General features: G+C 45.8%; 1 long non-coding RNA gene and 1 gene segment (V, D, J or C); one reads left to right on the forward strand and one right to left on the reverse strand.

Moving 5' to 3' along the window:
* Positions 1-8,684: 8,684 nt before the first annotated feature.
* LOC137359856 (T-cell receptor beta-1 chain C region-like) lies at positions 8,685-34,155 on the forward strand. The segment is given in 5 exon segments: positions 8,685-8,766; positions 30,221-30,571; positions 30,892-30,912; positions 32,274-32,380; positions 33,326-34,155. Coding segments are annotated over 5 exon segments (561 nt in total).
* A 35,189-nt stretch (positions 34,156-69,344) lies between these two features.
* LOC137359826 (uncharacterized) overlaps positions 69,345-71,635 on the reverse strand; it is a 9,517-nt gene continuing 7,226 nt past the window's right edge. For all 3 annotated transcript variants that reach the window (XR_010971571.1, XR_010971572.1, XR_010971570.1), the window contains one exon: positions 69,345-70,489. This is a non-coding gene — a long non-coding RNA (uncharacterized lncRNA). The remainder of the gene's footprint in view (positions 70,490-71,635) is intronic.

Raw genomic sequence — 71,635 nt, forward strand, 5'->3', positions numbered from 1 at the left:
TGTGTAATAGACTGGAGAGGGGCTGAATGTCCTCCTCCTGTTGCTGTGTAACAGACTGGCGAGGGTCTGAATGCCCTCCTCCTGTTCCTGTGTAACAGACTGGAGAGCAGCTGAATGTCCTCCTCCTGTTCCTGTGTAGCAGACTGGAGAGGGGCTGAATGTCCTCCTCCTGTTCATATGTAACATACTGGAGAGGGGCTGAATGTCCTCCTCCTGTTCCTGTGTAGCAGACTGGAGACGGGCTGAATGTCCTCCTCCTGTTCCTGTGTTACAGACTGGAGAGGGGCTGAATGTCCTCCTCCTGTTCCTGTGTAACAGACTGGAGCGGGGCTGAATGTCCTCCTCCTGTTCCTGAGTAACAGACTGGAGAGGGGCCGAATGTCCTCCTCCTGTTCCTGTGTAACAGACTGGAGAGGGGCTGAATGTCCTCCTCCTGTTCCTGTGTAACAGACTGGAGAGGGGCTGAATCTCCTCCAACTGTTCCTGTGAAGCAGACAGAAGAGGGGCTGAATGACCTCCTCCTGTTCCTGTGTAACAGACTAGTGAGGGGCTGAATGTCCTCCTCGTGTTCCTGTGTAACAGACTGGCGAGGGGCTGAATGTCTTCCGACTGTTCCTGTGTAACAGACTGGAGAGCGGCTGAATGTCCTCCTCCTGTTCCTGTGTAATAGACTGGAGAGGGGCTGAATGTCCTCCTCCTGTTGCTGTGTAACAGACTGGCGAGTGTCTGAATGCCCTCCTCCTGTTCCTGTGTAACAGACTGGAGAGCAGCTGAATGTCCTCCTCCTGTTCCTGTGTAGCAGACTGGAGAGGGGCTGAATGTCCTCCTCCTGTTCCTGTGTAACAGACTGGAGAGGGACTGAATGTCCTCCTCCTGTTCCTTTGTAACAGACTGGAGAGGGGCTGAATCTCCTCCAGCTGTTCCTGTGAAGCAGACAGGAGAGGGGCTGAATGACCTCCTCCTGTTCCTGTGTAACAGACTGGTGAGGGGCTGAATGTCCTCCTCGTGTTGCTGTGTAACAGACTGGCGAGGGGCTGAATGTCTTCCTCCTGTTCCTGTGTAACAGACTGGAGAGCGGCTGAATGTCCTCCTCCTGTTCCTGTGTAACAGACTGGAGAGGGGCTGAATGTCCTCCAGCTGTTCCTGTGAAGCAGACAGGAGAGGGTCTGAATGTCCTCCTCCTGTTCCTGTGTAACAGACTGGTGAGGGGCTGAATGTCCTCCTCGTGTTCCTGTGTAACAGACTGGCGAGGTGCTGAATGTCTTCATCCTGTTCCTGTGTAACAGACTGGAGAGCGGCTGAATGTCCTCCTCCTGTTCCTGTGTAATAGACTGGAGAGGGGCTGAATGTCCTCCTCCTGTTGCTGTGTAACAGACTGGCGAGGGGCTGAATGTCCTCCTCCTGTTCCTGAGTAACAGACTGGAGAGGGGCTGAATGTCCTCCTCCTGTTCCTGTGTAACAGATTGGAGAGGGGCTGAATGTCCTCCAGCTGTTCCTGTGTAACAGGCTGGAGAGGGGCTGAATGTCCTCCTCCTGTTCCTGTGTAGCAGACTGGAGAGAGGCTGAATGTCCTCCAGCTGTTCCTGTGAAGCAGACAGGAGAGGGGCTGAATGTCCTCCTCCTGTTCCTGTGTAACAGACTGGTGAGGGGCTGAATGTCCTCCTCGTGTTCCTGTGTAACAGACTGGCGAGGGGCTGAATGTCTTCCTCCTGTTCCTGTGTAACAGACTGGAGAGGGGTTTGAATTGGCCTTCTCTTGTTCTTGTGTAACAGACTGGAGAGGGGCTGAATGTTCTCCTCCTGTTCCTGTTTAATAGACTGGAGAGGGGCTGAATGTCCTCTAATTGTGCTCCAAATGTCTAACTAAATTTCAGCACCTCAGTCTCAACTGCCGTCACCAGGTGAAGACCTCGGGAGCACTTCAAGTGGCGGCGACATGTAAGTTTTGCGTTCCTATTTTTTGTGTGAGTGTCTATCACTGTGGGAACAGCAGGGACACGGTGATAAAATCCAATGCAACCTCCGTACAAAAACCTCGCTCTACACACCTGGTGGAGGATCAGCAGAAGAGCAGTGACAACAGAGTAAACGAGTCAACATGGCCCTGGATTATAACGGGAACTGGGCCCTTTTCATCTTAAAGATGTCTCAGAGTGGTCCAGCCTGAAAACCTAGAACAATCCTGAGGAAAAGAGAAGAACTGTGTGTCATTTGTGTGGAAATGTGATTACATTTGTGTGGACGACGCTGGCCCTTCTTTCTGGTTTGCAAAGACCAGTCCAATATGACCCTGGCCTGTGAACCACCCCGCCCTGTCTCGTTCAGTTACAAGGGGAACATCTCCCGGGTCTGTTCATGACTGAGTTTGGAGCATCGTGCAAAAGACATAGCTTACTTCGGCGATGGGACCAAGTTGACAGTGTTGGGTAAGGTGACTCTGTATTTCTGTTCCTCCTATCGATCAGAATCTATATCTAGTTTAAAAATCACCAGGAGTAATGTTCAGATATTAGATACATTAAAGGGTTAACTCATGAGGACTGGTTACTCAGACTAAGCTGACAGTCCCTCGAATATAGAACATTAAGGGCTGATATAATGGAGGGGTTTGAGGTGTTGGATAGATAGAGAGAGAAGCTGCTTTCTCAGGTTGGGGCGTGTCCAGAACAATTTAAATTATCACCTTTCAGGGGTGATATCAGGAAGCACTTCTTCACACAAAGGGTAGTGGAAATCAGGAACTCTCTCCCCCCTCCTTCCCTCCCCAAAACAATCAGTTGAGACTGGGGTTCAATTGATAAATTCAAATCCAAGATTGATCGACCTGTGTAAAACAAAAGTATTGAGGGTTGCAGAACCAAGGAGGGATGATGGAGTTAAGAGTCAGATCAACCCTGAACTAACTGAATGGTGGAACAGGCTCGAAGGGCTGAATGGCCACCTCCTGTCCCCATGTTCCTGCGACCTTTACGGTCATTTACATAATAGGAACTTCAATGGAACAGACTTAACAATCTAAGGGGATTGAAGGGGATTTTGTGACAGCCCCATACCAGTGTGCTCCAATACCGAAGCATATTTTGGAGATGGGACCAAACTGGTGGTTTTAGGTGAGTGAATGCATTCCTAATACTGGAAAAGTTGATTCAATTTGGGAATTCACGTGAGGTGGTCGAGGGGGTGAAAATATAGAAATTTGGTGAATTAATTACAATTCTTCAGCTTACAAATGGAGACCTACAACTGCCGAATTCGTTTCACTGTAGGGAAGGGGTTTGAGTGGATACATAAGGGAGGGTCTCTAAAATAAACAGAACAAACAGCAATGTAGATACAAATAGAATGATTGCGCTTGTAAGAGAAGAACAAGAGGACACAGACATAGAACGAAAAATGTCAGATTGCATCGTTCAGTATGCAGTTCTGGTCTGCATATTATAAAAGAAATGATGTAGAGGCTCTGGATAAGGTAAGTCAATACAGATTAACAGCTGTGCTGCCCAAACTGTTATAACTATTGGGGAAGGTCGGACAGACTGGGACTCCGTTCTCGAGAGCAGTGAAGTTTGAGGGGTGACCTGGTAGAGGTCTGTACGATTTTGAAAGGGGTTTCGATCGGGTAGACACACCGAAGTTTTTTCCACTTGTGGGGAGACCAGAACGGGGAGAGCATAAATGTCAGACAGTCAGTAATAAATTCAATAGGGAATTCAGGAGAAATTTCTTTACCCAGACAGTGGTGCGAATGTGGAACTCAATACTACAAGGAGTGGGTTTAAAAAAGTAGATTGGATAAAAAAAAATTGAATTGAACGAAGGGGATGAGAGGAATCTCAAGTGGAGTGTAAACACTGGCATGGAGCAGATGGGCTGAATGGCCTGTTTGTGTGTTGTAAATTCTGTATAATTCTATCTATTCCCTCTTAACCTCGAGCGGCAATGAATGAAACCGTTTTGAGACCCAGTATTTTCAAGTTACTAATCGAACTGGTGGGCTACCCATATCCAGTGGACAATGAGGTGTCAAGGGCCCCATGACCTTTCCTCATTCACCCAGGATAATAACGGAATTGAAAGAGTTTAATTTATGACGATGTGTTGTTTAAAGTAGGATTGCAGTAAATTGAGAATTTGAGATTCAGGGGTGATCCAATTGATGTGTTTAAGATAATGGTAGGATCTGATATTTCCTCTGGTGTGATGGGTCCAGAACAAGAGAGCAAAATCATACACTGATAGCTAGACCATTCAGGAGTGATGTCAAGAAGGACTTGTTTCCAAAATGCCCCGTGGAATCCAGAAATCTCTCCCACAGAAAGCTGAGGGGTCAACTGAAAATTTCAAATGTGTGGTTGATTATTTTTTGATCGGCAAAGATGCTAATGGTTATGGAACCAAGAAGGCAGGTCGATGGGGTTATGGTACAAATAATTTATAATCTAATTAAATGTCGGAATAAGCACGAAGGGCTGAATGGTCAACTCCTGTTCCCCAGTTGCTATGTTCCTATGGACAAATTTTCCTTATACTTGTCGGTTCTCCCTTATTATGAGGGGCTACTTCGGGAAAGGGCTCAAAGACAGGTGATGTTTTAATACATGAGTTTATCATTGTGCTCTGGTGACATTTATTATTTCGGAGCTGGGACTAAACTCACTGTTTTAGGTAAGATTATGTTTGCACATGTATATATTTATCTATGTAAATACATCTTTTCATCTGTAAGTCTATCTATTTATCTATCTATCTATCAATGTACCTATCTATTTGTTGGACTGTGGATCCATCTGTCTGTCTGTTTGTCCACCTATCTATCTATTTGTTTGTCTAGACATCTGTCTACCCATCGTTGTATTTTGGTATTGTTGTTTAGTGCAGTGCGGGCGGGTATACCAACCTGCTACATTTTGGGGACGTGTCCACGTTGACGATTTTGGGTGAGTTCAGTTTCTTTGTTTTCAGTGAAGCAAGGGTCACCTGTAAACATCTTGCAAGAAGGATTGAATGAATAATTGTGAGGGACTTAGAGAAAATCTCCTATTGTCAGGATTGCCACGGTGGATAACTGATGAACGGGTCCACATATAGACGGGGCAGACAGTCTTGGGAATTCTGTTAGTTATAACTGCAAACTGCCTGGTTAGTCCACGAGTTTACATTAACTTACAGTTAGCTTGCGTTAACCAGAGGCCACTATCAAATATTAAGGAATGGCCCAGTGAGTTTCTTTTCTTCCAGAAGAGAGTTGGGGAATGTTTTTGTGATGTGAGGTGATGATGTGGGAGCAGGGAGTATTCAACCTATGTATTTTGGAGATGGCACTAAATTAACTGTCCAGGGTAAGTGAGATGTTAGTCAAAATACGTCTCTTACTAGCATTGAAAACGTCGACTAGTTTACTCTCTTCAATTTAAAGAAAGGCGAGAGAATGTGAAAACAGGCAAAAGAGTAAGCATTGCATTGAAGAAGCAAGAATGTAAATAGCTAAATGTAGGAGATTGGAGGAGGGCTGGTGAGAGAGGAATTTGCAACCAGAGATCATGGCTGATCTGATGTTGGCCTCGATCCCTCTTTCCTACCTGTTCTCCATAATCCTTGGCTCCGCTCTCTATCTCAGTTTGAATGCATTCACGGGCTCAGTCTCCACAGCGCTCTGGAGGAGGGAATTCCAAAGATTCACGACTCCCTGATGGAAGACATTCCTTCTCCACTCCGTCCTAAATGAGCGACCCCTCATTCTGAAACTGTGCCCTTTAATTCTACATGGGAACATTCTCTCAGCCTTTACCCTGTCAAGCGCCCTCAGAATCTTAGAATTTCCCAGAAGATCATCTCCCATTCTTCTTAACTCCAGATGGAGAGCAAACAGCAGACAAAACTGGAGGGAGATGGGAAATTAGATTTAAAACAGTGAAAAAGAGACAGAGACAAGGAGATCAATTGTAACAGAATATAAGATAAAGAGCAATAGGGTGGAATAATGAATATAACACAAGGCAAAATGTTCCAACTATGTTCATTAACTATTGTGTATCGAGTTGAAGAAACGTGAGTTCTGATACAAAAGTGTAACATTGCGTCAGGCAACGATGGTTATACTTTTGGGGGTAATTCAAAACTCATGGTTTTAGGTAAGTGAGATAGAATCGAATTAGCTCTTTAAAGGAAAGTGGAATCAGAGGGATGTCTAGTTGAAATTTAAAATTATTCAAACCTAGTTGCGGAACTGAGAACCTTATATATAAACATACACCTTGTATTCGTGTTCAGACTTCATGCATTACTTCCGAGCCCCATATGGAATATTTCCTGAAACAAACTAGAGACGTATTGTGCATGTGGAAATCGACATGTGATAAGTACCTTGGATATCAGAGGTTGAATGGCCTAATCCAGTCCCTAATGTAGCTAAATCGGCGTAATGCGAGTTGATGATAGGAGTGAGGTACAGGGACAAATACGTGACAATCAAGAAATTTAGAATAAAGAGTTGAGGAAGCTGGAAAGTACCTTCGTTAAAGAAGGATTGACGAGGAGTTGAGCAAGGGAGTTAAGCTGAACCTCGATGAATCGCTGGTTAGGTCCCAGCTGGAGAATTGTGGGTGTCACATGTTAGGATGGATGTCAAGGCCTTAGAGTGGTTGCACGAATGATTTATTCGACTGGTTCCAGCGATGAGGGTCTTCAGTTGCGTCTAGAGACTAGAGCAGAGAAAGTTTAGGGGGGATTTGACAGAGGTGTCCAAAGCAATGAAGGCTTTGGACACAGTACATGCTCAGAAACAATTTCCAATGCTCGAAGCGTTGGTAAACAAAGGGCACAGAGTTAAGGTAATTGACAAAATAAACAGGGGTGATATGAAGAATAAAACAATTATGCGGTGTGTTGTTATCTGGAATGCGCTGCCTGAAAGGGTGGTGCAAACAGACTCAATAGTAACTTTCAAAAGGGGGACTGGACAATTACTTGAAGGGGAAATTATTTCTACTGGTGGATGGGTCAATAAACAAAGGTCAGATATTTAAAATCATTGACAAAAGATCTACAAGGACAATTACTAGATTCCTTTTCACTCAGAGTTGTCAGAATTTGGGACACTCTAACTGAAGCAGAATGCTGACTCTATGTTTAAATAGAAGTTACAGGAACATAGGATCATCGGTACACAGGAGCAGGAGTAGTCCATTCGGCCCCTCGAGTCTGTTCTGCCAATCAATGCGATCATGACTGATCAGTGACCTAACTCCATCTACCCCCATTGCCCCATAATCCCTTAATAGCTATGGTTAACAAAAATCTATCAATTTGAGATTTAAAATTGACAATTGTTCCAGCAGAAGAGAGTTCCAAACTTCTACCATCCTTTATGTGAAAAGATGTTTTCTAATTTCATGCCTGAAAAGTTCTGGCTCTAATTCTTAAACTCTGTCCCGGAGATCTAGACTGCACAACCAATGGAGATCGTTTCTCTCCATCTACATCATGCATTCCCCTTAATATCTTGAAAACTTTGCTCAAACCACCCTTTAACCTTCTCTTTTCCAAAGAATAGGAAATGTCGAATCTTTCCTTGCAATTTAACCCTTGGCGTCCAGGTATCAGTCTGTTTAATCTACATTACACTTCCCCCAAGACCAGCATATCCTTCCTAATGTCTGGTGCCCATAAATGCTCAGAGGAACTCCAGATGTGGTGTAACCAGGGCTTTGTATAGCTGAAACAAGACTTCTACCTCATTCTACCTATTAACTATTTTGCTTTACTCGTAACTGCTTTCTGAAATAGCCACGCAGTTGTCAAGGGCAACTAGGGATGGGTAACAAATGCTGGCCTTGTCATCGACGCCCACATCCCATGAAGGAGTTTTTTAAAAGCGCCTCAACCTCCTCCAGCACCCTACAACCCTCCCTATCCCTGTAACCTCCTCCAGTCCCTTACAACCCTCTCTATGTCTGTAACCACCTCCAGTCCCGACAACCCTCCCTATGTCTATAACCTCCTCCATGCCCCTACATCCCTCCCTATCTCTGTAACCTCCTCCAGCCCCGACAACCCTTCCTATCTCTGTAACCTCCTCCAGCCTCTACAACTCTCCGAGATCTTTGTGATCCTGAAATTCTGGACTGTCCGATTTCCATCAATCCACCATTGAGAGCTGTGCACTTAACCACTCAGCTCTGCACCTTTCTTTCCATCCACCTTGACGATACGAAGATACATGATCTTTTTGCATGTCGGATCCTACTCGAAGGGCTGAACGGTCAATTTATGCTCTCGTGCTGCTGTCAGCCAATATTCCTGTACTTGTCGGTTCTCCATTGTTGTGAAAGGCTCTCTTGGGATAGAACCACAGAGAGTTGAGAGGTTTTATTCAGGGATCTAGGTTTTGCTCTGCTGAATCGGAACTGGATCTAAGTTTTAGGTAATATCCCATCTACATAAATGTGCAAATATCCATTGTTCGATCGATCCACAATGTATCTGTGCATCCATCTTTGTGTTTAGATATAGATACATTACTTGTTTGAGACTGTACCTGTCTACCCAACGCTGTGTTTTGGTACTGTTGTTTAGTATAGTGTAGGCGGGAACATCCAGACTCTACATTTTGGGGAAGGCTGGACTCTAACAGTTTTGGGTGAGTTACATGTTTATTCGATTAAGCCAGGATGGCTGGTTTCATATTGCCTGTGTCATGCAGATGTTCTGTCCATGGCTCTGTGCTCCTTTTCTCCAGCAGGAGAGATGAGAATGACAAGGGAAAAAGGTAGGTAAGGCGGTTTCCCGTTACTTTCGTCAGAACAAGACGATAACTGAACCCCTGCTGTTGACCTTGCTCTGAATCACACGTGAACCATCTAGCTAACTGAACTAATAGGTCCCCATCCTACATGCACAACTTACTTAATAATTATGACGAACTCCAAGTAAAATTTTCCAATATTGTCAGAGCTGTTTCTGTGGACATCTGACGAACTGGTCCATACATTGATGCAGAGCCAGTATTGGGAATGTTGCTAGTTTTAATTGCCAAACACCCTGGTTAGTTTATGAGTTTACTTTGGCCTATGTCACTCAAAGGCCCATATCAAATATTAATGATCGGGACAATGCAAATAAGCAGGACACTGTTGAGTAATGTTGTGACATGGTGATGTGGGAGCAGGAAGTAACCATCCATCATATTTTGGAGATGCCACGAAGTTAACGGTCCTGGGTGAGTAGAATATTAGATTAGAGATACAGCACTGAAACAGGCCCTTCGGCCCACCGAGTCTGTGCCGAACATCAACCACCCATTTATACTAATCCTACACTAACCCATATTCCTACCAAACATCCCCACCTGTCCCTATATTTCCCTACCACCTACCTATACTAGTGACAATTTATAATGGCCAATTTACCTATCAACCTGCAAGTCTTTTGGCTTGTGGGAGGAAACCGGAGCACCCGGAGAAAACCCACGCAGACACAGGGAGAACTTGCAAACTCCACACAGGCAGTACCCGGAATCGAACCCGGGTCCCTGGAGCTGTGAGGCTGCGGTGCTAACCACTGCGCCACTGTGTCGAAATATATCAGTGGCCTCAATCAGCACTGAAACTGTTGGGCAGTTTGCTCCCTTCCGTTTGAAGAAAGGGGAGAGAACATGAAATTTGGAAAAATAAACAGTAAGCATTACAGTAAAGAAGCAAAGGTTAAAACAATTAAACATAGAGGAAAGGCGAGGTGGAGAGTGGAAGAAGGCTAGGGAGGCAACCATATGCAGAGAGGCACAGATTGGGAGCAAAATACAGACAAAAATGAACAGGAAAAGTCATTGTTAATTCGTGCTGGGATGCATTTATTGCCCACCCATAATTGCCTTCTGAGTGGTTTGTTAGGCCATGTTTTTATTCTTGTCATGGGATGTGGGCATCGATGGCAAGGCCAACATTTGTTGCCCATCCCTAATTGCCCTTGAACTGAGTGCTTTGCAATTTCAGAGGGCAGTTAACAGTCAACTGCATGCTGCAGGTTTGCAGTCCCATAGAAGATGGTAGATGGGTTTTTATGACAATCGACGACAGTTTCATGGCACCCTGACAGATTTTTATGAATCAGCTGAATTTAAATCCCATCTGCGGCCATTTGAATTCACACAACCAGAACACTAGCCCGGGCTGCAGGATTACTAGCCCAGCAACATTATCATTTTGCTGGCGTCACGCCTGCATTCAATGTGTTTTAGGTATTTCCACAGTGTTGTTAAGGAAGGAGTTCCTTTTTTGACCCATTTTCTCAGAGGGCGGATTATTCATTTTCAAACATTGCTCGAATCCCCCCAGAAATGTGTCATCAAGCCAGTGGTGATACTGAACACGAGCCTCCTCTCCCCACCCCCACCCTACTCCATCTAAACTTCTATTCCTTTCTCCCTGATGTCAGGTGCATGGCGATGGGGGTTGGTGTGCAATGAGATCTGCAGGAATGATAACAGCACCGCACACATCAACACGACACCTGGGAAACTTGCACTAGTTTGGCAAACATGGGTCTCTCTGAGTGATAAGATAAGAGATAGCAGTGTGAACGATTTACTGTCTAGAGTAAGTGGCTTCTGTTTGAGGTCCCGTGGCCGGTATGTCCTGAGGTCCTGCACGTTGTACAAGAGAGAATGCGGATCATGAAGCGGGTAAGGGATGGGGGAGGGGGAAGGGGAGAAGGGGTGCAACAGAGAGATGGAATGGAGAGAGAGAAAGCAAGAGAGAAAGCAAGCAAGAAAAAAACCATGAAAGGAAGGAAGGGAGGAAGGACAGAAGGACGGAAGGGAAGGAAGGAAGGAAGGAAGTAGAGGAAAGGAAGGAGGCTTGAGTGGATGAATGGGCCTGTTACTGTGTAAGCAGCTCAAGAGGGGCTGAATGGGCCTCCTCTTCTTCCTGTGTAACAAGGTCTAGAGGGGCTGAATGGCCTCTTGCTGCACCTGTGTAGCAGGCTGAGAAGGGGCGGAATGGCCACCTCCAGTTCCTGCTAACAGTTTTGAGACGGAATGAACGGCCTTTAATTATGGTCCAAAGGACTAAAAAACTTTCAGCAGCTCAATCTAAACTGACTTCACCAAGTGAAGCCCTCGGGAGTCTTTGAAGAAGCAGGGCCTTGCAAAATTCGCGTTCTTTTTTGTATGAGTGTCTATCACCGTGGGGACAGGGGGGACACTGTGATAGAATCCAATGCAGCCTCCGTACAAAAACCTCGCTCTACACACCTCGAGGAAGATCAGCAGAAGAGCAGTGGCAACAGAGTAAACGAATAAACATCTCCTCTGGATTATGGCGGGAGCTGGGCCCTTTCAATCTTGTAGATGCCTCAGAATGGTCCAGCTTTATAACCTAGAGCATTCCTCTGGAAAAGAGAATAACTGTGTTATTTGTGTGAAAACTGGTTACTCTTTTACCCCTGAAACACCACCCCGGTGTCTTGGGACCAATATTGATCCCTCAACCAACATCACAATGATCTGCTCATTAATTTCACTGCTGTTTGATGGGACTTCCTTGGTCCAATATCAGTTGCTCTGTCTCCCTGTGGTGACCACTTCCTAAACAAACTGCTTCATTGGCTGTAAGCTGCTTTGTGTGTCCTGATTGTCTTGACCAGTGCTTCCTAAATGCTGAGCAGGTCACTTTTAGCAAACTGTTTTCGACCGGGTTCGTGTAACATGATTTGCTGATGTGCGACAACAGCACCACTCAATTTCGGGACCGGCACCAAACTGACGGTGTTAGGTAAGATAAAGGGGTCTTTTGTTCTCTCTACCTTCATGTCTAGCTGTGTGCATTCCAAGCTTACTGCCCCCCCCCCTCCTCCCCGGACAGTTTAACGAGTTAGGCAGCCGGTTAGATCTGTCTCATGACCGCCGAGAATTGCGCCTAATTTCCCTCCTGCCACAAGCATCCGTTTGTCACTTTGGCGCGGTGTTTCTCTCCCCGGGACGACACTGGCCCTTCCTTCTGGTTCGCAAAGACCAGTCCAACGGGACACCCGCTTGGTGATGTGTTCCACGGTAAACCGCCCGGCACAGACCCGTTCAGCTGCAAGGGTAACAGTTCCCGGGCCAGTTCATGACTGGGTTTAGGCCACTGTGCAGGAAACATAGCTTACTTCGGCGACGGGACCAAGTTAACAGTTTTCGGTAAGGGACTCTGTTCTTCCTATCAGATCAACATCTAGGTTTATATGCGGGGAGTAAGTTCAGATATTAGATGCAGAAAGGGGTTAAATCATGAGGACTTGGTTACTCAGACTAAGCTGACAGTCCCTTGAATCGAGATCATTAAAGGGCTGATATAATCGAGGTGCTTGAGGTGTTGGATCGATAGAGAGAAACTGCTTCTTCAGGTTGGGGGGAGTCCAGAACAATTTAAATTCGAGCCGTTCAGGGGTGATATCAGGAACTCTCCCCGCACCCCCCACAACAAAATAATATGCTGTTGAGGCTGGGCGTCGATTGATAAGTTCAAATTCAAGATTGTTAGATTTTTGTTAAACAGAAGTATTGACAGTTACAGAACCAAGGTGGGATGATGGAGTTAAGATTCAGAACAACCCTGATCTAACTGCATGGTGGAAGAGGCTCGAAGGGCTGAACAGCCACCTCCTGTCCCCCTGTTCCAACACCCTTTACGGGCCATTGAAACAGTCAGAACTTCAATGGAATAGACTTAACAATCTAGACTAGAGGGGGATTTTGCGACAGCCCCATACCATTGTGTAATGCTAGAGAAGCATATTTCGGAGATGGGACCAAACTGGTGGTTTTAGGTGAGTGAATGCATTCCTAATGCTGGAAAAGTTAATTCAATTTGGGAATTCACGTGGGGTGGTCCAGGGAGTGAAAATATGGGAATTTGGTGAATTGATTTCGACTCTTGAGCTGCCAAAGGGAGACCTACAACTGCTGAATTCACGTCACTGGATGGAAAGGGGTTTGAGTGGGGACATAAGGTAGGGTCTCTAAAATAAACAGTGTAAACAGCAATTGCAGCTGCAAATGAGAACAGAACAAGAGGACACAGGCACAGAACGAAAACTGTCAGATTCAATTCTTCAGTATGCCGTTATGGACTGCATATGATTAAAAAAGCAGAGGCTCTGGATAGAGCAAAACAAAACATATTTACAAGTGAGCTCCCAAAACTGAGAGGATATAACCACAGGAAAGAATGAAGAGGCTGGTGCTGTTTTCTCTAGAAAAGAGAAGGCTGAAGGGAATAACCTGATCGAGGTATTTAAAATTATGACAGAGGCAAGATGATTCTACTTGTTGGGGAGACCAGAACCAGGGGACCATCAATATAAGACAGTTACTAATAAATCCAATATGGAATTCAGGAGAAGCCTTTTCAACCAGAGAGTGGCGAGAATGTGGACCTCGCTACCACAGGGAGTGGGCTGAGGCGAATAGCAGAGATGTATTTAAGAGGGAAGCTGGATAAACATATGGGGGAGAAAGGAATAAAAGGACCTATTGATGGGGTGAGATGAAGAGGGTGTGAGAAGGATAATGTGTAGCATTTAATCGGCTAGGATGTAGTGGGCTGAATGGCCTGGTTCGGTGCTGAAGTGTCGATATGATTTGATGTATTCCCCATTAACCTGAAGCGTTTAAATGGATGAGAAATATCAAAAGGGATTTTTTAAATTTGTGAATGGAGACTGGGTGTAGAATGCACATTGAACGGCCTGGGAAACGTGAGCTGAAAGTCCAGGGCAGATTGCGAATGATCTTTCCTCATTTACCAGAATCATGCCGGAATTAAATTGTGGGGGCAGGTTGCTTAGAGATGTTGAGCATTGGAGATTAAGGATTGATCCAACTGATGTGTTTAAGATAATGAGAGGATTCGATATTGCAGATAGAGCTGCAATTTACGCGGGTGTCAGAGCCCAGAACAAGGGTGAGGGTGGAGGGGAGCATTAGCTTAACATTAAAGCTTGGCCGTTCAGGGGTGATGCCAGAAAGGACATAACTGAACAAACGGTGGTGGAAATCTGGGCCTCTCTCCCCTATGAAACTGCTGAGGCCACAGGGTCAATTGTCACTTCCCAATCTGAGAATGATAGAGCCTTGTTAGGAAAAGGGTTTGGAACACAAACAGGCTGATGGGGTTACAATACAGATGAGTCATGACCTCACTGAATGTCGGAACAAGCTCGATGGGCTGAATGGCCTACTCCAGCGACAGCATTTCTATGTTCCTTTGTGCCAATACTCCGGGAGGTTCTTTCTAGTTGTGAAAGGCTCCTTCAGGACATGAATCAGAGAGAGGTGAGAGGTTTTGATGCAGGGATTTAGCTCTGTGCTCTTCTGATATTTACTACTTCGGAGCTGGTACCAAGTTAACTGTTTTAGGTACGTTACCGTCTATATAAACATCTATTGTTCCATCATCCATAATGTATCGGTCTGTGTATCCATCTTTATGTTTATCTATCGACGTAGCTACTTTTCTGTCGGTGTATATGTCTATCCAAAGGTGTGTTCTTTGGTACTGTTGTTTAGTATAGTGCAGGCGGGAGCTACCAGCCTTTACATTTTGGAGAACGTTCGGCTCTAACAGTATTGGGTGAGTTAGACTTTCATTCAATGAAGCTAGGGATGCTGGGTTCATCTTGTCTGTGCAGGCTGGTGGTCATCTGATGGACTGGCTCTCTGCTCCTTTTCAGCAGCAGGAGAGAGGAGCATGAATGTGGAGCAGTGTCTATGAGGAGGCTTCCCCTTGCCTTCCCCAGACACGGTGAGAAATGAATCCGTTCTGTAAGCATTTTTCTAACTGGCACGTTCGGCACCTGAGCTATCTGGTCCCCAACTTGTGTGTAGAAGTTAATTAATAACTATGAACAACTCCATGTAAAATCTTCCAGTATTATAAGCACTGTATCTGTGGACATCTAACATATTCACAGATGGATGGATAGACGGTACTGTGAATGTTGCGAGCTTTAATGGTCAAGCCCCCTCTCCCCCACTTCCCCACCCGGTTATTTTATGCGTGTACTTTGTTGTTTGGTCAGCTCATGTTAGTCAAAGGGCAATATCAAATATTAATGAGATGGACACTGAAAACTGGCAGGGCGCTATTGAGGAATGTTTTCGTGTTGTCACATGATGATGTGGGTGCAGGAAATACCCAGCTATCATATTTTGGAGACGGCACTAAGTTAACAGTCCTGGGTGAGTGAGATATTTGTTGAAACATATCAGTGGTCTCAGTAAGTATTAAAACTGTCGGCCGGTTTGCTCCCGTCAGTTTGAAGAAAGGGGAGAGAACGTAAACTTTAGAAAAAAACAAAGAGTAACGAAGCAACAGTTAAAACAACTAAACATAGGGGAATGGCGAGGTGGAAATGGAGGAAGGTTAGGGAGGCAAACCTTATCTACAGAGAGACAGATTGGGAGCAAAATGCAGGGAAAAGGGGACGGAAAATTAGAGAGACAAAGATGGGAGAGGTCGAGACAAAGACAAAAGAAATAACAAAAAGAGGTAAAGAGGGAAAGGGCGGGGTAACAAATGCAACCCAATACAAAACGATGCAACTGCGCTTAATTAACCGGCGTGTAGAGAGTTAAAGATTCCCCAGCTTTGTTGCAACTGTGTAACATTGTGTCAGGAAACAATGACTATACATTTGGCGATGGCACAAACCTCGTGGTTTTAGGTAACTGATTAACGTGGCGTCAGTGAGAATCATTCCGCACGGTCTGATATGGTATAGTCTGATTGAAATTTACAAGATTAATATATGAAGATAACGCTAATCATATTGCCTATTCAGGTGACATCCGTTTCTTAACAATGACCGATTGTGTGTTGAAATCAACAAGTGATAGCTGTCTGGGAAATCAGACTCTGAATGGCCTACCCCTGTCCCGAATGTTACTCTATCGGTTTAATGCGAGGAGTGAGATAGAGAGAGAGCTTGGTTAAAAAAAGGGTCAAGATGTTTGAAGTGACCAGTTGATGATGCTGGAACGCACCATCATTGGTTAAGAATTCACGAGGTGTTGAGTGAGGAAGTGAGGATTAACATTTACAAATCACTGGTAAGGTCCCAGCTGGAGTATTGTGTTCAGTCCTGGGTACCACACTTTATGACGGTTGTCGAGGCCTTAGATTGGGAGCAGAAATTATTCACCAGAATTGTACCAGAGATGAGGGACCTCAGATAGTTGGAGAGACTGGAGAACAGAAAAGGTTAAATGGAGATTGAATAGAGGTGTTCAAATTAGTGAAGGTTTTGGATAGAATTAATAATCAGAAACAGTCTCCATTGGTAGATGGGTCGGTAACCAGAGGACACAGGTTTTGAGGCAATTGACATAAAGGACCAGTGGCGGGATGAAGAGACATTCTCCCACAGAGGTAGTTACTGGATCGGGAAGGCATATCTGAACTGGTGGTGGAAGTTGGTTCAGTAGAAACTTTCAAAATGGAAATTGATAGATACTCGAAGGGAAATATACAGGACGATGGTAAAACCTTTCATAAAGCCAGCAGAGGTCCTATGGGCCGAATGGTCTCCCCTTCAGTGATGTATATTTCTGATTCTATGACCTTGCTCGTGAGCCACAAATGTAAATTAGGAGATATATAAATTAAGGAGATGTGATCTGCAAACGCTTTCGAGGACAGGGTCCAAGTGTGATATAGACAAGACCTGCACCTCGCCTTGTGAGGTTTTGTTACAAGGGTCTCTCACTGTGTTCTGGCTATCAATATTACTTCGGAAGCGGTACCAAGTTAGTTGTGACAGGTGAGTCCAGGAATGTTAGGCCAATTCTGAGAATGCATGTTGTCTGAAATGGTCGGAAAGATGTTTAAGGCTCCGGGTTCATTGGTGAAAGACATTTTTCCAATGCATTTAAGATATAAACAGAGACAGAGAGAGAGAGAAGGAGAAAGACTGATTCTTGAACTGGATATGTGTTTAAAGAAGGGAAAATTTCTCCCATTTAGCTTACTATGGACAAACAAACAAGAGCTGTATTATTCACTCAAATATTCGGCAACTTTTCAGGAACCAGTCTAGTTTAGTAACAGGGCTGAAACACTGTGTTCTGGAAGCTCCGACTATTTCTTTGGTGACGGGACAAAACTGACTGTGTTGGGTGAGTTGGACGTTCTTTGAAAAACAATGATTGCAGCTCACGCTGTTTCTGAGTTTCAGTTTGCAACTGAAATGTTGCATTGACAAATAACAAAAAAATTTCAGGCAGCATTTCCAATGTGCATAAAAGCCAGAATACATGGAAAATACTAAGATGCACAGGGAAAGACATTTTTTTAATTCGTTCGTGGCATGTGGACCAGAAGTTATTGCCCATCCCTAATTGCCCTCTGAGTGGTTTGCTAGCTCATTTTTTTTCATCAGATATGGGCGTCGCTGGCAAGGCCAAGATTTGTTGGCCAACCCTAATTGCTCTTGGACTGGGTGGTTTGCTGAATCAGAAGGCAGTTGCGAGTCAACTGAAGTCTGAAGTCACTTCTCTGACAACAGCGCGATTTTCTGACAATTGACGATAGTTTCCTGCAGTTAAACCAGACTTTCATTTATCAGTTGAAGTTTAATTCCTCCAGCTACCCTCGGGATTTGAACCAGAACATTACTAGCACAGTAACATTATCACTTTGCAACCATCGCCCCTGCACTCAATGGGGTGTAGGTCTTTCCGCAGTCCTGTCAGGGAGGGAGTTGCAGATTTGTGAACCGTTTTCTCAGAGGGCGGATTATTTGTTTCCAAAAAATGCTGTCATCGTTCTTCCCCCAGAATGAGTGAAATAAAACATCATAATTACATTTAATTATATAGAATTTACAGTGTGTAAGCAAGCCAGTGGTGAAACTGCACACGAGCCTCCTCTCACCCTTACTTCATCTAATCTTCTATTCCTTTCTCTCCCATGTCTTTTTCCAATTTACTCCTTGAAAGCATCTCCAAAATCCATCTCAACCCATTCCTTGTGGTAGTGCATTCCACATTATTACCACTATCTGAGTAACGAACTTCCCTTTCTATTCCTCACAATGAATTTCTAATTAACATTATAATGCCCTTGACATAAAGAGTCAAATCTCCAGTGCATTCTGTGTGAAGTTTTGCATCAGTGCACCAGCTTCATTGCTCTTCGACCTGTAGTTATACTATTGTCATGTAACATTGTGTACAGGAAATACTCTGTATTACTTCGGTGACGGGACAAAATTGATTGTTTTAGGTGAGTACAGAACTGAAGCTTTTGTTGTTTTCGTTAATGAGGATCCTTGAGATTCTCAGACGAAATTAGATGCTCTAAAATACATCATGTTCTCGGTCACAGAATCACCTCGACGATTTATATTGGCAGCTGGACCTGCAATATCTTGGTTTAAATATCTTTCACATTTGTTTTCAACTCAACCCAAGGCCTCCCTGTCCCTGTAACGTCCTCCGGCCCCTACAAACCTCCCTATCCCTGTAACCGCCTCCAGCCTCTATAACTCTCCTTATCCCTGTAACATCCTCCAATCCAGACAAATCTCGCTGTCTCTGCAACCTCCACCAGGCCCTATAACTTACCTTTTGTTCTCCTGTGCAATATCTAGGGTGCATTGCCGCTGTCTTTACATCACACATTAATAGTATGTAAATCTACAAATTGAATACATCATTTTGAAGACGTTGCATTTTAGCATTTCTAACTAGATGGGAGTTTTAACACTGACAGGCATCACTGTGCTCAAATAACTACGATTATACTTTTGGCGATGGGACCAAGTTAGTAGTTTTCGGTAGGTGAACGGTTACACCATTGTATTCATTTTACAGTTTAATTGTTGCCTTCAATGGGGAGTGGAGAGGGTTTAGTTAATGATTTGACCCAATCTCCAGCCTGCCTTTAAAAGAGATTAATTTGCTTCTCTTTTAGAGTAACACTATTGTTAAATTGTTCCATTCACTATCCACTGGGATAGTCAAACTTGATAAAGCCATTTGTTGGTCTATTGTTATATTCTGTGATTGCCCACAACTCTCCATTATTCTAGTTATCAATGGGAATATCAAGAATCTCATTGTAGCTTTTTATGTGAAACTAAAGCCGTACTGGGATGTCGAACATCAGATATTTTGATGGAAAACCCTCTGATTTCACCTCTCGCAGAGGAATCCGTAGTAAAAGTACATGATAATAATTGATTGTAAAAGATCTCTGGAACTCCCTCTTCAACAAAAAGCTGTGAATCCTGGAGGGCGATTAGACCTGACAAAATTGAGATGGAAATAACTTTGTTTGGGGAGGTTATCGAGGGATATCGAGATCAGATTGGTAAATGAAGTGAGGTACGGATCAGCCTTTGAATAGAGGAGCAGGATAGAGGGGCTGAATGGCCGCCTCCTGGTGCAATAGGTTGTCTGGAGGGTAATAGTTTTGTAATGGGAGTGTAACACTGTGTTATGGAAAGACCGAACCATTATATTTTGGCCAAGGGACCAAGCTCACAGTTTTGGGTATGTAAATGTTAAAGTCTTTGTTTGTCTAACTAGTCCTTGAAGCGGCCAACACTCCCAGCTGATACACACTACTGAGTCAGCGGCGCTTGAGATGGCTTGGCCATGTGAGCCGCATGGAAGATGGCAGGATCCCCAAAGACACATTGTACAGCGAGTTCGCCACTGGTATCAGACCCACAGGCCGTCCATGTCTCCGCTATAAAGACGTCTGCAAACGCGACATGAAATCGTGTGACATTGATCACATGTCGTGGGAGTCAGTTGCCAGCGTTCGCCAGAGCTGGCGGGCAGCCATAAAGACAGGGCTAAATTGTGGCGAGTCGAAGAGACTTAGTAGTTGGCAGGAAAAAAGACAGAGGCGCAAGGGGAGAGCCAACTGTGCAACAGCCCCGACAAACAAATTTCTCTGCAGCACCTGTGGAAGAGCCTGTCACTCCAGAATTGGCTTTTATAGCCACTCCAGGCGCTGCTTCACAAACCACTGACCACCTCCAGGCGCGTATCCATTGTCTCTCGAGATAAGTAGGCCCAAAAGAAAGAAAAGAAAGAAGAAGGGATAGTCTATCATCATATTCTGTAGTTTCCCATTACTGTCCAGTTTTCGAATTATCAACCAGCACATCGACAATCTTATTATCCTTTCAAAAATATAGAAAATGCTGTGTGACATTAAACCGACAGAGAAGTGCATTGGGTTGTCTAACGTAGAATGTTATGGTGGAAATGCCTTCTTGTGATTGGCTGAATTGTTTTGGAATTGGGAGACATTCCTCAGGCTCTTTTCTCAGGAGGGTTATTGGGTGGAGTAGAATCCAGGATAGACATGGCTGTAAAGACATGACCCTAATACTTTTGTCAATCCATACTTTATGGGCTTGCAGCCAAAATTAAGTCAACAATTCTGAGCTGTTGCCGCATAAAATTGTTAACCTCACACTAATTCATAAAAATGACCGCTTCGATTTTGTTTTAGAAGATTGTGCTTTGCCTTCATCCGTATAAAATTCAATCCCATTCTTAAACAGAGTTTGTTCAGCTTGTTATGATTAACGTCCTGAAGCAGTGATCTTCTGGAATGAATGCTCACTGTTGATAATGGGACAGACTTCTAAAAAAAACAGTTGATGGAAATAATTCGACAAATATGCATGTTGGACACAAGAATACCACTCGGCCCATCTTACTAGAGTCGGCTGTTGGGAAATGTTCTCCAATTCGCCTCCCTCACCCCTTTTCTTTCTATACAGCCCTGCAATTTTCGCCTTTTTGAACTATGATCCAATTCTTTTTTGAAGTTCAATATGCAATCAGTATCTATCACACTTTCAGGTAATGCATTCCATATCATAACAAGTCGTTGTGTAAAGAAATGGCCCCTCAATAAACATCTGGATCTTTTGCCAATTGCCTTAAATCTATGTTCTCTGGTTGTGAAATCTCCGGCCAGTGGAATCAGTCTCCCCCTACTGACTCTAACAAAGCCCTTCGTGGCTTTGAAAGCAGCTATTAACTCCCTCCTTCACCTTCTCTGGGAGAACAATCCCAGCTTCTCCAGTCTGTCCACATAACTGAGTCCCTCATTTCTAGGACCATTCCAGTAAATCTCTCTCTGCACGCTCTCCAAGACCTTGACATCCTTCCAAAAGTGTGGTGCCCTGAATTGGGCACGAGACTCCAGCTCAGGCCTAACTGAGGGCCCTGGTAGTTTTACAACTGGCCTGTGACATTGTGTTCAGCTGGGACCTCGATCTCTTACTTTGGCTCTGGGATTACGTTCTAGGTCGGTAAACAAGAATAGATCTCAATATTCAAATTTAATTCGCTCTAAGTGTTCATTCATTGCTTCGTAATTCTGCCAAAACTCACAAACCTGGCCACATACTGGAAAACTTGAGTAAATTTGAATCCCAAGATGCACAATTTTGCAAAGACAACGTTACCAGACTTCTCTGTGTCTACCCTCCGGAACCCCCCCCCCCCCCCCACCCTTTCATAATCTTAGACGCCTCTTTCAGGTCACCTCTAAGCCTTCTCTTATCTATCATAAAGGCTATTCAGTCTTTCCTGATTGGTAAATATGTATGAAGACGAGAACTGTGCACAGTGATCCAAGTGTGGTCTAACCGAGGGATATGGAGACCAGAACTGTGCACAGAGCTCCAAGAACGTCTAATCAAATTTTACCATAATTTCTCTGTTTTCAAATGGAATGGTGGAGAAAAGGTCAGAAAAATCTACACATTGCAATTGGTTGAATGATAATTGTTCCAAGGTGTCAGCGCATTCGATGAAGTATCATGTAATCATTGGTACCCAGCAGTTTTAATACTGCTTTGTAACACTGTGTTCTGGAAACAGCACACCTCTCCGCTTTGGCGATGGGACAAGATTAACAGTTCTGGGTATGTAAAACCGAGCGATTTGTCCCCCCAGTGTTCAATGTAAAAGCATTAAGCTTCACCAATGTAAAAGCAGAGAGGCAAGGCTCAACTAGTAGTGATTATCTTAAAGGCTGAACTCAGGAAGGGCCACTGTCGAGTTTATAACAGATGCAAACCCTAGACAACGAGTTTGTAATGGACTCCAATCAAACATAAGAAGCCACAAAGGACCATTCATCCCTTGAGCATCTTCCACCATTCACTTAAATTATGGCTGAGTTTTATCTTAGCGCCAGCTACCGTCAAACAAAAATTCTTGAATGTAATAAACAAAGACTAGATCTCGTCAAGGTTGTAGAAGATTAGATACTAAATGGCAAACTCACCTAGTCTTCCTTCAAGAAAATAACTAAATTGAGTTCATAAGGAATTGACTTAAATTTATGCTGAAACACTATCGAAAATCAGATTTCAAAGTGAGAGATATGTGGCAATGTCCAAACAGTTTAACAATTTCACTACATGCTCACTTGATATACTAAATAAATACAGTGAACAAGCTACAGTATTGACAGTCTACGGGAACTGTTAGGCCATCCTAGTTTTCTGATAGGAATGTAGCATTGTGGATGCAACTGCTAACGTTCATTTTGGCCACAGTCCCAAATTAACAGTGTTGGGTAAGTTTTAAAAAATGTAACGTTTTGAGTGCGTCAATTAAGTTAGTTGTATATTTACCCATGGCATTACACTCCAGTACAAAACTGCACAGAGCTGCATGTCTGACCCTGCTTCCCAGATTTCCCTCGTTGCCCCACTTATTACCAAATTATCGTAATAATTATTATATTTAATTCGCAATATTTCAGCAAGATATATTCTGAAAACTGGTAGGGTAATGCAGAGAAGATTAAGTGGTGGTGGGGTGATTGATACCAGGGAGAAAAGATTTCAGCTTTGTAGAGAGACTGGAAAAGCAGAATGTTGTTCTCCTTGGAGCAGAGAAGGTTAAAGAAGATTTGCTTGTGTGGTACCAGGGATGAAGGACTTCAATTGTGTGGAGATACTGGAGAAACTGGGGTTGTTCTCCTCAGAGAAGAGAAGGTTAATGTGGGAATTAATATCATATTCAAAATGCCCAAAATCATATGGTTTGTAAGAGAGTAAATAAGAATAACTCATTTCTGCTGGGAGAAGGGTCGGTAAGCAGAGAGAACAGATTTGTGATTGGTAAAAGAAACAAAGAGGGAGATGAGCATTTGTTTTTACACAGCCAGTTGTTGTCATGTGGAATGCACTGCCTGAAAATAGCTTAAACAATGCATTTGATGCATACTTGAAGGCTAACAATTGTAGGGTTATGGGGAAACAGCAAGAAGCTCTGGGTGTTAGCAGAAGATTGAGCAACCTGAAGGCTTAATTCTAATTGGTATCCCCTGATGCAGTACGACATCGTACTTGGCTGCATCTTTAATATTGACCAATATCCAATAATAACAGCAAACAAAGCACAGGGCTTCCTTTGCAGGGGATTAGCTAGCATTCCAAAGCACAGAAGTTACATGAAACTTATATAGAACTTTGGTTCGATCGTTGCAATTTCAATATATTATCCCCAGCACCAACTGCATCCATCTAGAGGGGAGAGACACTCTTGTTAGTTTTAGTGTAGGGTTGTAGCATGGTGCTTCAGGATATGAACAGTATTTTGGAGGGGGCACGAAGCTAAGCGTTTCGGGTGAGTAGCTGACAGTACAAGAGGTCTCAGTTAATGATGGATGGACCAAGGTCTGCTGTTGTTCTCCGGTTGCAGTTCTCTAATTGTGGGGAGGGATTTTAGCAGATCAACACAAGGATTCATTTCACGTGTGGGGGATATTTACGCGGGATTAGTGCATTGTTCTGTCAGTGAGGCGGTGGCTCCTTATTTCTGTAACTTCCGCTAGTCCTAATAGAAACCCTGATGATTTCTCAGTGCTCCTCCAATTCTGGCCTCTTGTGCATCCTCCATTCCCTTGAACCCACCATTGGCTGCTGTGCCTTCAGCTGCCTGAGCCCTAAACCCTGGAATTCCCTCCTTAAACCCCTCCGCTCCTCTACCTCTCTCCTTCTTTAAGAAGCATCTTAGAACCTACTTCTTTGACTGGTCACCTGTCCCTAATATCTCCTTGTATAACTCGATATCATGTTGCTGTCTGAGTTGCTCCTCTGTTGAGATTTTGCACTACATCAACGGGGTTAGATAAATGCAATGTTTCGTTGTTATTAATCACCAGGTAGGCCTCGCCTGGAGTATTGTGACCAGTTCATGGTTAACACACTTTAGGAAGGATGTCAAGGCCATAGAGAGGGTGCAGAAGATGTTTACTAGAATGGTACCAGACATGGGGAGGTATCACTTATGTGTAGAGATGGGAGAAGCTGGGATTGTTCTACTCAGAGCAGAGAAGGCGAAGGGGAGATTAGTGTTGTTTTATTAAGATTATTCTTACAATAAAGACACATTCGCAAGTAACCAGGAAAAGCAGACAAAATATAAAGGGAAAATTAATTGAAGACAAACAACAGCGTGGTGAATCCCGGAGGGAGGAAGTCCCAATAAAAGTACAATTGTTCAGACCAAAATTAAACTTGTGTTCAGCCCCTTTGCAAACAGGCAGATTTTGGACAGCAACGTGCACAAGGCACTTTCGTGTATTGCAGCAAAGGTACCAAACTAACGAGTGCTAGGTAAAGACGCACCATTTTCAAACTGCATCTGTCAACTGCAGCTCAACAGGTTGAGAAAGAGACCAGTTCTCAAAATGCTGCTTGGGTTTAAGTATTTCAGTGAAGTTACACAGTGGTGACACTCTTACCTCCGAGTCAAAAGAAAAAGCGAATTCCACATTGTCACTATTCTCTGGGTGAAGAGACGTCTCCTGAAATCTCCAATGGTTCAATATTCAGAACAGAAATATAACAAGATTCGGCATCAGTCATTGTGTTAATGATTTTATCATTTTAATATTCATGGAATTCTCACAGAGTCTTGACTGTAAACCCAAACCTGTTCAGGTATTTCTTTCGCAATATTACGCTCATAGAGCTTGAGAGTTAAAGAACTGACTGTGGAGTGTAGTCACTGTTGTAATGCAGGGAAAGATTTCAGCCAAAATGCGCACAGCAAGATCCCACAAGCATCATTGCACTAAATGACCAGATAACCGGAAATGGTGGATGTGAAGTGTTGAATGACGGATAATTATTGGCTCGGACACACTCCCCTTATTTTCTTTGAGCCAATACATTGTTTCTCAAACGGTACAATTTTAAATTGGGTGCAGGGACAGAGAAACCAGGGGGATGTATGTTCATAAATCTATGAAGGTGGCAGGGCAGGTTCAAAAGGCTATCAAAGGGCACACTGAATCCTTTTGGCTCTGTAAACAGAGGCACAGAGGGCAAAAGCAAAGCTGTTATCATGAACATTTATAAAACACTGTTTAGGCCTCAGTAGCAGCATTGTGTTCCATTTTGGTGCCACCCTTTGGAAAACAGGTTTAAGTCCCCAGAGAGAATGCAGAGTAGATTGACTGGAATGGCTCCAGGGTTAGAACATAGAACATAGAACATAGAAAAATACAGCACAGAACAGGCCCTTCGGCCCACGATGTTGTGCCGATCCTTTGTCCTCTGTCAAGGACAATTTAATCTATACCCCATCATTCTCCTTTATCCATATACCTATCTAAAAGCCGTTTGAAAGTCCCTAAAGTTTCTGACTCAACAACTTCCCCAGGCAAGGCATTCCATGTCCCGACCACTCTCTGGGTAAAGAACCTTCCCCTGACATCCCCCTTATATCTCCCACCCTTCACTTTAAATTTATGACCCCTTGTAACGCTTTGCTCCACCCGGGGAAAAAGTTTCTGACTGTCTACCCTATCTATTCCCCTGATCATCTTATAAACCTCTATCATGTCACCCCTCATCCTTCTCCGTTCTAATGAGAAGAGGCCTAGAATGTTCAGCCTTTCCTCGTAAGACTTATTCTCCATTCCAGGCAACATCCTGGTAAATCTCCTCTGCACCCTCTCCAAGGCATCCACATCCTTCCTAAAATGAGGCGACCAGAACTGCACACAGTACTCCAAATGAGGCCTTACCAAGGTCCTGTACAGCTGCATTATCACCTCACGGCTCTTAAATTCAATCCCTCTGCTAATGAACGCTAACACCCCATATGCCTTCTTCACAGCCCTATCCACTTGAGTTGCAACTTTCAACGATCTATGCACATAGACCCCAAGGTCTCTCTGCTCCTCCACATGCCCAAGAACCCTACCGTTAACCCAGTATTTTGCATTCGTGTTTGTCCTTCCAAAATGGACGACCTCACACTTTTCAGGGTTAAACTCCATCTGCCACTTTTCAGCCCAGCACTGCAACCTATCCAAGTCCCTTTGCAGACGACAATAGCCCTCCTCGGTATCCACAACTCCACCAACCTTTGTATCATCTGCAAATTTACTGACCCACCCTTCGACTTCCTCATCCAAGTCGTTAATAAAAATCACAAACAGGAGAGGACCCAGAACTGATCCCTGCGGCACGCCACTGGTAACTGGGCTCCAGGCTGAGTAGTTACCATCTAAGACCACTCTCTGCCTTCTATCAGTTAGCCAATTCTTAATCCAACTGGCCACATTCCCCACTATCCCATGCCTCCTGACTTTCTCCATAAGTCTACCATGGGGGACCTTATCAAATGCCTTACTAAAATCCATGTACACCACATCCACTGGTTTACCCTCATCCACTTGCTTGGTCACCTGCTCAAAGAATTCAATCAGGCTTGTGAGGCAAGACCTACCCCTCACAAAACCGTGCTGACTGTCCCGAATCAAGCAGTGTCTTTCCAGATGCTCAGAAATCCTATCCCTCAGCACCTTTTCCATCAACTTGCCTACCACCGAAGTAAGACTAACTGGCCTGTAATTCCCAGGGTTGTTCCTATTCCCTTTCTTGAACAGGGGCACAACATTTGCCACCCTCCAATCACCTGGTACCACCCCCGTCAACAGAGAAGATGAAAAGATCATTGCCAGCGGCTCTGCAATTTCATCCCTTGCTTCCCATAACATCCTTGGATATACCCCGTCAGGCCCGGGAGACTTGTCTATCTTCAAGTTATTCAAAAACCCCAACACATCTTCCCTCCTAACGAGCACTTCCTCGAGCTTACCAGTCTGTTTCACACCGTCCTCTTCAGTAATACACCCCTTCTCATTCGTAAATACCGAAGAGAAGTACTCATTCAAAACCTCACTTATCTCTTCCGGCTCAACACACAGTCTCCCGCTATTGTCCTTGACCGGACCTACGGTCCCCCTAGTCATCCTCATATTTCTGACATACGCGTAAAAGGCCTTGGGGTTTTCTTTTATCCTACCCGCCAAGCATTTTTCATGCCCTCTCTTAGCTCTCCTAATCCCTTTCTTCAGATCCTTCCTGGCCATCTTGTATCCCTCCAGAGCTATGCCTGTGCCCTTTTTCCTCAACCTTATATACGCATCCTTCTTCTTCCTAACAAGACTCTCAACCTCTCTTGTCAACCACGGTTCCCTCACATGACCATCCCTTCCCTGTCTGACAGGGACATGCTTATCAATGGCCCCTACTATCTGCTCCTTGAAATAGTTCCACATTTCGACCGTGCCCTTCCCTGCCAGCATATGCTCCCAACTTATGCTCCTCAGTTCCTGCCTGACAGCATCATATCTACCCTTCCCCCAATTGTAAACCTTGCCCTGTTGCACATACCTATCCCTCTCCATTACCACAGTGAATGCTACAGAATTGTGATCACTATCTCCAAAGTGCTCGCCCACCAACAGCTCTATCACTTGCCCTGGTTCATTACCTAGTACCAAATCCAATATTGCCTCCCCTCTGGTCGGGCAGTCTACATACTGAGTCAGAAAAGCTTCCTGGACATACTGCACAAACACTACCCCATCCAAACTATTCGATCTAAAGAGTTGCCAATCAATATTTGGGAAGTTGAAATCCCCCATAATTACTACCCTGTGACTTCTGCTCCTTTCCAAAATCTGTTTCCCAATCTGCTCTTCCACCTCCCTGCTGCTATTGGGGGGCCGATAGAAAACTCCCATCAAGGTGACTGCTCCTTTCCTGTTCCTGACCTCAACCCACAGTGCCTCAGTCGGCAGATCCTCCTCGAAAATTCTTTCAGCAGTTGTTACACTATTTCTAACTAACAATGCCACCCCCCCACCTCTTTTACCACCATTCCTAATCTTATGAAAACATCTATAACCAGGTACCTCCAAGAACCATTCCTCCCCCTCACCTATCCACGTTTCAGTGATGGCCACAACATCGTAGTCCCAAGTGCCCATCCACGCCTTCAATTCACTCACCTTATTCCTGATGCTTCTTGCGTTGAAGTATACGCACTTTAACCCTTCTCCGTGCCCATCTGTCCTCTGCGACAGTGCTACCTTCCCCAATACCTCACTACACTCTTTGTCTTTCTGAGTGGACCCACTGGTCCCTGGACTACAAGTCCGGTTCCCATCCCCCTCCCAAACTAGTTTAAACCCTCCCGAACAGTACTAGCAAACCTCCCTCCCAGGATATTGGTGCCCCTCTGGTTCAGATGCAGCCCGTCCTGTTTGAACAGGTCCCATCTTCCCCAGAATGCAGTCCAATTATCCAAGAACTGGAAGCCCTCTCTTCTACACCATTCCTGCAGCCACGTGTTCAGCTGTGCTCTCTCCCTATTCCTAGCCTCACTATCACGTTAAGGAAATTCAGAAATCGTGAAGAGATTGTAGAAGCTGGGATTGTTCTCCTTAGAGCAGAGAAGGTACAGGGAAAATTTTAATCGAGGTGCTGAAACTCAGGAAGGCTTTCGATAGAGTTAAAAGGGAGAAACCTTTTTTTCCAGTGGTAGGAGGTTCGGTAACCAGAAGGACACAGATTTAAGGTCGTTGGCAAAAAAAAAAGGGGATGAGGAAATATTTTGTTTAAACAGCGATTTGTTGTGATTCGGAATGTAATGCCTGACATGGTGCTGAAAGCAGATTCAATAGTAGCTTCACTTCAAAAGTAGCTTTCAAAAGGGAAATAGAGAGAGTTTGAAGGTACATAGTTTACTGGGTTATGTGAGAAGAACAGGGTGGGGAGTAGGATTAATTGGCTAGTTCTACCAAAGAGCTGGAATTCACACAACAGGCCGAATGGTCCCCTCCTTTCATGTGTGAGTTTACGGTAGCACTAATTATTAAATATTACATTTGGGGGAAGAGACAAGAGTAGGATTAGAATCATAATACAGCACAGAGGGGGGCCATTCAGCCCATCGAGTCCATGCCAGCTCTCTGTCTGGCAATCCAATCAGTCCCACTCCCTCGCTCTATCCCTGTGGCCCTGCAAGTTAATTTGCCTCAAGTGTCCATCCAATTTCCTTCTGAAATCATTCATTGTCTCCGCTTCCACCACCCTTGTAGGCAGCGAGTTCCAGGTCATTACCACACGTGGCATAAAAGTGTCCCTCCTCACATCCCCCTGCATCTTTTGCACAGCACCAGAAATCTGTCTCTTCTGGTCCTTGTACCAACAACTAATAGGTGACGCATTTCTTTGTCTACCTTATCCAAATCCGTCATAATCTTGTACACTTCTATCAAATCTCCCCTCAATCTCCTTTGCTCCAAGCAGAACAATCCCAGCTTCTCCAACCTAACCTTGTAGCTAAAATCCTTCATCCCTGGAACCATTCTGTTAAATATCCTCTGCACCCTCTCAAGGACATTCACTACCTTCCTCAAATGTGGTGATCAGAACTGGCTGCAAAACTCTAGTTGTGGCCTAACCAGAGCTTTATAAATGTTCCCCATAACTTCCCAGATAGGAAAGGGCTCTAGATAATGGGACATGGTGAGTGATAGCCTGGTTATTGAGAACAGGCTGGCCCAGAGTTCAGGGTAACACTTTTCAGATAGACAGGAGAACCTCTTTCATAATGAGACAGACTTGTACTTCACTCAATGACGAAGAGGTTCAGATGATCAGTTTCTGCCACTTTGGGTTAAAATGTACAAAAGCAGGTCGAGGTTGCAAACTGATTCTACGTTTTATGACTGATCGGTGCTTGAGAAACAGAGAGGTTTATTCTGGAGTTGGCACAAAATTAACTGCTCTGGCTAGAATTGAAAGGTTGATATTGTTTGGTGGTTTAAAATTCTCAAGACGGGTTTCATACTCATCCATATTGTCTTCATTTACTTTTCCTGCAGGCGAAAACGATACGATTAGGCCTGCCAAAGTTACTGTCTTTGAGCCCTCTCCCGAAGAGATTAGAGAAAAGAAAAAAGCCACTGTGGTCTGCCTCGTCAGCGACTTCTACCCCGACAACATCAAGATCCACTGGCTTGTCGATGGCAAGGAGAAAGATGCCAATGACACGAACATTCATACTGATCTCAATGCCATCCTATCAAAAGAAAATACATCTTACAGCATCAGCAGCCGGCTGAGATTCGACGCCCTAGATTGGGCTCGGTCCAAGAACGTTGAGTGCAGAGTAGATCTCTACACTAACGAAACAGTGCCTACAACAAGCAGTTCAACATTAGCTGTCAAAGCAGGTAGGCACACTAGTGAGACCAATACCATTTTGTTTCAGCTTCAAAGAAATCAGAAAGTTGCATTTATATAGCACCTGTGCTCTTATGAAAGTACGAATAAGCAAGTAGATGTGTCAGTAAGTCAATAAATAATTAAATAATTCATGAAATAGAACAATATTGTAGTGTAAAGGGGAAGATATGGTTAAACACTCGATTAAAATGACTCTCAATATATTAGACTACAGTGCGGGACTCAATTGTGATAATCTACATTTACACAGTGATTTCATAAAATATTCTGATGCTGAATGTTTATTGATTTTTCTTTCTTTTCCCAGAAATGTGCGGTCTAAGTAAAGGTGAATATCTATCTGCTTCTATCTGTATCTGGTCTCCACACATTGTAAAGGAGGTGAAGGTCCTTGAGAGGGTGCAGAGGAGATTTACCCCAATGGTTCCAGAGATGAGGAATTTTAGCTACAAAGTTACATTGGAGAACCTGGGTTGTTCTCCTTGGAGAAAAGGAGATTGAGGGGCTATTTGACAGTGTTGTACAAGATTATGACAGGTTTACAATAGGTAGACAAAGAAAAGTTGTCCCCATGAGTTGCTGGCACAAGGTCTGGGGTGGGGGTCTCTGTCTGTTTTCAGGCTTTGGGAAAAAGATGCAGTGGGGGGTGGGGGGGGGGAGGATGTGAGGAAGAAGTGTTTTATGCAGCGAGTGGTAATGACCTGGAAGTCACTGTCTACGAGGGTGGTGGAAATGGAGATAATGAATGATTTCATAAGGGAACTGGACGGACTGTTGAGGGTAATTAACTTGCAGGGGAATGGAGATGGAAGGGGAGAGCTGGACTGATTGGATTGCTCTATAGAGATCCTGCATGGACTCGATGGGCCGAATGACCTCTTTCAGTGCTGTAATGACTCCATGACTCAAAAAATATTCACCAATAATTCTGGAATTATTACTGTGTCAGACATTTCATGTATATACTCATTTCAACATTTCCAAGCTGTAGTTTTACAGTTATACATACTATCATGCACAACGAGTTGATGAGAAAACTCCTCTGGGAGGGAAAGGCCGTTGGAATTTCGAGACCAGCCTAGTCGAATGATATAACCTCACGGTCCTCTTGGGTTCACGACCTCAGGGAAATATGTTGCCCTGTGATGAGGGAGAGGGGACGCCTGGGGATGGGAGGGGAGGGAGCTGTGTACACCTGTCTTAAAACTTACAATTCCTTGGGAGTTCATAGTGTGAATCTGGCGTGGAGATAAGAGGGACAGTTCCACTTCCCAGAGGTTAAATTAGTTTAACACATCATCTCAAAGAAGGTTCCTCCAAAGTTGCAGTGCAGCACACACGCTGTCTACTGGCACTGGGAGAGTCAGTCTGGATTATGGGGTTCATGTCTTTGGACTGGGTCTTGAAGACAGGAGAGCGTTACCCACTCAGCTAGAGATGATACATACGTGAGCCATAGCTGACACATAAGTTACAGCGGCCCCAATTCAGATCGGCCATATTGCTGAACTCCATTTGGAGTAAGGAATACCCCAGGGCTCCTTGCGTCAAAGGGAGATCAGTTCTGCTTTCGCAGCTCGACCCTTACATTGGGCTGCTTCACTGACACACATGACATTTTCACGCAGTAGCATTTCTTGCCTTGAGAGAACAGAGAGTGCAACATTTTCTGTTACATTTATTTTACAGAGGCGAAAATCCAAAGCATGGCAACAGCAAAACTGACATACCTGATCCTCATCTGCAAAAGCATCTTTTATACAATTTTCATCTCAACAATTGCTTGGAAAACTAAGGTAAGATTAAAATTACTGAAGTTCTTAACATAGGTATTGTAATGATGAAACTGGGTAAAGAAGTTTCTCCTGAATTCCAGACTGAAATTACGAGTGACTATCCGATATTCACGAGCCCTAGTTTTGCATTCCTATTGCACGCAGATGGAATACACCAATTCACTTTCCATTCATTCCTGCGCCCACAACACTAACCAACCAATTTAATCCAGTTGAACACAATTGTCAATGTTCTGGAATTTCCCTTGGAAAATAATTGAACTTATTGTAACTTTACAAGACTTTATATGAAAGGTTAGGAATGCATGAGCAGGAAAGAGCATGTGCATGGTTCGTCTCGATTATTCATGCACATGATGATCTGCTCAGGACAGTGATGTCGAGTCATTGGAGAGGGTGAAGGGGCGATTTACTTGAACGGTAACAGTGTTGAGGGACCTCAGTGATGTGAGGAGAATACGGAAGTTGGGATTGTTCTCCTTGGATCAGGGAAGGTTAAGGAGAGATTTAATAGAGGTGTGCACAATGATGAAGGGTTTGGATAGGACAGCGAATGGGGTAACAGCTTCAAAGAGGCAGCAGGATTGCCCAACCAAGGACACAGCTGTAAGGTGATTAGCCAAGGGAGCAGAGGGGCAGGTGAGAAATATATTTTGAGCCAGCGAGTTGTTGTGGTTGAGAATGCACTGGCTGAAAGGTCGGTGGAAGCTGATTCAGTAGTAACTTTCAAGAGGGAATTGGATGAATACTTGTTTGAGGGGGTTGAGGTAGTGGGGGAGGGAATAGTCTCAGGGCTATAGGGGAAAGAACTGTGAAATGGGACTAATTGGACAGCTCTTTCAAAATGCCAGTATAGGCACGCGGGACGAATGGCCTCCTTCTGTTCTGTATCAGTCCATAATTCCATGACGATAATAACGCCCTCTTTTTTTTATCATATACCAGACGTCTTACAGCAAAAGGTTTGACTGATCGTCGCAAATTAATTAACTCAAAAGATGGATAAGCAGCAGAACACACGAGGGAGCAAGGGGAGAGAAAATACGATTATTGTGAATATCTCGGGGGTGAATTTCGTCTAAACCACTCCCGCTGTACTCGCGTAACTTTGGCGGACAACCCTAAATACCCATCACCACTGCGGGAAACGAACAGAGGAAATTTTAAGCCCCAGTCTGTCTTTTCCACTCGAATAAGTCCTTTCATATTCTCGTCAATGTATTAAATTCCTGTTGTCTCAGTAGGTGAAGCTTTGAGAAACGTGCAAACTTCTTTTCCAGTTTATTTTGTCTGTTTATTAATTGTTAGTCTGTGTTGTTTGAAACGTTATAAAGAAACATACAACCTTACAGGACGAAAGGAGGCCACTTGGCCCATCGTGCAAGTGCTAGCTCTTTGAAAAAGCCAGTTGTTAATGCCAAGGCGATCAATTCCAGCTTTGCTGATCTCTCCATGAAACATAAGTCCCTCATTCCGTGCAATTCTCGTAAAGCTGTGTATAATATTAAGCAGTCGTAAACAAATTGTAACTTCAAGTTCTGTTTAGTGCAACTATTAATGTCTTTTTTCCCTTTTCTGTTAATGCAGAAATGTTATTACTATTTGTATCAGACACCTCATCGATTGCAGATGGAAAATGCGCTCATAATTGTCCATTATTTGTCGTGGGGTTCTCAGTGGATCCAGTATCGACAGCTCGCTTGTGATCTTCTACACTTTTTTTTCTTTTCTTGTTCACTGGTTAAGAAATAAATAGAATATTTCGACAAAGAAAACCGTTTCTCTCCACTATTATTTCAGTTTTACCCCACGCGCTTGGCACAACATTTCCAAACAACATTAAAATATGCAGGTAGACATTAGATTAATTTTATTGGGTAACGGGATCAAGGGATATTGAGCAAAGATGGGGAAATGGGGTTGGTGTGCAGATCTTCCATGATCTAATTGAATGGCGGAACATGTGCCGGGGTTTAATGGACTCCTCACACTATGCCTATGTAATAGGCTCGAGGGGCTGAATTGGACTCCTCCTGTTGCAATGCAACAGGCTCTCCTGATTTGAATGACCTCCTCCACCCAATTCTATGCAACAGCATGAGAGGGCAGAATCGCTTCCTCGCTCTACGTGGCAGCTTCGAGTGGGCTAAATAGTCTCCTGTTTCCCTGTTGCTATGTGTAACCCATCCCTGACAGCCACTGAGAAGGTGGCGATGAACTACTTTCCTGAACACAAATGAATGTCTTTCTAGGCCATTTCAGAGAGCGGTTATGAGTCAACCACATTGCTGTGGGTCTGGAGTTGCATGCAGGCCAGGCCGGGTAACGGCTGCAGATTTCCGTCCCTAAAGAACATGAGTTAACCAGATGGAGTTTGATACAAATCTCTCGCAGTTTCAAGGTCGCCATTGCTGATGTTAGCTATTTATTGCACATTTTGAGCTAATTAGCAGAATTGAAATTCCCCAGCTACCATGATGGGATTTGAACTCATATCTTGGGATTATGAGCCCAGACCATTCCTACCACAATGCTGTCCTTCCACGCAATTTCACCGATGAGTGCTTTACCAGACTGTTCTAGATTTGGGCAATTTCATCCCCGGCTTTGGCACCCAGGACGCTGCACCCCTCCTTTGTAAATGGTTTGCTCTGAGCGGGCAATGGCGCTCACAGTCGCCAAGGGATTGTCCACGTGGGAGATGGGTAATGACAGGTGGTTGCTGTCTCCCTTCTGCCCTATGGGGTTACTGAGCGATACTGTTGGGGAGGGATCGAGCCAGTCACCTCTGTGTTTAACTGCACCAGACCCAGGCTGTGTTCAAAGAAACCTAGGAACAAGAGGGGGGCCATTTTGATCCTCGCATCTGTTCTGCCATTCAGTGAGACCTTGTCTGAACTGCACCCCAGCTCCATAGAGATTTCAGCACAGAAACAGACCATTCAGCCCGTCTGGTCCATGCCAGTGTTTCAGCTCCACATGAGCCTCCTCCCACCCACGCTTCATCTCACCCCAGCACATCTCCTTCCATTCCGTTCTCTTTCAAGTGCTTTCCCAACTTCCCCTTAAAGGCATCGATGCTATTCTTCTTAAAGTGGTAGCGAGTTCCACGTTCCCACCACTCTCTGGGTAAAGAAGTCTCTCCTGATTGGATTCAATAGTGATGTGTCTTATATTTATGGCCCCATCTCCCCTATCAAACCCCTTCGTAAGCCTAAAGACGTCTATCAGGTCACCCCTCAGCTTTCTTCATTCAACAGAAAAGTGTCCCAGCCTGTTCATTCTTTCCTGATGGCTAACAGTGCACACTGACCTGCATCTCAGGAATATGAACCCATTCTCACTGGCTACAGACATTGAAAGATACCTTCATTATCAGGCTGATTGATGTACGTAGATATCGAGTCAATCTTTAAACCAGCTTTAGAAGGCTACAAGCGTTGCATTTTTGGTAATCGGAAACTCTTTTTTGTCAGCTCTATCTACCCACGATTCTAGCTCCTGGTCTCTCTATCTCACCAGTTCTCTGTCTCTATACGTCCCCTGCCTTTCTCTATGCCCTGCATCTTTCTCTCCTTTTCTATTCCCCACTATCATTCTCCCTCTCTCTTTCTATTTTTCTCTCCCTGTATCTTTCATTTATCCCTTCTTTCTCTCTGTATCTCTTATACAGCCATTCCCCTACCTCTTTTCCTTTCTATCTCATTTCTTCCTCTTTCTGTGCGCTGCCTGCTTAATTCCCCATCACTCACCATGTTTGTCTCTCTCTCTCCCCTCCCCCTCTCTCTCTATCACCTCGCTTACCGTTTTCCAAGTTGCTGACTCCTCAGTATTTTTCATTGTCTGCCTTTCTGTCTCTCTGTAACCCTCTCTCTCTCTCTCTCGCTGCCTGTCTTTCTCTCCATATTCTATCCTGTCTGTCTATTTGTCTCTCTCCATCCCTTCCCCTCTCTTTCCCTCTGTCTTTCTCTCTCTCCATCGCTTCCCTTCTCTTTCCCTCTGTCTTTCTCTCTCTCCATCCCTTCCCCTCTCTTTCCCTCTGTCTTTCTCTCTCTCCATATCTTGCCCCCTCTGTTTGTTTATCTCTCTCTCTCGCTCCCTTGCCCCCTCTTCCCCTCACCCTCTCTCTCTCTTTGTCTCTCTCCCCAGCTCTCCCTAGCTCTTTCTCTCACACACACAATCTGGTCTCGAATCACATCCCTTCCCCTTTTTTCCCAGTACTTGCTCACTCCCCGTTCCAATTCTCCATATATAAAAAAAACAACCCTAAATGCAAAATTTCAGCAGTAACACTGGAAAATATCAATGAGACAGAGCAGAGTCGGCCAAACGTTCACTGAAATCTTACATACTGTATGGGGGTAAAGATTTGGCTTGTTAAAGTGATTGTCTGCTTGAGTGAACCGGAGCGATAATGAGCTGTGACTTTAAAATTCGGTTACAGTGTCATTTCCTCCGGAAAATATTAACTCAAAACAAGACTGGAGCTGGAAAATAACATTGTGCAGCTGCACGGAAAGATATCAAACGGAGGCCGTGGGATGTGAACTTTCAAATGGTGCAGCTCAGCTTTCTGCATGCAGGCGCGCTGCACGGTTTGTAAAGTAGGTCATTGCGCCCGAGTTTCACCCTGTGGTTTAACGGAAAGTGCCACCTGTTATTGTTGCTGTGCTCTCCGCTCAGAGGCTGGCAGATTGAGCCCATGTTTGTCTCATTTCCTACTGGGTGAGACGCTGTCTCTGGGCCCCGTGCACCTGCCCCCTCCATGCAGAGGAAATGTGGCTGCTGGGTCAGTGCAGCAAAGTCTGTGATGCCTATTGCAGCTGAATTTCCTTCTTCAGCATTTTTATATCATTCATTTAGTTGTGCTTTCAGTCTTCAGTTCCTTATTTTAATTATCTTTCTTCCTTCCCATCACTCTTTTATCCTTTCTTTAATTCTTCTCTTCCATCAATTTTTTTATTTCATCCAATCAAACTTTCTGTTATTGTATCGACCAATTTTCTATCTTTTGTCATTCCTTTCAATCTACTCCTCTCCTTCATTGTTTATCTTTCTTTCTCTCTATCTCTCTTCCTCTCTGTCTTTCTTTCTTGTTCTGATTTCTTCTCTCCATTTTCTTTCCCTTCTCTTTTTCTTTCTCTACTTTCTCATTCCTTCCCGCCCCCTTTTTCCTAAACTCTTCTCCTTCCTTGGATTTCTCTTGCAGTTCTTCTCTCTTTTCTCGTCACGTTCTTTCAATCTCTTTTTTCCCCCTTTTTCACCCAAACAAACTTTCTTTTTTCCTGCCCCCTGTCCTTCCTCCATCCTGTCTTTCTCACTTGAGCTCAGGATGATGGAATTGGATGAAATGTTGATCTCTGCTGCCACCTGCTGTCTGTGATCTTATATGCAGGTCCTGTCAATGAGAGTCCAATGTCAATCTGGTGGACAGAAAAATAGATAGATAGATGGATAGACGGATAGAGAGTTAGATGGATAGATAGACAAGGATTGACTGATAGGTAGAAAGGGATTGATAGATAGATATAAATATAGAAAGCTATTGATAGATATAAAGAGAGTTGTATGGAGACATCAATTGATAAAGTGGTAGATAGATAGATACTAATAGAGAGATAGGGCGTTAGATAGAAAGATCGATCTCTAGAGACATATATAGGCATATCATATCAGATCATGTAGACCTATATAGACATATAGGAGATATAGATGGACAGAAAAGTCAATAGATAGAGATATCAATAGATAGAGAGGGAGATACAGGGAGAGAAATCGAGATGAAGAGATAGATGGATATAACGAAATAGATGGATAGAGGTATCAATAGATAGACAGAGTGTTGGGTAAATAGTTAGTTAAAGAAAGTTATGAATAAATGGATAGATGAACTGTTGGAATAAATGGATAGGTCGATAGTTGGATATAAAGAAAGAAAGTGATGGATGGAGAGAGCAATAGATAGATAGAGTGATATGTGGGTAGATAATGATAGAGAACTAAATAGAAAGATCGAGCAATGCAGGTATAGATATATATATAGGCATATAAGATAGATAGAGATACAGTTGGATAAAGGGATCAATAGATAGAGAAATAGATAGACAGATTGATAGAGAGATGGCTAGACAGATAGATAAATAACTGGATGGAGAGAGTGAAAGAAATGAATTGGGAGTTCTACAGGTGGTTTAGAGAATAGATAGACAGAGGGATCAACAGATAGATTTGTAGATAAATATTGATGGATAAAGATTCTATATAGAGAGTGAAATAGGTAGACAGACAGATAATTAGATAGCCATAGACAGACAGATAGGTAGGGAGACAGATAGATAGATAGACAGACAGATAGACAGGCAGACAGATAGATAGATAGATAGATAGATAGATAGATAGATAGATAGATAGATAGATAGATTCAGAGAAACAGAGAGAAAGAGAGATGGTGCAATAGACATTCTGATAATGAACAGAGGTGTGATGAAAAACAATACCGTGATGTGGGGGTAAATGCTACTCTGGCACATGCATTTATTGTTTAACTGCCTGTCTTAAAGATGAAGTGTTGTTCTTCTAAAGGAATCACTACCACACCATTCGTGCAAAATTTTATTGACCTTACAAACACTAATCTACACACAGGAAACAGATTTCCACGCCCCTTTGTGTGAAGAAATGCTTCCTGACATCACTCCTGAATAGCCTGGCTCGATGTTTGGGTTTAAACCAAAATGTTCTGCCCCCGTGCCCCGCCCCCAACAACAGGATATAGTTTATCTCTATCTATTCTATCAACACATTCAGTCATTTTAAACACCTCAGTCAGATCACCGTTTAATCTTCTATACCTGAGGGAATAAAGAGTCAGCAATGTAAACATGTTGGGTGTTGCATTTCCTTCACACTTGATTGACTGATCAAATATATTTTCAGATTCTCCAACCACAGGGAATCTATCATAGAATCAGAGACTGGTTACAGTACAGAAGAAGGCCATTTGGCCCATCGAGTCAATTCCAGCTCTCTGCAAGATCAACCCAGCTAGTGCAACTCCTCCTATCTCCCCTGTTAATTCAATTCGTCGCCCTAACTACCTGCAAATTCCTCTGTACTGCTTTCTTTCCATGTTTTTTTGTGGAAAGACTTTTTCAGAACAACACAGCAGCAGAATCGAATTATACAGAGAGACACAGAGACAGGAAACACGCAGTCAGGATGTGCGGTTATCAGAGTGCAGCTGCAAACGTTTAAACAGCTTAAGAAAGAAAAACAGGCTGGTGAGTGGGTTTAACAGTGCGTGAATCACACGTAGAAACCCGCCCACATTTGTATTTTCCACTCCTAGGGCTGAGGCTCAAAAGAAGGTTGAAGTGTAAGGTCGCAAAGTGTTACGCTACTGGGCTAGTAATCTAAAGGCCTGGGCTAATAACTTGGTGACGTGAATTCGAATCCCAGCAAGGTGGATAATGTAAGTTCACTTAGTTAGATAAACATTCACTCCCTCCACCACCGACACACAGTGGCAGCAGTGTGTACCATCTACAAGATGCACTGTAGCAATGCACAAAGTCTCCTTAGACAGCACCTTCCAAACTCGCGACCTCTACCAACTAGAATGACAAGGGCAGCAGATGCATCGGGACACCACCACCTGCAAGCTCCCCTCCAAGTCACACACCATCCTGACTTGGAACTATATCGCCGTTCCTTCACTGTCGCTGGGTCAAAATCCTGGAACTCCCTTCCGAACAGCACTGTGGATGTAACTACCACACATGGACTGCAGTGGTTCAAGAAGGCAGCTCACCACCACCTTCTCAAGGGCAATTAGAGATGGGCAATAAATGCTGGCCTGGCCAGCGACGCCCACATCCTATGAACGAATTTAAAAAATGATAAAAAGCTGGTCTCAGTCATGGTGAGCATGAAACTACTGGATTGCCTGAAAAACCCATCTCTCACTGAGAGTAGGAAATCTGTCATCTTTAACCGGCCTGGCCTAAAAGGTGACTCCATTCCTGCAACAATGTGGCTGACTCTGAAATGACTGGGCAAGCCAGTCGGTCAAACAAAAAGCTGTGCTGGGCACCCACCCAGCATCCCTTGTTAACATTCCCTATTGACCCTCCATCCAAAACTCCTCCAAAATGCTGATGTGCCCGCCGTGTTATTTCCTCCCATCCTCAGGAGCCCCTTTCGACTCTGTTCCTGCTGTGTGTTTCTCATGTTGTTTTCTGCTCAGTATCTGTTTTGTATTTTCTCCTGCGAGCTGGCGAACTGCAATGCCTGGTGAAATGTTGTGTAAAGGTGCGAAAAGCAGAGTTAAAACCACAGCGTATCATTTCCACAGATCTTTTTATTAGCCTGCTTGATGTCACAAGAGAGAGAAGGGTGCATCATGAAGAAGCTCAACTTAAAGAAATAAAGCTCAGTGTGCAAACGGGTCAAAGATGGACAGGAGACATCTCAACTAGTTAAAGTAGCTTAACCAGCTCAGCTAACCAGCTGACAAGTGGTTAAATGAATTGAATAGAAATTGAGACATAAATTTTAATTATGTTATAATCCAAATCCTCTAAAAGACCTAATGGGTTTTGCCAGTTGCCAAACTGTTACTAACCAATAGAAAATGACAACATATCAATGACAGGGATATGACCCAATAGCCTCCTCCTCCTTTCCTATATTTTTTCAGGATATGTTGTGACGCGTGCCCTGTTGCAGAGTTTTTGGCCCCGGCTTAGTTAATCAAAACTTTTCGTCAAATTTCCCGAAATCTGGAAGGGGAAAAAAAGGAAGGAAAAAGATTGAGTCAGTCATGGAATATTTCTTACACAATGCCCTGGGAAGGATTTCGAGTCAGTGGAAACACATTTCATGGCATTTAAAAAGATCCAGAGGAAAGGGTGAGTTTTTCTTAAACTCAGAGCGTTGCTGTCATCTGGAAAGCAATGCCTGAAAAAGTGGACAATTGGATTAAGACTTGAAAGAGTAAATTTTGCAAGGTGATGAGGAAAGGGTGGGGGAGTAGGGCTCTCTCTCTGTCTCCCTTAAACGCTCCCCTCTCTCTCTCTCTCTTTCTCTCTCTGTCTCTCGCTTTCTTTCTTTTTGTCTATGTGTTCCTTTCTCTGTCTGTGTCTCTGTGTCACTCTGCCTCTCCGTTGTACTCTCCTCTCTCTCCCTCTCTCTTCCTGTCTCTCCCACTATCACCGTCTCTCCCGCATGTTCTCTCTGTCTATTTCTCTCTCTTAGGTTCTCTCTCTGTCTGTTCCTGTCTCCCTCTCTCTGTGTCTCTGTGTCTGTCTGTCTTTCCCTTAAATGCTTCTCTCTCTCTCTCTTTCTCTTCCTCTCTCTGTCTGCCTCAATCTTCCTTTCTCACCCTGTCTCTCTTTCATTGCGCAAAACTGTTTCTTCTTAATGTATGTAATACAGACACACTCTCTCTCTGTTCATCCCTCGTATCTCAATTTCACTTTATTTCTGTCGAATTGCCTTTCTCTCTCATTTTATCTCCCCAGACTCTCTCTCTCTCTCTCTCTCTGTATCTGTCACTCTATGTTTATCCATCTCTCTCTCTTTTTATCTCTCACTCTCTCTCACACACACAACTTATCCTTAGCTATCCCTTTCTCTCACTGTCTCCAACTGTCTCAGCATTTCCCTCACTGGTTTTGTCACTCTAGCTCTTTGTCTTACTTTCTGTATATCTCTCTCTGTCTTTTTCTTTCTCGCTCTCTGTCCCTCCACCCCTCACACTCTCTCTATTACTCTATAGGTACATCTCTCTCATTCTCCTTCTCTATCGCTCATTCTGTCCTCATGTGAGAGGGTAGGGGCGATTCAGGACTCCTTGGTGCAGGATCTAGATGGATTGCAGTCGAGACAGTGGTGCTAATAGTGTGGTTTCACTGTCGATTCACATGCACAGTGACATGGACTGGGTTCAGTGATTCACACTATGTCTGGGGAATGTGCCTCACTGAGGCCTAAAACCTGGAGAGGATTGAAGTTTACAGAATAGAGAAGTGGGTCCGTTTTACACTTCATCAAAGTGTCCTGGTAATTCTCATACCACAATCTGTTGCCTCTGTATCCGCTCCACTGAAAGACAGACAAGAAAGACCATAGTCACGCCCTAAAATCCAACTTAATCATTATGTACATTCCGTCAGTGTGTGTGTGTGTATGTTTGCATGAGAGAGGGGGGGGGGGGGGGGGGGGAGAGAGAGAGAGAGAGAGAGAGAGAGAGAGAGAGAGAGAGAGAGAGAGAGAGAGAGAGAGAGAGAGAGAGAGAGAGAGAGAGAGAGAGAGAGAGAGAGAGAGAGAGAGAGAGAGAGAGAGAGAGAGATCATAGCAAACAGATAAAATATTGGAAGTCCTCACCTTTCCCTTCACATACGCCGGCAAGAAATTTAAAAGAGAAAAATAACTTAAATTATTTGTGCATGAAACACAGTTTTCATATCACACCAAGGACATAAAGTGGGAGAAACTTCTTCACTCTGAGATTTGTGCATTGCATCCAGGCTTCTGTCTCTCTTTCTCTCCCTGTCTCTCTCTCCTCTCTCACCCCCACCCCCGTCTCTCTCTGTCCCTGTGTTTCTATCTGTCTGTCTCTGTCTCTCTTTCTCTCTCTCTCTCCTAGTCTCTCTCTATCTCTATCTATCTGAGTCTTTCTCTCTGACTGTCTCTCTCTCTCTTTCGGTCTCTCTTTCTCTTCCTGTCTCTCGCTGTGTCTCTGTTTTTCTCTTTCTCTCTGTCTCTCTCTCTTCTCTCTCTCTGCCTCTCTCACTATGGCACACTCTAGCTCTGTCTCTCTTTCTCGCCTTGTCTCTGTCTCTGTCTGTCTCTATTTCTGGCTGTCCCTTTCTCGATTTCTTTCTTTCTACCTCTCTCTCTCAGTCTCTGTGTGTCTCTCTCTGTCTCTCATTCTCTTCTTATCTCCATCTCTGTCTTACCCCTTTTATCTCTGTCTCTCTGTCTCTGTCCCTCTTTCTCTGCCTGTCTCTATCTCTGTTTCTTTCTGTCTCTCTTTCTCACTGTCTCTGTCTTTCCCTCTGTCTCAGTGCCTCTCTCTCTCTCTCTGTCGCTCTCTCTCTCTCTGCCTCTCTTTTGCTTCTCTTCTCTCTCCCTCTCTCCCTCTCTCTCTGTGTATGTCTCTCTGTCTTTGTCTCTGTCTGTCTGTCTCTCTCTGTCTATCTCTCTTTTTCTCTCTGTTTCTGTCTCCCTGTCTCTCTTTCTGTCTGTCTCTCTCAATCTCTGTCTCTCTCTCTCTGTCGCTGTCTTTCCCTCTGTCTCTCTGCCACTCTGTGTCTCTGTCTTTCTCTCTGTTTGTGTCTAACTCTCTCTGTGTCTCTGTCTCTCGTTCTATATCTCTCTCTCTTCCTTTCTCTCCTTTTCTCACTGTCTCCGTTTCTCTGCCTCTCAGTGTGTCTCTCTGTCTCTGACTCACTGTCTCTGTCTCTCTCACTCATTCACTTTCCCGCTGTCTTTCTGCCTCTCTCTCGTTCTGTCTCTGTGTGTATGTGTGTGTGTGTCTCTCTCTCCGTCTCTTTCTCTTCCCGTCTCTCTCTCTCTCTCTCTATCTCTATCTCTATCTAACAACCTATCTTTCTCTCTTTCTCTCTGTCTCTCTGTCTCTCTGTCTTTCTGTCTCTGGCTCTCCCTGTCTCTGCCTCTCAATCACTTTGTTTCCGTCTCTCTGTCACTGTCTCTCTCTGTCTCTCTATCTCGTTTCTCTCTGAATCTCTCAATCTCTTTCTTTCTCTCTGTCTTTCCCACTGTCTCTCTGCCTCTCTCTGTCTCTCTTTCTCTCGGTCTGTGGCTCTCTCACAGTCTCTGCATGTCTTTCTCTGTCTGTCTTTCTCTGTCTGTCTGTCTGTCTGTCTGTCTGTCTCTCCTTCTCCTTTTCTCTCTGTCTCAGTTTGCATGTCTCTCTGTGTGTCTCTCTCTGTCTCAGTCTCTCTCTCTGTCTCTGTTTCTCTTTGTGCATGTGTCTCTCTCTCTGTCTTTCTCTCTTTCTCTCTGTCGGTTTCTTTCTTTCTCTCTGTCTCTGTCTCTGTCTCTCTCTATCTCTCTTTATTTCTCTCCTTTTCTCTCTGTCTCTGTCTCTGTCTTTCTGCTTCTCTGTGTGTCTCTCTCTGTCTCTCTCTGTCTCTCTCTATTTCTCTCATTTTCTCTCTGTCTCTGTTTCCCTGTTTCTATGTGTGTCTCTCTGTCTCTGTCTCTGCTTCTCTCTCTCACTGTCTCTGTCTTTCGCACTGTCTTTCTGCCTCTCTCTCTTTCTCTCTCCTGCCTATCCTGTCTATCTCTCACTCAGTGTCTCTCTCTCAGTCTCTCTCTCTTTGACCATGAGTCTCTCTCTTTATGTGTCTCTCTCTATCTCTCCTGTTCTCTCTGTCTCTGTTTCTGTCTCTCTGTTTCTCTCTGTCTCTGTCTCTGCTTCTCTCTCTCACTGTCTCTGTCTTTCACACTGTCTCTCTGCCTCTCTCTCTGTCTCTTTCTTTCCTTTCCTGTCTCTCTCTCTCTCTCTGTCTCTCTCTCAGTCTCTCTCCCTTTGACCATGTGTCTCTCTCTGCATGTGTCTCTCTCTTTCTCTCCTTTTCTCTTTGTCTCTGTTTCTGTCACTCTGTTTCTGTCTCTCTCTGCCTCACTCTCTCTCATTCACTGTCTCTGTCTTTCCCGTTGTCTCTGCCTCTCTCGATCTGTCACACATTTGTCTCTATCTCTCTTCCTGTCTCTGTCTCTCTCTCTCCCCTTGTCTCTCTGTCTCTCTCTTTGTTTCTCTCTCTCTTAGTCTCTCTCTGTCTCTGTCTCTCTTTCTATGTCTTTCTTTCTGTCTCTCTCTCTCTCTATCTTTCTTTCTCTCTTTCGCTCTGTCTCTCTGTCTTTCTGTCTCTGGCTTTCCCTGTCTCTGCCTCTCTTTCTCTCTGTTTCTGTCTCTCTGTCACTGTCTATCTCTGTCTCTCTATCTCGTCTCTCTCTGTATCTCTCAATCGCTTTCTCTCTTTCTCTCTGTCTTTCCCGCTGTCTCTCTGCCTCTCTCTGTCTCTGTCTTTCTCTCTTTCTCTCGTTCTGTGTCTCTCTCACTGTCTCTTCCTGTTTTTCTCTGTCTGTCTTACTCTGTCTGTCTGTCTGTCTCTCTTTCTCCTTTTCTCTCTGTCTCTGTTTCCATGTCTATCTGTGTGTCTCTCTCTGCCTCTGTCAATCTCTCTGTCTCTATTTCTCTTCCTGTCTCTCTTTCTCTCTCTCTCTATCTCTATTTCTCTGTGTATGTGTCTCTCCCTCTGTCTCTGTCTTTCTCTCTATCTCTCTGTCCGTGTCTCTCTTTTTCTCTGTCTCCGTCTCTGTCTCTCTCTATCTCTCTTTATTTCTCTCCTTTTCTGTCTGTCTCTGTCTCTGTTTTTCTATTTCTCTGTGTGTCTCTCTGTCTCTGTCTCTGCTTCTCTCTCTCCCTGTCTCTGTCTTTCCCACTGTCTCTCTGCCTCTCTCTTTCCTTTCCTGTCTCTCTCTCTCTCTGTCTCTCTCTCAGTCTGTCTCTCTTTGACCATGTGTCTCTCTCTGTTTCTGTCTCTCTCTTTCTCTCCTTTTCTCTCCTTTTCTCTCTGTTTCTGTCTCTCTGTTTCTGTCTCTGTCTGCCTCTCTCTCTCTCTCATTAACTGTCTCTGTCTTTCCTGTTGTCTCTGCCTCTCTCGATCTGTTACACATTTGTCTCTATCTCTCTTCCTGTCTCTCTCTCTCTCCTTGTCTCTCTGTCTCTCTCTTTGTTTCTCTCTCTCTGTCTCGGTCTCTCTCTCTCTGTATCTCTTTCTCTGTCTGTCTGTTTCTCTCTCTATCTATCTATCTTTCTCTCTTTCTCTCTGTCTCTCTGTCTTTCTGTCTCTGGCTTTCCCTGTCTCTGCCTCTCTTTCTCTCTGTTTCTGTCTCTCTGTCACTGTCTCTCTCTGTCTCTCTATCACGTCTCTCTCTCTGTCTCTCTCAATCTCTTTCTCTCTCTCTCTGTCTTTCGCGCTGTCTCTCTGCCTCTCTCTGTCTCTCTTTCTCTCGGTCTGTGTCTCTCTCACTGTCTCTGCCTGTCTTTCGCTGTCTGTCTTACGCTCTCTGTCTGTCTGTCTGTCTCTCTTTCTCCTTTTCTCTCTGTCTCTGTTTCCATGTCTATCTGTGTGTCTCTCTTTGTCTCTGTCACCACTCTCTCTGTCTCTGTTTCTCTTCCTGTCTCTCTCTCAGTCTCTCTCTCTGTCTCTGTCTCTCTCTATCTCTCTATATTTCTCTCCTTTTCTCTCTGTCTCTGTCTTTCTGTTTCTCTGTGTGTCTCTCTCTGTCTCTTTCTCTCTCTCTATTTCTCTCATTTTCTCTCTGTCTCTGTTTCCCTGTCTCTCTGTGTGTCTCTCGGTCTCTGTCTCTGCTTCTCCCTCTCACTGTCTCTGTCTTTCCCACTGTCTCTCTGCCTCTCTCTCTCTGTCCCTCTCTTTCATTTCCTGTCTCTCTCTCTCTGTCTCTCTCTCAGTCTCTCTCTCTTTGACCATGTGTTTCTCTCTGCATGTCTCTCTCTCACTCTCTCTGTCTCTCTCTTTCTCTCCTTTTCTCTCTGTCTCTGTTTCTGTCTCTGTGCTTCTGTCTCTCTCTGCCTCTCTCTCTCTCATTCCCTGTTTCTGCCTTTCCCGTTGTCTCTGCTTCTCTCGATCTGTCACTCATCTGTCTCTGCCTCTCTTCCTGTCTCTGTCTCTCTCTCACTCTCCTTGTCTCTCTGTCTCTCTTTTTGTTTCTCTCTCTCTGTCTCTCTCTCTGTCTCTCTTTCTCTGTCTGTCTGTCTCTCTCTCTCTCTGTGTATGTCTGTCTCTGTGTCTCTCTCTGTCTCTATCTCTCTGTCTGTCTCTCTCTTTTTCTTTCTGTCTGCCTCTTTCTCTATTTCTTTCTCTCCCTCTCTCTTTGTATCTGTGTGTCTCTCTCTTTCTCTCTGTCTGTTTCTCTGTTTCTCTCTCTCTGTTTCTCTCTGTTTTTCTTTCCATCTCTTTCTCTGTCTCTCTCTCTCTGTCTCTTTCTCCGTGTGTTTGTCACTGTATCTCTCTCTGTCTCTATCTCTCTGTCTGTCTGTCTGTCTCTTTCTCTTTCTGTCTGTCTCTTTCTCTATTTCTCTCTCTCTCAATCTATCTGGTTCTCGGTCTCTCTCTCTGTCTCTCTCTCTTTCTCCCTCTCTGTCTGTCTCTGAGTGCTAACCATTTGGGTGAACATAAGGTTATTGACAGTTACTGAACCGAGGCGTAAAATAGAGTAATGGTAGAGATTTAGATTTATATAACAGAATGGTGGAACAAGCTTGAACGGCTGAATGGCCTCGGCCTCTTCCTGTGTTCTTCAGTCTCACCTATTATGTAGACTTCCCCAAGCTATGAATTCCCTCATCCCTGGAACCATTGCCGTGAATATTTTGTGCACCCTCTCTAACGCCTTCACATACTCCCTCAAGGCTGCATTGATAAAGGTTCAGTATAGCTTCCTTGCTTTGGGCTCGGGTGGAGCGGAGGTGATTCCAGGCATTGCAGACACTCACCTGCCTTACTGCTGATCTTGGCATCTTGAGAAATCTCTGCGCCGGCTTTACTGTAATGGGTCACTTTGCAGGAATACTGATTGCGGGTCCCATTCGGCCATGGGAACCCTCACCCTACTGGTCCACGCTGTCGCGGCCTGCATCATCCTTTACCTGCCTGTCAGTCAGCACATCCTTCGTCTCGATCTCCTCGTTGCCCCCCGCCCAGGAGAACTTAACGTAGTCCGAGAAGAAGCCACTGGCCAGGCAGACAATAGTGGCTTTCATAGGGGCCCTGATTTCTTCATCCGACAGCTCAAAAACGGTCACAGTGGGATGGTTAACCTCTTGGTCTGCCTCTGTGGGAGAGCAAAACATGAGTGTTAGGAACGGTGGGGATGGAAGCGGGGTGGGGTGGGTGGGGGGGGGGGGTGTTGTGGCGAGGGGTGGGGCGTGTGTTTACCCCAGCGTTCATTCTCCTTCACCACAACTTCGACAGTTTGTTGTAGACTCTGTAAAAGAAAGGAGGGAGGGGAAAAAACAGGGAATTACAGACCAGTTAGCCTTACATCAGTAGTGGGGAAAATGCTGGAGACTATTATAAAGGATGTGATAACAGAACAGAGATCGGGAGGGTTATAGGGGCTGGAAGAGGTTACAGAGATAAGGAGTGTTGCAGGGGCTGGAGGGGGTTACAGAGATAGGGAGGGTTGTCGAGGCTGGAGGATGTAACAGAAATAGGGAGGATTCAATTTAGTTATACAGCACTGAAACAGGCCCTTCGGCCCACCGAATCTGTGCCGACCATCAACCACCCATTTATACCAACCCTACACTAATTCCATATTCCTACCACATCCCCACCTGCACCTACCTATACTAGGGGCAATACATAATGGCCAATTTACTTATCAACCTGCAAGTCTTTGGCACGTGGCAGGAAACCAGAGCACCCGGAGGAAACCCAAATGGACACAGAGAGAAATTGCAAACTCCACACAGGCAGTACCCAGCATTGAACCCGGGTCGCTGGAGCTGTGAGGCTGCGGTGCTCGCCACTGAGCCACTGAGGGTTGCAGGGGCTGGTTGAGTTACAGAGCTAGGGAGAGCTGTAGGGACTGGGGGAGGTAACAGAGATTGGGAGAGTTGCAGGGGCTGGTAGAGTTTACAGATATAGGGAGGGGCTTAGGGGTTGGAGGAGGTTCCAGAGATAGGGAGGGTTGTAGGGGCTGGAGGAGGTTACAGAGATAGGGAGGGTTGTGGTGGCTGGAGGAGGTTACAGAGATAGGGAGGGTTGTAGTGACTGGAGGAAGTAATAGAGATAGGGAGTGCTGATGGGGCTGGAGGAGGTAACAGAGATAGGGAGTGTTGTAGGGGCTGGTGGAGTTTACAGATATAGGGAGGGGATTAGGGGCTGGAGGAGGTAACAGAGATAGGGAGGATTGAAGGGGCTGGAGGAGGTTACAGAGTTTGGGAGGGTTGTGGTGGCTGGAGGAGGTTACAGAGATAGGGAGGGTTGTGGTGGCTGGAGGAGGTTACAGAGATAGGGAGGGTTGTAGTGACTGGAGGAAGTAATAGAGATAGGGAGTGCTGATGGGGCTGGAGGTGGTAACAGAGATAGGGAGTGTTGTAGGGGCTGGTGGAGTTTACAGATATAGGGAGGGTATTAGGGGCTGGAGGAGGTAACAGAGATAGGGAGGATTGAAGGGGCTGGAGGAGGTTACAGAGTTTGGGAGGGTTGTGGTGGCTGGAGGAGGTTACAGAGATAGGGAGGGTTGTAGTGACTGGAGGAAGTAATAGAGATAGGGAGTGCTGATGGGGCTGGAGGAGGTAACAGAGATAGGGAGTGTTGTAGGGGCTGGTAGAGTTTACAGATGTAGGGAGGGTATTAGGGGCTGGAGGAGGTAACAGGGATAGGGAGGATTGTAGGTGCTGGAGGAGGTTACAGAGTTTGGGAGGGTTGTGGTGGCTGGAGGAGGTTACAGAGATAGGGAGGGTTGTAGTGACTGGAGGAAGTAATAGAGATAGGGAGTGCTGATGGGGCTGGAGGAGGTAACAGAGATAGGGAGTGTTGTAGGGGCTGGTAGGGTTTACAGATATAGGGAGGGGATTAGGGGCTGGAGGAAGTTCCAGAGATGGGGTGGGGTGTAGTGGCTGGAGGAGGTAATAGAGATAGGGAGTGCTTTAGGGACTGGAGGAGGGAACAGAGATAGGGAGGTTTGTAGGGGCTGGAAGACGTTACAGAGATAGGGAGGGTGCAGGGGCTGGAGGAGATAACAGAGATAGGGAGTGGTGTCGGGGCTGGAAGAGGTTACAGAGATAGGGGGCTTTAGGGGATGGAGGAGGTTACAGAGATAGGGAGGGTTGTAGGGGCTGGAAGAGATTACAGAGATAGGGGTGGGTGTAGAGGCTGGAGGATGTTACTGAGATAGGACGGGTTTTAGGGACTAGGAAGAGGTTACAGGGATAGGGAGGAGTGTGGAGGCTGGAGGTTACAGTGATAGGGAGGGCTGTAGGGGCTGGAGGTGGTAACAGAGATAGGGAGGGTTGTAGCGGCTGGAAGATGTTACAGAGATAGGAAGGGGAGTCGAGGTTGGAAGAGGTTACAGAGATAGGGAGGGTTATCAGGGTTGGAAGAGGTTTCAGAGATAGGGTGGGTTGTAGAGGCTGGAGGAGGCTATAGAGTTAGGGAGGGTTGTTGGGGCTGGTAGAGTTATCAGAGATAGGGAGAGCTGTAGGGGCTGGGGGAGGTAACAGAGATAGGGAGGGCTGTAGGGGCTGGTAGAGTTTACAGATATAGGGAGGGGTTTAGGGGCTGGGGGAGGTTACAGAGTTAGGGAGGGTTGTAGGGGCTGGAGGAAGTTACAGAGATAGGGTGGGGTGCAGGGGCTGGAGGAGGTTACAGAGATAGGGAGGGTTGTAGTGGCTGGAGGAGGTTACAGAGATAGGGAGGGCTGTCGTGGCTGGAGGAGGTAATAGAGATAGGGAGTGCTGTGGGGGCTGGAGGAGATAACAGAGATAGGGAGGGCTGCAGGGGCTGCTAGAGTTTACAGATATAGGGAGGGCTTTAGGGGCTGGAGGAGGTAACAGAGAAAGGGAAGGTTGGAGGGGCTGGAGGAGGTTACAGAGATAGGGTGGGGTGTAGTGGTTGGAGGAGGTTACAGAGATAGGGAGGGTTGTAGTGGCTGGAGGAGGTTACAGAGATAGGGAGTGCTGTAGTGGCTGGAGGAGGTAACAGAGATAGGGAGTCTTGCAGGGGCTGGTAGAGTTTACAGATATAGGGAGGGATTTAGGGGCAGGATGAGGTTACAGAGTTAGGGAGTGCTGTAGGGGCTGGAGGAGGTAACAGTAATAGGGAGGGTTGTAGGGGCTGGAAGACGTTACAGAGATAGGGATGGGTGCAGGGCCTGGAGGAGATAACAGTGATAGGGAGTGTTGTCGGAGCTGGAAGAGGTTACAGAGATAGGGAGGGTTGCAGGGGCTGGAGGAGGTTACAGAGATAGGGTGGGGTGTAGGGGTTGGAGGAGGTTAAAGAGGTAGGGAGTCTTGTAGGGGCTGGTAGAGTTTACAGATATAGGGAGGGGTTTAGGGGCAGGAAGAGGTTACAGAGTTAGGGAGTGCTGTAGGGGCTGGAGGAGGTAACAGTGATAGGGTGGGTTGTAGGGGCTGGAAGACGTTACAGAGATAGGGATGGGTGCAGGGCCTGGAGGAGATAACAGAGATAGGGAGTGTTGTCGGAGCTGGAAGAGGTTACAGAGATAGGGAGGGTTGCAGGGGCTGGAAGAGATTACAGAGGTAGGGATGGGTGTAGAGGCTGGAGGAGGTTACTGAGATAGGGAGGGTTTTAGGGACTAGGAAGAGGTTACAGGGATAGGGAGGGGTGTAGAGGCTGGAGGTGGTTACAGAGATAGGGAGGGCTGTAGGGGCTGGGGGAGGTAACAGAGATAGGGAGGGTTGTAGAGGCTGGTAGAGTTTACAGATATAGGGAGGGGTCTAGCGGCTGGAGGAGGTTACAGAGTTAGGGAGGGTTGTAGGGGCTGGAGGAGGTTACAGAGATAGGCAGGTTTGTCGGGGCTGGAGGAGGTAACAGAGATATGGAGGGTTGTAGGCGCTGGAGGAGGTTACAGAGATAGGGAGGGTTGAAGGGTCTGGAGGAGGTTACAGAGTTTGGGAGGGTTGTGGTGGCTGGAGGAGGTTACAGAGATAGGGAGGGTTGTGGTGGCTGGAGGAGGTTACAGAGATAGGGAGGGTTGTAGTGACTGGAGGAAGTAATAGAGATAGGGAGTGCTGATGGGGCTGGAGGTGGTAACAGAGATAGGGAGTGTTGTAGGGGCTGGTGGAGTTTACAGATATAGGGAGGGTATTAGGGGCTGGAGGAGGTAACAGAGATAGGGAGGATTGAAGGGGCTGGAGGAGGTTACAGAGTTTGGGAGGGTTGTGGTGGCTGGAGGAGGTTACAGAGATAGGGAGGGTTGTAGTGACTGGAGGAAGTAATAGAGATAGGGAGTGCTGATGGGGCTGGAGGAGGTAACAGAGATAGGGAGTGTTGTAGGGGCTGGTAGAGTTTACAGATGTAGGGAGGGTATTAGGGGCTGGAGGAGGTAACAGGGATAGGGAGGATTGTAGGTGCTGGAGGAGGTTACAGAGTTTGGGAGGGTTGTGGTGGCTGGAGGAGGTTACAGAGATAGGGAGGGTTGTAGTGACTGGAGGAAGTAATAGAGATAGGGAGTGCTGATGGGGCTGGAGGAGGTAACAGAGATAGGGAGTGTTGTAGGGGCTGGTAGGGTTTACAGATATAGGGAGGGGATTAGGGGCTGGAGGAAGTTCCAGAGATGGGGTGGGGTGTAGTGGCTGGAGGAGGTAATAGAGATAGGGAGTGCTTTAGGGACTGGAGGAGGGAACAGAGATAGGGAGGTTTGTAGGGGCTGGAAGACGTTACAGAGATAGGGAGGGTGCAGGGGCTGGAGGAGATAACAGAGATAGGGAGTGGTGTCGGGGCTGGAAGAGGTTACAGAGATAGGGGGCTTTAGGGGATGGAGGAGGTTACAGAGATAGGGAGGGTTGTAGGGGCTGGAAGAGATTACAGAGATAGGGGTGGGTGTAGAGGCTGGAGGATGTTACTGAGATAGGACGGGTTTTAGGGACTAGGAAGAGGTTACAGGGATAGGGAGGAGTGTGGAGGCTGGAGGTTACAGTGATAGGGAGGGCTGTAGGGGCTGGAGGTGGTAACAGAGATAGGGAGGGTTGTAGCGGCTGGAAGATGTTACAGAGATAGGAAGGGGAGTCGAGGTTGGAAGAGGTTACAGAGATAGGGAGGGTTATCAGGGTTGGAAGAGGTTTCAGAGATAGGGTGGGTTGTAGAGGCTGGAGGAGGCTATAGAGTTAGGGAGGGTTGTTGGGGCTGGTAGAGTTATCAGAGATAGGGAGAGCTGTAGGGGCTGGGGGAGGTAACAGAGATAGGGAGGGCTGTAGGGGCTGGTAGAGTTTACAGATATAGGGAGGGGTTTAGGGGCTGGGGGAGGTTACAGAGTTAGGGAGGGTTGTAGGGGCTGGAGGAAGTTACAGAGATAGGGTGGGGTGCAGGGGCTGGAGGAGGTTACAGAGATAGGGAGGGTTGTAGTGGCTGGAGGAGGTTACAGAGATAGGGAGGGCTGTCGTGGCTGGAGGAGGTAATAGAGATAGGGAGTGCTGTGGGGGCTGGAGGAGATAACAGAGATAGGGAGGGCTGCAGGGGCTGCTAGAGTTTACAGATATAGGGAGGGCTTTAGGGGCTGGAGGAGGTAACAGAGAAAGGGAAGGTTGGAGGGGCTGGAGGAGGTTACAGAGATAGGGTGGGGTGTAGTGGTTGGAGGAGGTTACAGAGATAGGGAGGGTTGTAGTGGCTGGAGGAGGTTACAGAGATAGGGAGTGCTGTAGTGGCTGGAGGAGGTAACAGAGATAGGGAGTCTTGCAGGGGCTGGTAGAGTTTACAGATATAGGGAGGGATTTAGGGGCAGGATGAGGTTACAGAGTTAGGGAGTGCTGTAGGGGCTGGAGGAGGTAACAGTAATAGGGAGGGTTGTAGGGGCTGGAAGACGTTACAGAGATAGGGATGGGTGCAGGGCCTGGAGGAGATAACAGTGATAGGGAGTGTTGTCGGAGCTGGAAGAGGTTACAGAGATAGGGAGGGTTGCAGGGGCTGGAGGAGGTTACAGAGATAGGGTGGGGTGTAGGGGTTGGAGGAGGTTAAAGAGGTAGGGAGTCTTGTAGGGGCTGGTAGAGTTTACAGATATAGGGAGGGGTTTAGGGGCAGGAAGAGGTTACAGAGTTAGGGAGTGCTGTAGGGGCTGGAGGAGGTAACAGTGATAGGGTGGGTTGTAGGGGCTGGAAGACGTTACAGAGATAGGGATGGGTGCAGGGCCTGGAGGAGATAACAGAGATAGGGAGTGTTGTCGGAGCTGGAAGAGGTTACAGAGATAGGGAGGGTTGCAGGGGCTGGAAGAGATTACAGAGGTAGGGATGGGTGTAGAGGCTGGAGGAGGTTACTGAGATAGGGAGGGTTTTAGGGACTAGGAAGAGGTTACAGGGATAGGGAGGGGTGTAGAGGCTGGAGGTGGTTACAGAGATAGGGAGGGCTGTAGGGGCTGGGGGAGGTAACAGAGATAGGGAGGGTTGTAGAGGCTGGTAGAGTTTACAGATATAGGGAGGGGTCTAGCGGCTGGAGGAGGTTACAGAGTTAGGGAGGGTTGTAGGGGCTGGAGGAGGTTACAGAGATAGGCAGGTTTGTCGGGGCTGGAGGAGGTAACAGAGATATGGAGGGTTGTAGGCGCTGGAGGAGGTTACAGAGATAGGGAGGGTTGAAGGGTCTGGAGCTGGTAACAGAGATAGAGAGAGCTGTAGGAGCTAAAGCAGGTTACAGAAATGGGGAGGGGTCCAGTGGCTGAAGGAGGTTACAGAGATAGGGACGGGTGTAGGGGCTAGAGGAGGTAACAGAGATAGGGAGAGCTGTAGGGGCTGGAGGAGATAACAGAGTTAGGGATGGGTGTAGGAGCTAGAGGAGGTTACAGCGATAGGGTGGGTTGTAATGGCTGAAGGAGGTTACATAGATGGGGAGGGTTGCAGGGGCTGGTGGAGGTTACAGAGGTAGGAAGTGTTGTAGGGGCTGGAGGAGGTAACAGAGTTAGGGATGGGTGTCGGGGCTGGAGGAGGTAAATGAGATAGGGAGAGCTGTCGGGGCTACAGGATGTTACAGAGTTATGGAGGGGTGCAAGGGCTGGAGGATGTTGCAGAGATAGGGAGTGTTGTAGGGGCTGGAGGAGGTTGCAGAGATAGGGAGGTGTGTAGGAGCTGGAGGAGGTTACAGAGATCAGGAGAGCTGTCGGGGCTGAAGGAGGTTACAGAGAAATGGAGGGTTGTAGGGGCTGGAGGAGGTTGCAGAGATAGGGATGGGTGTTGGGGCTGGAGGATGTTACAGAGATAGGGAGGGTTGTAGGGGCTGGAGGAGGTTCCAGAGATAGGGAGGGTTGTAGGGGATGGAGGAGGTTACAGAGTTAGGGAGGGTTGTAGGGGCTGGAGGAGGTTACAGAGTTAGGGAGGGTTGTAGGGGCTGGAGGAGGTTACAGAGGTAGGGAGGGTTCGTGTGGGGTTGCATTTTGCACTGATCTTACACTGTTAATCCACTTCCGTTTCCAAAGTACACGTGGTTATAATTTCCCGTATTCACGCCACCACATTGCTCACGTAAAAGGCCTTTAAACCATTACTCTGTCAGTAATGAGCCGCCTCTGAGACAGAACCCTCTCTGACCCTCATTGCCCGAGTCCCAGTCCAGAGCTGCAAGCTGATCATCCAGGACAACACTACCACCAGGACTGAGAGAAAAGGAGACTTAGAACAGGAGTGTGTAGGAAAGCGAGGGAGTGGTAGTTGATTGAACACAAACGAAGGATGGCAAGGAGAGAGGGGGCAAGCAGAGACAAACAACAGGGAAAGGGAAGAGGGCAAGTAGAGAGAGAGATAAGGATAAGAAATAATGAGGATGAGGAACTTAGTGGCAGAAACTGTGAACGAAAGAGAAATAAAGTGAGTTCACACAAGATGACACCAAGGATGAGAGACGTCAGTTAATGTGGAGAGACTGGAGGAGCTGGGATTGTTCTCCTGAAGAGAAAGTTCAGGGGAGAATTAGCAGAGACGTTTGCAATCGGTCATGGTTTTGACAGAGGAAATGATGCAAAACTGTTTCCCGTGACACAAAGCAGTGAGCTGTTGTGATGTGGAATGCACTACCTGAAAGGGCGGTGGGATTCACTCATAGTATTACAAAGAGAATTGGGTCAACAGCTGAAGGGAGGAATTGTAGGTCTATAGCGATAGGGTGGGAGGGAACTGGGATCAATCAGACAGCTGTAGAAAAGAGCCAACCCGGGCACCATGGTCAATGGTCCAGAACTGTATTGCTCTCTCTGACTGAATCTCTCTCTCTCTCTCTCTCTACCTGAATCTCTCTCTCCTTTTCTCTCTCAATCTCTATAAATCTCTCCCTCGCTGATTCTCTCCCTCTCTCCCTGAATCTCTCCCTCTCTCTCTGAATCGGTCCCACTCTCTCTCTCTGAATATCTCCCTCTCTCTCTCTTGGGTTCTCTCCCTCTCTCCCTGAATCTCTCCCTCTCTCTCTGAATTGCTTTCTCTCTCTCTCTAAATCTCTCTCTCTCTCTCTCTGAAACCCCCCTCTGAATCGCTCCCACTCTCTCTCTTTCTGCCTCTCTCTCTGAATTGCTCTCTCTCTCTCTCTAAATCTCTCTCTCTCTCTGAAACACCCCCCACCCTCTGAATCGCTCCCACTCTTTCTCTCTGCCTCTCTCTCTCTGAATTGCTCTCTCTCTCTCTAAGTCTCTCTGTCTCTCTCTGAAACACACCCCTTCCCTCTGAATCGCTCCCACACCCTCTCTCTCTCTCTGCCTCTCTCTCTCTCTGAATATCTCCCCCTCTCTCGAAATCAATCTCTCTCTCTTTCTGAAAAAAATTCTCTCTCTCTGCCTCTCATTCTCTCTCGGAGTGTTTCTCTCTCAATGTGTGATTCTCTCTCTGTGTTTATCTCACTGGCTTTCTGTCTGCCTCTCTACTGCCTGCAGTCTCTCTCTCTCTCTCTCTCTGTTTCTGTTTATTTTTTCTCTCCATTTCTTTCTCTCTCTCTCTCTCTCTCTCTCTCTCTCTTCCCTCTCTCTTTCTCTCTGTTTCTTTCCATCTATCTCTGTATCATCACTCTCTCTGTGTTTCTTTCCCTCTCTCTCTGTTTCTTTCCCTCTCTTTCTGCATCTGTCTCTCTCTCTGGTTCCATTTTTTTCTCGCCATTTTTTCTATCTCACATTTTTCTCTGCTTATTTCCCTTTCTGTTTATTTCCCCCTCTCTGCACCAAAGAGACACAATGATCAAATGGCCTCTTCCAACACAATAATAAGATTCCATCTGGTCAGACACAGTAAACTCAGAGATATTATTGTGTGTACCGGCTCCTTTTGCCCCCAACTCAACCTCCAGCACCTGGACTCGAGCATTACTTACCCAGTACGGTGAGTCGGGTCCGACCTCCGAAGGTAGCTGGATCGTTCACCACAGAGAGTGAACCCCCCATTGAAAACTCCTACCCCAGCAAGCCTCTCGCCTTGCCTGGGCAGTTTGCTATCTCTTCAGGGGGCATGTGCCCCATGAGATGGTCAACTCAGGATTCAGTCTGCTCCTGCCTGTCCTGACAGTGGAGGCGCCTTGCTGCAGGGGTGGGGAGATCCTGGGCACTGGGGCAGGCAGTCGTGTAGCCTGTGAGAAGGGCAAGCGGACGGTGGAGTTCTTGCATGGGCTGAGCACAGGAATGTAACACGGTGCTATACTGACCTCCCACGATGTAGCAAAGCAGTTCAATAAAACCTCTCTCCCCCACCCCCCCACATCTCTCTCTTTCTCCCTCTCATTTTTCAGTCCCTTTATCTGTCACTTTAAATTTCCCTTTTAATCACGTGTCCTTCCCTTTTATTAGCTATTATCCCATTGGAACTCTCCTGCTTCCATAAATACTTTCTCACCTCCATATTTTAATCTTGTTCTCCATGTGTAGGTCTCTCGACAAGTCTTTCTTTCTCTGTGTCTCTATTCCTGTCTCTGTCTGTCTCTCTCTCTCTATCTCTCCCCGTCCCTCTGAAACCCTTTTTGTCTCTGTCTCCCTCTTTCTCTGTCATTCCCTCTCTCTCTCTCTTTGTATCTCTGTCTCTCTGTCTCTCTGTCTCTCTCTCTCTCTCTCTCTCTCTCTCTCTCTCTCTCTGTCTCCCTATTTCTCTATCTCTTGCTCTCTCTCTCTATCTATCTACCTCTCTCTTTGTCTCCCTTTCTGTCCCGGTCTCGCTGTCTGTCTCCCTCTCTCTCTATGTCTCTCTATCTTTTTGTCTTGCTCTCTGTTTTGCTTCATCCTTTTATTCTTTTTCTCCCTTTCTCTCTCTATCTTTGCCTGTCCCTGATGTTCTTCCTTTTCTCTCTCTGCCTCACATCTCTCATTGCCTCTCGCTCTCTGCCGCTCTTTGTCTCTGTCTCTCCCAGTCTCTCTATCTCTGTCTCGCTATTTCAGTCTCTCTCTTTCTGTGTCTACAACTATCACACTGTATCTCTGTCTATCTGTCTCTCTCTGTCTCTCTGTCTGCCTCTCTCTCTCTCTCTCTCTTTGTCTGACTTTCAGTATCTCACTGCCTCTGCCTGCCCCTCTTTCTGTCTCTCTCTTTCTCTCAGTCTCTCCATCTCTCTCTGTCTGTCTCTGTCTCTCTCTCACTATCTCTCTCTGTCTACCTCTCCCTCTCTCTCTCTCTTTTTCTCTCTCTTTCCCTCTGTCTCTCTGTCTGTCTGTCTCTCTCTCTCTCTGCCTCGCTGCCTGCTTCTCTCTCTCCCTCTCTCTTTCTGTCTGTCCCTATTTCTCGCTCTGACTCTCTTTGCCTCTTTGTCTTGTTCTCTGTTTTCCTTCCTCCCTTTACTCTTTCTCTCCCTTTCTGTCTCTCTGCCTTTGCCTGTCACTGATGGCCTTCGTTCTTCTCTCTCTGCCTCTCATACTCTCTCTGTCTCTCTGTCTGCCTCTCTCTCTATCTCTCTCTCTCTGTCCCTGTCTCTCTCTCTCTGACTGTCTTTGCCTCTTTGACTTGTTCTCTGTTTACCTTCCTCCCTTTACTCTTTCTCTCCCTTTCTGTCTCTTTATCTTTGTCTGCCACTGACGGCCTTCGTTCTTCTCTCTCTGCCTCTCAGACTCTCACTGTCTCTGTCTGCCCCTCGCTCAGGCTCTTGCTTTCTCTCTGTCACTCCATGTGTCTCTCTTTGTCGGCCTAACACTACTTCACTCGTTCTCTGTCTGTTGTCTCTCTCTCTCTCTCTCTCTCTCTCTCTCTCTCTGTTTCTTTGTCTGCCTCTATTTCTCTCTCTCTGTCTCTCTGTCTGCCTGTCTCTCTCTCTCTCTCTCTCTGTCCATCTCTCTGCCTGCCTCTCTCTCTCTCTCTGTCCCTGTCTCTCACTCTGCCTCTTTGTCTTGTTCTCTGTTTCCCTTTACTCTTTCTCTCCCTTTCTCTCTATCTCTCTATCTTTGCCTGTCTCTGACGTTCTTCCTTCTTCTCTCTGCCTCTCACTCTCTCACTGTCTCTGTCTGCCTCTCTCTCTGTCTGTCTCTTTCGCTCTGTCTCTCCATCTGTCTCACTCCCTCTCTCTGTCTCTCTTTCTCGGCCTAACGGTATTTCACTCGATCTCTGTCTGCTATCGCTCTCTCTCTCCCTCCCTCCCTCTGTTCCTCTGTCTGCCACTCTCTCTCTGTCTCTCCTTGTCTCTCTCTCTCTGACTCTCTCTGCCTCTTTGTCTTGTTCTCTGTTTCCCTTCATCCCTTTACTCTTTCTCTCCCTTTCTCTCTCTCTTTATCTTTTCTTGTCTCTGACGTTCTTCTTTCTTCTCTCTGCCTCTTAGACTGTCACTGTCTCTGTCTGCCCCTCTCTCCAACTCTCTCTCTCTCTCTCTCTCCGTATCTCTGTCTCTCTCTGTCTGTCTGTCTCTCTCTTGCTGTCTCTCTCTCCCTCTGTCTCTCTATCTCCCTCTGTCTCTCTGTCTCTCTGTCTGCCTCTCTCTCTGTCTATCTGTCTCTCACACTATCCAACTGCCACTCTCTCACTCTCAGTCTGCCTCTATCTCTTTCTCTCTGTCTCTTTCTCTCTGTCTCGCTCTCCCTCTGTCCCTCTCTCTCTCTCTCTGTCTGCCTCTCACTCTTTGCCACTTTCTCTCTCTGCCCCATCTCTCTTTCTGACTGTCTGACTTGTTCTGTTTTCCTCGTTCTCTTTACTCTTTCTCTCCCTTTCTCTCTCTCTATCTTTGCCTGTCTCTGGCGTTCTTCCTTCTCCTCTCTGCCTCTCACTCTCTCACTGTCTCTGTCTGCCTCTCTGTCTGTTTCTTTCTTTCTCTCTGGCTCTCCATCTGTCTCACTACCTCAACTGTCTCTGTTTCTGTGCCTAACACTATCTGACTCTATCTCTGTCGACTGTCTCTCTCTCTATCTATCTGTATCTCTCTCTCTCTCTCTCTCTCTCTCTCTCTCTCTCTCTCTCTCTCTCTGCCTCTCTCTCTCTGTCTCTTCCTCCCTCTGTCTCTCTCGCTGCTCCCTCTCTCTTTCTGTCTACCTCTGTCTCTGTTCGTCACTCTCTCTCTCTCTCTCTTTCTTTCTCTCTCTCTCCATCGTTGTCTCTCTCTGCCTCTTTGTCTTGTTCTCGGTTTCCCTTCCTCACTTTACACTTTCTCTCCTTTCTCTCTCTCTATCTTTGCCTGTCTCTGACGTTCTCACTTCTCTCTGCCTCTCACTCTCTCACTGTCTCTGTCTGCCTCTCTCTCTCTGTATCTCTCTATGTCTCTGTCTCTCCATCTGACTCACTACCACATCTGTCTGTCTTTCTGTGCCTAACACTATTTCACTCGGCCTCTGTCTACTGTCTCTCTCTGTCTATCTGTCTCTCGCTCTGTCTCTCCCTCCCTCTGTTTCTCTGTTTGTCTCTCTCTCTGTTAGTCTCTCTCTCTCTTCCTTTCTCTCTCGCTCTGTCCCTGTCTCTCTCTCTCTCTGCCTCTTTGGCTTGTTCTCTGTTTTCCTTCCTCCCTTTTCTCTTTCTATCCTTTTCCTCCTATTTCTTTGCCTGTCTCTGATGTTCTTTTTTCTCGCTCTGGCTGCCAGTCTCTCACTGTCTCTGATTGCCTCTCGCTCTTTCTCTCTATCACTCTATCTGTCTCACTACCTCACTCTGTCTCTCTTTCTGTGCGTCAACTATCTCACTCTACTTTCTCTCTCTGCCTACTTTCTCTCTCCCTCTCTGTCTGTCTGTCTCTCTCTCTCTGCCTCTGTCTCTCTCTGTCACTCTCTCTGTCTCTCCCTGTGTCTCTCTCTGCCTCTCTCTCTCTCTGTCTGTCTCTCAGTCACTCCATCTCTGTCTCTCTACCTCACTCTGTCTATCTTGTCCAAACGCTATATTACTCGATCTCCATCTATCTGTCTCTCTCTCTCTGTCTCTGTGGGTATTTGTCTCCGTGTTTCTCTCTCCATGTATCTCTTTCTCTGCCTTTCTCTCTCTCTCTGTCTGTCTCTCTCTGTCTCTCTCTCTCAGTCTCTCGCAGTCCCTCTATCTCTGTCTCTCTGCCTCACTCTGTCTCTCTTTTTCAAATACTATATTACTCGATTTCCGTCTATCTGACTCTCTCTCTCCATCTTTGTGGGTTTCTGTCTCTGTGTTCCTCTCTCTATGTGTCTCTTTCTCTGCCTTTCTCTCTCTCTCTGCCTCTCTATCTCTCCCTATCCCCCTCTATCTCTCTGTCTGTCCCTCCCCTCCCCACCCGATCACAGACTGCCTTTTTTGCATTCCTTCACTCTCAAACATTCATTTAAGTTGCTCAAAACCTATTGCGCTTCTCATGTTTGCCGGTTCTGATGTGAAGCGGTAACTCTGTTTTATCTCTGCAGATCCTACCTGATGCATTGAGGGTTTCTGACGTTTAATGTTCTTGTTGCTGAAATCCCATCTGCAGCTACCCCCTGTTGGTGGGCAATGAGAGCTGCACCTCCATCTACTGCTGCCCCCTGTTGGTGGGCAATGAGAGATGCACCGCCATCTACTGCTGTCCTCTGTTGGTGGGCACTGAGAGCTGCACCTCCATCTACTGCTGCACCCTGTTGGTGGGCACTGAGAGCTGCAACTCCATCTACTGCTGCTCCCTGTTGGTGGGCACTGAGAGCTGTAACTCCATCCACTGCTGCTCCCTGTTGGTGGGCACTGAGAGCTGCAACTCCATCCACTGCTACCCCCTGTTGGTGGGCAATGAGAGCTGCACCTCCATCTACTGCTCCCCCTGATGGCGGAAAATGGGCACTGCGGAAAGATAAATGTTGATTGTCAACACAGTTACGTAAGGAAAAGATCCCTTACATTGAAATAACACTATCAGATTCAGTAGCAGATACATCTTCCACTGGAAGCTGTGTTTGTAATCTGTAAATCAGCGAAACAAGAGCTTTGAGTCTTGTGAGGAGCTACATGAAGACTGAAGTCAGTGATTTAGGTTTGCACAACTCCTCCCTCCCTGATTGGAAGTCACGCCCCTGTCTCGATGTTTGGCTGCAAGTATAAGTTGTTGTTGCGTTTGTTGCTCTTCGTCTTCTGCTGAAGTTGTTGCTGCATTTGTTGGCGTTTTTCCTCAAGTAGTTGTTGTATTCGTTGGTGTTAATCTTTCTCTCTCCCTCTGTCTCTCTGTCTGTCTGTCTCTCTCTCATGTCCCTTTAAGATCTTAGGATGCTAATGAGCTAAATTCCAGCACGTGTTCACGTGACTCTGTGCCAGAGTCACTCTGTAACTGTAGCACCTACAGGCAGGTCCTGTAAAAAGTTAGCTCAGTACTGTGTATGATAGTTCAGCTGTAAATAAACTTGTTTATGATCTTCATCCAACTGGACTCCACGCATCTCATTTATGTTGCATCAAACAACATTATGAACTCACAACACTAACAGCTAATATGAAGGTGCCGAAAGCAATTCGGAAGGCTAATGGTATGCTGGCCTTCATTGCCATGGGATTTCGTACAGGGGTAAAAATGTCTTGTTGCAATTGTATAGAACCTTGATGGGACAGCACCTCTAGTATTGTGTACAGTTTTGTTCTCCTTATCGAAGGAAGGACATACTTGCCAAAGAGAGAATGCAGCAGTGATTCATCAAAATAATCCCTGGCATGGCGGGTTTGTCTTCGGAGGAGCGATTACAGAAACTGGGTCTGTATTCTCTGGAGTTCCAAAGAATAAGAGGTGATCGCATTGAAACTTACAAAATTCTGACAAGACGTGACACGATGGATGTGGATAGGATGTTCAGTCTAGAATCAGGATACACTGTCTCCAAATAAGGTGCAGGCCATTTAAGACTGAGATGAGGAGGAATTTCTTTAACTGAGAGAGTTGTGAATCTTTGGAATTCTCTACCCAACAGGGCTTTCGAAGCTGACTACATTGAGCATGTTCGAGACTAAAAGAGATAGATTTCTGGATACTAATGACATCAAGGGAGATGGGGATAGTGGGGGGGGGGAAATGGCTCAGAGGTAGATGATCAGCCATGAGTCGGTTCGATGTGCCGAATGGCCTACTCCTTCTCCTATTCCCTATGTTCCTATGTTGTGTCCTGAATAAGCAGGGAGCAGGCTGTTGTGTGTTTCACGGTCCTAGAGCGCTCTCTGCTGTACCTGTGGAGAATGAAGATAGTGTCAGGAGATAAAAACCTCAATGTTTTTAGTGATATTCCTTCCTGATATTTACATCTTCTCAATTTGGGTAACATCCCCGTTAATCATTCATAGATGGACTGAAAGTTTTAGGGAACAGAAGCAAGCTATTTATGACATCTTTGCCAGTGCCTCTATATTTATTCTCTCACTTTTATTCTCTTAGTTCCCTCATTATTGTCACAAACTCCATCGCCCTGCACAAAAAGCAAGTCGCTGCACAGCGCAACTTTATCTCCCACAGGTAGTGGCGGGACTTTGGAGGATAGCTTGTGAGTTCACATCTGGGAAAGAGAAAAGGACACCAGCACACTCTGGGTTGTCGAGAAAGAAGAATGGAAGGGAGGAATGAAGGAGCGAAGGAATTATAAAGTACAGAAAGATTTTTAAATCGCATTATTTTTGATAAAGTTCCTTACAGTGGGAGATGGTCATCAGACCCAGTAACAGATACATCATTAACTGGACCTTTCCCTATTCATCAATTCATCTTTCCAAACCATTGAGGAAAGCAAGTTAGTGAGGGACGTTTTGTCACGCCCCTTTCTCTCATTCAACCAATCATAATTAGCGTGGTTATTAATTTCTAATTGCTCTTTTTGCATTTGCCAATTGGAAACGCGGATCTCCACATCTGAATTTCCCAATTGGATACAAGAGCCTGACCGAAACTGTCACATGTGGATGGCCTCCTAATCCTCTTCATATGTAACAGGCTCGATGGGGCTGAATGGCCTCACCCATTTACTATTTAACAGATTCGAGGGGCTGAATGGGCCTCCTCCTGTACCTGTGCAGACTGAGGGGGGAACTGAATCGGCCTCCTCTTGCTCCTGTGCAACAGGCTCAATGGGGCTGAATGGTTTACTCCTGTTCATACTAATAGGCTCTAGGGGGACTAAGTACCCTTCTCCAATTCCTACTAACAAGCTCTACATTGATCAATAGCCTCCTCCTGTCTGTGCGCAATAAGGCAGGGGAGTAATTGGCCTCCTCATGTTCCTTTGTAAGAGGCTCTAAAAGACTGAGAGACCTCCTCCTGAATTCTTCATAAACAGTTTTCCAGGCAGTTGTGTGTTACTGGTCCTTTAGGGCCCTCTTCTTGGAGAAATTCGCTGTGATGCATTTTGGCTGAAGGGATAGGCAAAGGCAATATAGACTAAAAGGCAGATTTCGAAAGAGTTTGCAAGGAACAGTGGACCTGAGGCTGCATGTGCATCGATCTTTGAAGGTGGCAGGGCATGTTGAGAGAGTGGTTAGTAAAGCAGATGGGATCCTGATCTTCATAAATGGAGGTATTGAGTACAAAAGCAGTGAACCTTTATAAAGCTCTGGTTAGGCTCCAGCTGGAGTATTGCGTCCAGTTCTGGCCACCACACGTAAGGGAGAATGTGAGGCTCCTTATTAGGGTGCAGAGCAGATTTACGAGATTTGCTGAATGATCTCCTCCTGTTTCTATGTAACGGGACAAAGGGGCTGAATGGCCTACTCCTCTTCCTTTGTTCCTAACAAAGAGAGTTGTGTGTTTGATCATCTGAGTGAAAGAAGACACCGTGTTAGTGGATAAAACCCCAATCGCTTTCCTGATAGTTAAAACCTCAGAGTGGTGCCACCCTTCTTAATCTTTCATAGAAAGATAGAAAACGTATCAGCACAGAAAGAGGCCAGACTCTTCGCCTCTGCACCTGTGCTCTCAATTTTATTCTCACCCGTCTCTTATTTTCAAAAATATGATAGCCCTGCATCAATTCAAGTGGAGGTACCGCGCTATTGTCTGTCCAACAGGTGTTTCCTGCTGCCTTTGGGGTTTTTGTTGAACTGCTCCAGCTCTCTGAGTCACTGTGAAGACTCCAGGCACAGAAATACACGGCCGAGTGATTCTCCCGCAGGCTGGAGGACTCCAGGTTGAACTGGGTGCCAGTCGGTCTCTCAGCAGTGAAACCGTCCACCGCCTTCTCTGGATTTTTGTGATTCGTACCCGTTGAGTAAAACATAACCTGAGGCTCCTTCCTCGGGTATTGTCTGTACCAGATCAAGGGAAGAGTACTGCTCCCCTCCACAGTGCACTTCAGTTCCACTTCCTCCCCAACAACTCTGGAGACAGCGGCAGGAGTCTGGAGGATAGTCTGCGAGTTCACACCTGGGAGAGAGTGGGGAAGAGGAAGAGGTCAGTAAACAGGGGATTTCTAGGAAATGAAAGGAAGAGGGAATGAGTATAGGAAGGTTATTAGAGAAAACGTTGGTATTTCAGACTCACTCACAGTGCAAAAGGATTATCAGAGCCAATGACTGATACATCTTCCTCTTGAAGCTGTTTAGAAATAAGCAAAGCAGCGAGAACCGGAGTGTAAGCCTTGTGATGGTCCAAACCTGCTCTTTACAAATCATTGAGGACAATATGAAGAGCATGAGGAAGTGATGCAGTGTTGGACACGCCCCCTTCCACCACTCAACCAATCAGAATGGACGTGGTTGCTTGTTACGGTTGAGTGACAGGAGTAAGTGTTGTGAACATCCCCAACAAGGGTGCCTGTTACTCAATTTCTAATTTACTGATTCGAAATCTCCAATTGACATATCCAGATTCCCAACGAACCTCATCGGCATTCCCACATTAGCCACATGTAGATTTCCAATTTATAGACATCTGGATTCCAGATTATTCACACCTTCATCCCCGAATAGCCAGATGTCGATGCCGTGTGTCTCCTGGCAAACGTTGTGAGCAACAGTGGCCTGAGGCAAGTAGGTGCAACACCATCTGTGTGGCACTGGGCTCCTTACCTATTCTACAGCAGGGCTATGCACATTACTGGGTCCTTGACAAGTTTAAATTGCACTGGGTGTGCCGGTGCCTGAACCCATGTAACCTGGGCATCAGCCTAGGCCTCTGGCTTATTAGCACAGTGACATTGCAACTACGCCATCGTTATCCTTGGACCTGGGACGGTTCAAGTAACATTTACCAGAATGGTGCCATGGTTGAGAGACGGTTGTTATGTGGAGAGACTGGAGAAGTTGGGACAGTTTTCCTGGATCAGAGCAAGCTAATGGGACGTTTTAACCCTGGAGGTACAGCCGTTCGATAGAGTAGTTAGGGAGAAATGATATCCCCTGGCAGGAGCTTCGGAAGGTAGAGACTTCACATATAGCATCAGCAAGCAATTGGGAAGGTTAATGTTATGTTAGCCTTTTTCACAAGAGGATTTGAGTACAGGAGTAATGAAGTCTTTCTTCAATTGTATAGAACCATGGTTAGACCGCACCTGGAGTGCTGTGTGCAGTTGTGGTCCCCTGACCTTCGGAAGGATATTATTCACATACAGCGAGTGCGAAAAAGGTTCATCAGACTTGTTCCCGGGATGGCGGGACTGTCCTATGAAGAGAGATTGGGGAAACTGGGCCTGTATTCTCGAGAGTTTCGAAGAATGAGAGGTGGTCTCATTGAAACCTACAAAGTCCTTAAAGGGATAGACAGGGTAGATGCAGGTAAGAAGCTTCCTCTGGTTGAAAGAGAAGGTAATTCAGACACTAGAGTGTTTAAAATGGGTACAGAGAAAGTATTAGATTGGCTGTCTGACCATAAAGCAGATAAAGCACCAGCACCAGATGAGATGAGGGAAGTGAGGATGGAAATCGCAGAGGCGTTGGCCATAATTTTTCAGTCTTCCTTAGACTCAGGGCTGGTGTCAGAGGACTGGAGAATTTCAAACGTTACACCCTTATTCAAAAAAGGAGTAAAGATAAGCCCAGCAACTACAGGCCAGTCAGTTTAACTTCGGTGGTGGGGAAACTTCGAGAAAATATAATTCGGGACAAAATCAATAGTCACATGGACGAGTTAATTAATGAAAGACAGCATGGATTCCATAAGGGAAAATCATGTTTAACTAACCTGCTTAATTTTTTTGAGAAGGCAACAGAGAGGGTTGATGAGGGCAATGCTGTGGATGTGGTATACATGGACTTTCAAAAGGCGTTTAACACAGTGCCATACAGCAAACTTGTGAGAAAAATTGTAACTCGTGGAATAAAAGGGACGATAGCAACATGGCGACGAAATTGGTTTAGTGACAGAAAACAAAGAGCAGTGTTTAATGGATGCTTTTTCGGGCTGGAGGAAGGTTTGTAGTGGAGTTCCCCAGGGATCAGTGTTAGGACCCTTGTTTTTCATGAGATATATTAATGACCTATACCTTGGTGTACAGGGCACAGTTTCAAAGTTTGCCGATGATACGAAACTTGGAAGTATTGTGAACTATGAGGAGGATAATGTCGAACTTGAAAAGGACAGAAACAAGTTGGTGGAATGGGCAGACAGGTGGCAGATGAGGTTCAATGCAGAGAAATGTGAAGTGATTCATTTTGGTAGGATGAACAATATAGAATAAAGTGCACAATTCGAAAGGGGGTGCAGGAGCAGAGGGACATAGGTGTATTTTTGTATAAGTCATTAAAAGTGACAGGATAGGTTGGGGCTGTTTTTCTTGGAGAAGAGAAGGCTGAGAGTCGATTTGGTGTTGGTATTCTAAATCATGAGGGGGCTGGACAGAGTAGATGCAGAGTAGATGGGGCGGCACAGTGGCGCAGTGGTTAGCACTGCAGCCTCACAGCGACCCGGGTTCAATTCTGGGTACTGCCTGTGTGGAGTTTGCAAGTTCTCCCTGTGTTTGCGTGGGTTTCCTCCGAGTGCTCCGGTTTCCTCCCACATGCCAAAGACTTGCAGGTTGATAGGTAAATTGGCCATTAGCAATTGCTCCTAGTGTATGTAGGTGGTAGGGAAATATAGGGACAGGTGGGGATGTGGTTGGAATATGGGATTAGTGCAGCATTAGTATAAATGGGTGGTTCATGGTCGGCACAGACTCGGTGGGCCGAAGGGCCTGTTTCAGTGCTGTATCTCTAAACTAAGAAAATGTTCCCGCTCCTGAAAGGATCAAGAACAAAGGGGCACAGATTTAAAATATTTGGTAAGAGAAGCAAAAGCGACATGAGGAAAAACTTTTTCACGCAGCGAGTGGTGAAGGTCTGGAATGCACTGCCTGAGAACGTGGTGGAGGCAGGTTCAATTGAAGCATTCAAAAGGGAATTAGACAGTTATATGGAAAGGAAGGATGTGCAGGGTTATGGGGAGAAGGCAGGGGAATGGGACTGAGGGAATTTCTCTTCCAGAGAGACAGTGCGGGCACGATTGGCCGAATGACCTCCTTCTGCACTGTAACAATTCTGTGATTCTGTGGTTGGGAAGACTACAACCAGGGGGCACAATTTCGCTACCACAGCGAGTAAGTTAAGGCCAATAATGGAGATGCATCTAAGGGGGAGATTAAATCAGGACATGAGGGAGTAAGGAAGAGAAGGAGGTGCTGATGGGCAGAGATGCAGAGAGATGGGAACAGGATTGTAAACCATGGCGCGGAGTCAACTCCCCCTTGGCCCCTTTATTCCCTTCACCCACTTAATCCTGGCCGTTACGTGGGACTTAGTCCTCTTAATTCAGACTCAGGCTGGGTGTTTGGGGTATTGGGGTTACAGGAGAGCCACCCTCCACCTAATCCAGCAGCTACAGTTAATGGCTTAGTACAAAGAGGAGAAAGCTCAGTCCTTTCTTTAACTATCAAGTTACTTTATTCACGTTGTTGTACAATGTAAGAATAAGGCTTATACACTTGGTTAGACAAAAGCATGCAACTCAAACTGGGTTATACAGCTAATAACAAAGCTAGCTAGAATTGATAAGCACACCCACTAGGTTACTCTGACCTTTCCCTGACCTCGTCACAGAAAACAAACGATAATTCCCGGAAAGGGGAGAGCTGACGCTGGCCAGACGTTCCGATCTGTCTCTCTCTTATGTCGTCACCGCGTTGCTCATGCAGGGTCTTCCATTTCCACGATGGTTGGTCTCTGGAGTTTCCCGCTGGCTCGATGCCTGAGATTCTCCATACTTATTCTCTTTCTTATCTCTTCAAAACTGTGCTGTCTCTTTCCTGTTGGTTTAGGCCTGCTCACCTCGTTCGTATCTTCTCCTTATTGGCCCAGGCCCAAAGACCCCGGTATATCACCGTTTCCAAATAAGGCTCTATTCCTGTGATTTCTCCCTTGTCTGTCACATAAATTAATTAGTTCAAATTGGTTTTTACCAGCACAGGCCAGTGTCTGAGCTCAGGTTACTTTAGTTCATGTGCTATCCAGCAGCTTGTAACAGATTCTGTACTTCTTGCAGCCCACGGCCAAGGGATGATGTTGTTTATTTTGGGTAACTGTTTCGAACAGCCAGGCCAGGCTCGATTGATCGAATGACCTTGGTCAGTGCTGTATGATTCTATAACTATCTAAGACGCATCAAGGGGCTTGTTTGTTTCAGTCAGAGAAAGACTTATTTTCCCTGTCTCCTAAACGAGAATTGAAGGGTTAAATTCTTGCCTGGGCCGAACTCCCAGATGCTTTAAAAGTTGTTCAAAAGACACCGAATGTCTGAAAGACAAGTTGGTTAACAATTGTCAACAGTTGCTCAAAACCGCCAAATTAGGAATCTGTTCCAGTGAGAGACCTATCTGGGGAGTTGCCTCGTACTTGCATAGTATGAATCATCAGGGGCATGTAGAATAGGGAGGTCTGTGCAACTCCTTGTCAGAATCCTCCGTCCATTCTTTCAACAGTATCATGAACCCATTTACCCCAACTCGTAATCTGTTCTTAAAATGTAGAGGCTACCTTCACGAAAAGAGCCTTATCACATGGATGGAGCATTTTAACCATTAATATTGTATTGATATAATCTGAATCGAAGGAGAACAAGAAGATGCAACAATATCAACAAAATAGCAAATCATGATATATCACTGATGTAACTGCGAGATGTAAACAATGACGTTAGATATTTGATAAAACAACAGAGGGATGAATATACACTTCGACAGATAAGAGCCAGATAAGTCGATCGATGACAAATATATATCGAGTTCAGAGTGAATAGAGATAAATAGATAAATAGAGATATATATCGATAGCTGGAGGGATCGATAGAGCGATGGATGGACAGACAAATGGAACAATAGATAGATAGATGGAGCAATAGGTAGATATATAGATAGATAGATAGATAGATAGATAGATAGATAGATAGATAGATAGATAGATAGATAGATAGATATAGACCCCAATCACTGACTCCACTCACTGACTCCTCTCACTGACCCCACTCACTGACACCCCTCAGTGACTCCACTCACTGTCCTCTCTCACTGACTCCACTCACTGTCCTCTCTCACTGACCCCACCCACTGACCCCTCTCACTGACCCCGCTCACTGACCCCACTCACTGACCCCACTCACTGACTCTACTGACTGTCTCCACCCACTGACCCCACTTACTAACACCACTCACTGACTCCTCTCACTGACCCCACTCACTGACTCCACTCACTGTCCACACTCACTGACCCCACTCAATGACCCCACTCACCGACTCCACTCACTGACCCCAACCACTGACACCAGTCACTGACTCATCTCACTGACCCCAACCACTGACACCAGTCACTGACTCCTCTCTTTGACCCAACTCACTGACACCACTCACTGACGCCACTCATTGACACCACTCACTGTCCCCACTCACTGACCCCACTCACTGACACCACTCAATGACTCCTCTCACTGACTCAACTCACTGACTCCACTCACTGTCCACACTCACTGACCCCACTCACTGACGCCACTCACTGACACCACTCACTGACTCCACTCACTGTCTACACTCACTGACCCCACTCACTGACCCTACTCACTGACTCCACTGAGAGACTCCACTAACTGACTCCACTCACTGACTCCAGTCACTGACCGCACGCACTGACACCGCTCACTAACACCGGTCACTGACCACACTCACTGACCCCGCTCACTAACCCCGCTCACTAAT

The sequence above is a fragment of the Heterodontus francisci genome, unplaced genomic scaffold, assembly GCF_036365525.1.
Source record: "Heterodontus francisci isolate sHetFra1 unplaced genomic scaffold, sHetFra1.hap1 HAP1_SCAFFOLD_419, whole genome shotgun sequence".
NCBI classification, from domain to species: Eukaryota; Metazoa; Chordata; class Chondrichthyes; order Heterodontiformes; family Heterodontidae; genus Heterodontus; species Heterodontus francisci.